Source organism: Elgaria multicarinata, chromosome 4 (genome assembly GCF_023053635.1).
Source record: "Elgaria multicarinata webbii isolate HBS135686 ecotype San Diego chromosome 4, rElgMul1.1.pri, whole genome shotgun sequence".
NCBI lineage: Eukaryota > Metazoa > Chordata > Lepidosauria > Squamata > Anguidae > Elgaria > Elgaria multicarinata.
The window spans coordinates 104,590,692-104,662,780 of NC_086174.1; the positions used below are offsets into that span (position 1 = coordinate 104,590,692).

The 72,089-nt window shown below is 39.7% G+C and overlaps 3 protein-coding genes across 6 annotated transcripts in view; 2 read left to right on the forward strand and 1 right to left on the reverse strand.

The window, feature by feature from the left end:
* The first annotated feature begins 4,331 nt into the window (after positions 1-4,331).
* On the forward strand, positions 4,332-5,123 carry GJB7 (gap junction protein beta 7). The gene has a single exon (XM_063125464.1). It carries the CDS (start codon positions 4,332-4,334, stop codon positions 5,121-5,123), a length of 792 nt encoding a protein of 263 aa, XP_062981534.1.
* Positions 5,124-12,223: 7,100 nt separating this feature from the next.
* ZNF292 (zinc finger protein 292) lies at positions 12,224-54,501 on the reverse strand. 2 transcript variants are annotated; one of them, XM_063124902.1, is made up of 8 exons: positions 54,314-54,501; positions 41,370-41,524; positions 41,137-41,215; positions 40,067-40,202; positions 28,980-29,182; positions 25,527-25,663; positions 24,305-24,446; positions 12,224-20,429 (listed from the first exon to the last, which is right to left on the reverse strand). In XM_063124902.1, exons 1-8 carry the CDS (start codon positions 54,485-54,487, stop codon positions 13,281-13,283), a joined length of 8,175 nt encoding a protein of 2,724 aa, XP_062980972.1. In that variant the 5' UTR covers positions 54,488-54,501; the 3' UTR covers positions 12,224-13,280. The 2 variants fall into 2 exon arrangements, with proteins under 2 accessions (XP_062980972.1, XP_062980973.1); XM_063124903.1 differs by lacking the exons at positions 24,305-24,446; positions 25,527-25,663; positions 28,980-29,182; ... (2 more) ...; positions 41,370-41,524; positions 54,314-54,501 and adding an exon at positions 22,329-22,347.
* A 15,832-nt stretch (positions 54,502-70,333) lies between these two features.
* The window catches only part of CGA (glycoprotein hormones, alpha polypeptide), a 2,009-nt gene continuing 253 nt past the window's right edge, over positions 70,334-72,089 (forward strand). Inside the window, exons 1-2 of one of the 3 annotated variants that reach the window (XM_063125780.1) lie at positions 70,334-70,433; positions 71,205-71,419. In XM_063125780.1, the coding sequence (XP_062981850.1) occupies positions 70,334-70,433; positions 71,205-71,419 (315 nt within the window). The remainder of the gene's footprint in view (positions 70,434-71,204; positions 71,420-72,089) is intronic. The other 2 variants (XM_063125781.1, XM_063125779.1) reach the window with 2 other exon arrangements.

Here is a 72,089-nt window from a genome sequence, read left to right on the forward strand (position 1 = left end):
CAACCAAGGCATAGAGTTCCTTATAATAAAATGCCAAATTTCCCTTGTAGGGGGATAGAGCTAGATGGGAATCAAGGCACACAGGACTAGCCTACTGCTCACTGCTGTCTCTGGCATACATTATTTGGTTTTGTGTGGTGTAAAACAGCTGCCTGTACCAAGAATCTACACTCCGCAAAAAGTATGCATAGACTTTTCTAAGTAGAGGTAATTTGGGATAACTGTCTGGAATCCAAACCACCCTGTGCGCAAATTGAAAATACATCCGTGCATACACAGTGAGGTACATTTCTTCCTCCCAGCTGCATCACCACCTGCAACTTGGGGTGTGTGTGGATATTGAGGAGTATGGCAAGATTGCAGGGGTGTGTGGAAAAGGTGTAGATGCATGTCACATTCTGAGAATGGCTTTTTGGATTTAGGACAATTTCTTTAAAGCAGTAGGACTGCAACTTGTACAGGTTTTTTAGAAGTATCCATAGTTTGGAGACCTTGTAAAAATAGAGTTTAACTTAATGAGCAACCAGAAAAGAAGTGGTTCCCAAACTTAATTTAGTTCTTAGGCTGTTCTTGGCTGGTTATATATCCATTCCCCATCTGTGCATGACACTTATTGTGTAATTAAGATTTAGACAGTCTCCACTCAGTTGATGCAAGAACCTCCCTGTGCTCTGAGCTTTATGCATCCCACCGCTGTAATGTCTCCCCTCATGCTTGATTCCCCTTTTATTATTTGTAGCGGTATGCTGTAGATCAAGGATATGACTCCACAGTACATGGTTGGAGAATGGTGTGGTGGCATGGCCATCTAACACTCACATCTCATTTATTCTGAAATCAAATGCCTGGGAATCTGTAAATTCTACAGGAGATGTAGGCAACCCTGGGGTCCTCCAGATATTTTGGAATACAACTTCTGTCTGCCCCAGCCAGCATGGCAAAAAGTCAGGTATGATGGGAGTTGTAGTTCAAATCATCTGGAGGGACTCGGGTTGCCTCCCTGCTGTTTTACATGAATCATCCGCACAGATAGTGGATGCTGTCATCCCAGTTCATTTACAAATGCACATAGAACATGGAGTCAGCTGCAGACCTGGGCAAGGCTTTAGCTGGTCAATTTCATATTTGCATAAGGAGTTTCCTGGCTAAACTGCTGGCGTTGCCATTTAGGGCTGCTGCCAGTAAGGATTGGTAGGAGTGACTGTAGGACTGACAAAACGAAATGGACCGATTATGCTATCTAGCTAATTTCCCTAAGTGCAAAGACAAGTATGTACTTTGATTATTTTTTTATCCAATCCTTAATTTCTAAATTGAGAAGGGAAAGTGTCTGGAAAGCCCACCTTCTTACCTGCAAGTCCTTCCTTCTAATCCCAGAAACTTGGAGGCTGCTTGCAGTGATTCAGCTGTGAGAGAAGAGACTCACACATTCCCCTGCTCCACATCACCTTAAACTATGAATTTGAGCCTTTCTCATGCTCTTTGTGCCTTGGGTGGCTGTTGTTAATGTGGGATGGAACACAGAACGGTAAATGAACATTCTTCTAGCGAATGTCAATCCTACATTTGTGCTATAGACTGATTTATGTCCTCACATGAAAACGGCCAAAGGATGTTTCCTTTTCATGTATGCCTGTTGGAAATTGTATTATTATTTGGTAAATCATTTGACTGGAGCAAGTTTAGTTTGGGATCAAAGTGACCTCTCTCTCTCTCTGGTTCTCCGATTGTGTCTGGCACCTTTTAACACCTGAATTCTGGGTCAGTACCATCACATACAGCAGGGGTGGGGAATATGTGTCCCTCCTGATGTTGGACTGCAACTCTCATCTTCCATCATTGACTATGCTGGCTAGGGCTGATGGGATTTGTAGGTTAAAACATCTGGAGGGTGTAAGTTCCACCTCCCTGGCATAGAAGTGCGACATTTTGCATCCTCCTAGCCTAATCTTTTTGTTTCACCTCATACCACCTGAATGGTTTACCATATATAAAGCATGAAGCCAAACAGTTTACAAGCCACTTAAAAAAAAAAGTAGGGTTGTAATCAGTAAATTGCATTTCATGATACCAGCAAAAGAGATACTTGAATGGTTTTTTAATTGTGACACAACGAGAGCACTATAGAGTAGCAATGACGTTCCGTCTATTGAGAAAACAGTGCCACCTACCAGCCAAAAAGTTTAATTGAAAGTTGGTCTACTTTGTAGGATTACAGGGTGACCTTTGGCATGTATTGTCATAACAGAAGTGAGTTCTACTGAGTTCAGTGGAACCTACTCCAAGTCCGTTTTGTGTACGGTTTCAGCCCAAGGAAACCATTGTGTGTTCCAGGGCCATAATAATATATGGAAGTTTTCATTTTACTATATGAAACAGATCTTTCAATGCAATGATGTTTGCACCCCCCTAGTATTATTATTTGGTAAATCTTTTGACTGTCTAGTAAACTTTCATAAATATTTTTTAGATTCTTGGACGTTTTAATCTGTAAAAGTACTTTAGGACATTTAAGACTTAAGTAGCTCAGTAAGTATGGACTCCAATTAGTATTCTATGTAACTACTGTATTGAACACTGTCTAATCTGCTCATTTGTGAGGTTGCTGCAGGACAGCAGTAGACAACTTGTGACCCTCCAGAGGTTTTGACCTACAAAATCCATTAGCTTTAGCCAGCATAGCCATAGGGAGCACACCTCTGAACAAGGAACTAAAGCAAAAGATTTTCATCCCTTGTCTATAGCCTCTAAAGTGAGGAAATTGGATTTTGCTACTGTAGTGCAAACAGCAGTGCTCTGGCAACTAGGGATGAACTGTCCTGCTCTGCCCTACCTGCCTTTAAAATCACTACTAGGAAGCAGCAGGATACAGCTGGCTCTGGGCTCAATGCAAAGCTCTTAGGATGTCATATCAGGAGTCATCTCAACCCCTCCTATTTCAGCCCTTGCTCTCCACCTTGAAAAAGATCCCTGTGCTGTAATGCTAGGGATGGAAGACAGCAGCCATGGCACCTTCAACAACTGGTTCTAAATCCAGTGCTTGGTCTAGGTCAGCTTCCTTAACTACCTCCAAACCCAGCATGTCCTCAAAATCTGATCTGGATGATTGGGAGCAGATGGGGGGTGCAGATAGGATGGGCGTGTGTGCAGGGCTGCAGACAGGAGGAGAAAATCCCATTGCATGAGCAGAAGTTTGCTCATTTGACATTGTATGTAGCCCAGAATGATTAAGATTAAACTCCAAAAGGAACAGCCATTTGAATTTCTGACAGTGCACCCAATGTAGCCAACCTGCCAGAGCACTGCGGGGCTTAAAATGGCTGCCCACCAGTATCGGTGCCAGCAAAGCCTGCATCCAGGGGGCGGTGTGCCCTGCTCGCTCTGCTGATCAGGCGCAGTTGATGGGCAGCCTCAAGGCCCAGCTATTCCTTTTAATAGCGCTTTATATCAGACTTCGATTGGACAGCCCTTCAAATAGAGGCGCCTTCAAAATAGAGGACCATCCTCTGTTAAAGAAGACACATAGTCACCCCAGCAGCAGATCAGGGCAGTGGCAAACAGGCTCTATATTAGCATCTGGGTTAGCATGGGCATGAAGGGACTCCCCAGGCTGGGCATTGCTTGCTACAGCATAGTTTATTTTTTTTAAAAAAATGCATCAGTCTTTTCTACAAAAAAGAAGTGCTTATTCCCACGTAAATGTGATTAGCTCTAGGATAGCAGAAGCGAACTGTGTTTTATTCCTGTAATCATGTGTTTCTTTGCTCTAACATATCTGGAATGTAGAAGCAGTTGTGAAGCTTGGAATGGTGGGGAGAAGATAAATGCTAGCTGTGTGCTTTACAACTGAAGTGATACAGTATCTTTAAAAAAACAACCCTCCCCAATAAAACCATTACATTACAGCTAAAATTACCCAGCTGCATGCTGCGGACAGAGCCATGACGAAGGCGCTCCCCACATAGTTCCTGTAGTAAAAGAACCAGCAGGGCTGGTTCAGCCTCTTGTTGTTATACATCTTTTCTTACATTGAATAAAAAACTGTCCCCAGTGTCTAGAAAAATCACTCAAGGCATCTGGATGAGCTAATAGGGGGGGGTGGGGAGTTCTATTATTACTAGTTTACAAATAGGAAGGTAAGAAATGAAAAGAATTTGAACTTAAAATTCAATACTCTAGCCTCCTAGAAAAGACATTTATTGTAAGATTGGTTCAATTGTCTATGATCGAACCTGTAATGTAATTCAGTCTGGATGTCCTATGTCTCATGTTTTAAAAGGACATTATATTGTACATTTGTTTTGTTATAGCTCCTCGCACTGCCTGAAGCAATGGCTTGGGGATTCTTCCGAGATCTCCTAAGTGGAGTGAATAAATATTCAACAGGAATTGGCAGAATCTGGCTGGCTATTGTATTCATATTCCGCCTGCTTGTCTATGTTGTGGCTGCAGAACATGTCTGGAAAGATGAACAGAAAGAGTTTGAATGTAACATTAAGCAACCTGGCTGTGAAAATGTCTGCTTTGATCACTTCTTCCCAGTTTCCCAGGTGAGGCTCTGGGCCTTGCAACTGATTATGGTCTCCACCCCGTCACTTCTTGTTGTTCTCCACGTTGCCTATCGAGAAAACAGAGAAAAGAGACACAAAACGAAGCTGTATAAGGACCCAGGAAGTATGGATGGGGGATTGCTGTGCACCTATCTCATCAGCCTCCTTTCCAAAACAGGATTCGAAATTGGTTTCCTCTTTTTGTTTTACAAGCTGTATGGTGGATTCAACGTGCCCCGTCTTGTGAAATGTGACATGAGTCCATGCCCCAACACTGTTGATTGCTACATATCCAAGCCTACTGAGAAGAAAGTCTTCTTGTATATTGTATTGGTGACATCCTGCTTATGTATAGTCTTAAATGTCATCGAATTCAGCTATTTGGTTTTCAAATACTCCATCAAATGCTGTTTCAGGAGATATTTCAAAAAAGTTCAAGATTCCAAACGTGAACAAAAAAAGTTAAATTCTATGGATGACAATAGAACCACCTTTGAACTTGGCAATGATTCGGCCGGTATCTTTATCCAAGGAGATGAAAGAAACCTGCCCACCTGTCAATGTGAAGAATAAAAGCACACACTATTAATAGAATACATTTTAATGACTTTTAAGATGGATCTTCAGAAAATCGCAAGGCAGCTTGAGGTTTTTAACCAGTAGGCTGTGGATTTATATTTTTTCATGTGTGAAACTATTTAAAGTTCACCAAGATGTAAAAACTGACATTTCACCTGTTGATATATAAACATTGAAGTTTATGATGATGAATATTGAAAAGAACAGTATCTTAAATAGCAATTTCAAATGTTCTGACGTACTTTAAAAATTCAATTGTTCTGTCTTGAAGATTTTCCAAAAGAGCCGAGACCTGATCCCATTAAGATCACCCAGGCATTGGTTGGTCATAGTAGTAGTAAGCTGTAGGCATCCAGTGGCTGCTTACTGGCTTCTGTGTTATATATGAGTGATTCTGTGGTTATGATTCTCAGGTCCATCCAGATGCTTACATTGAACTTTTGTGACAGTAGCTCCTGTTGACTTCTGTAAGAGATGGTTTCATTGATGGGAGAAAAACATGTCCCCTTCTCCTAGTTTTCAGTGAATGGACAGACTGAGTGGTCAGCTTTGCCTCCTCCTCCTCCTCCTCCTCCTCCTCCTCCTCCACCACCACCACCAGTGTAGTTGCAATTCTTTTGCAATCTCCAGCGAAAATCACAGGGAATCACTTGGTCTCCTAGAGGGCGTAGATATAAACTACTACACTGACAGGCACTATATTAGTTATTACTAATTGTTATTTATAATAGAATACTTTTGTGTACAGAACTAAAATAGTAGAAATCCTTATCCAGTTTTTGGAGGTTATGATGAGACTTAATCCAGACAAGACATTTTATGGTCAGCAGGAATATCAAAGAATGGCTGTTCAGCTTGTTCTGGACGGAGATCAGGAGTGCAGGCTGGGAGTGTTCCTTGCTCTACCTTTGCTCCTAAATGGTCATTGTCATGCATTTTTTGGTCACATCCAGTTTAGACTGCTGCACTCTATGGGGGCTGTATTTGAAGAGTTCCAAAACTTTTAATTGGCATAGAATGCTATTAGGGCTCACTATACAGAACATATTTAGGTTCAAGGTCATTTTCATTGGCTTTGCTATTCCATTGCCAAGGTTTGGTTGGTAGGGGTAGTATATTTACGGTAAAGCCATTGAAGTGAATGGGATTTAAGTTAATCTCATTCATTTCAATGACTCTATGTAGGTCTAACATTGGATACTACCCATGGTCCGCAGTACAGGGCCTTTGCTATGATGGTTATGTAAGCTATTTCAATGTGTTTATGAATGTGCCCCCGCCCCTTTATGAGATTGGTAAAGCTGTTTTCTGTTACAATTTTGCACATGCTTATTGCTTCCTGTTATTCATTTTGTTTTGTTGCATTTTAATTGTATTGTGCTTTTAAATAGTTTTGTGAGCTGCTTTGGGCAGAAAAGCAACATAAATATATCAAGATAAATTCTTTTCTGAAGTCTTATGATATGTTTGGCTTCAAAACGAAAATGACATGGATGGAATCAAACAAGGTGGCTTACCCTTATGCTCTACTGTATGTAGAGCTAATGTAGTCAAACATTCACAGGCTTCTCTCATTTCAAAAACTAGCTCTATGAAGCCTTTAGCTCCAGGTTGGGGAATCCATGGCCCTCTGAATGCCGTTAGGACTCCAACACCCATTAACAAGGATGATGGAGCTGTAGCCTAACAACGTCTAGGGGACCACAGGTTCCCCATTCCAGCTTTAGCTTAACCCCTTCCTCTGTATAACCAATTGAAATGAAATATAAGTGCAACTGGATATGATCAGTATTTTGTTATCTTTGCCTATTCCTCCCCATACCTGGTCTGGCTAAAACTTAAGATTGTGAGCTGGTTCACATTTAACACAAATCAGTTTAGCATTACATGCAGAAACCTCAGATTAATGTACTCCCCTTCTGTTTCACTCATGCATCTATGCAGAGGCGACTGGAGGCTTTCATTTCCATTTACAATTAACTACCATTAGTAGGTATGTCCAAACTGAAATGAACTAGGGTAAGTGTTAATTATGGCTTAATAAAACAAGCTAACAATTCATTAAACCCTAGTTAACACTAGCCACAGTTGGTTCTAATGGAACTAATTATAGATATTTGGAAACAAAAGCTTCTGATCTCCTTGCTGCTGTGCTAGAGGGGAGGGCACAAGCATAAGGTTCGTGCATATAAGGACATTTCTACACCTGCCTTTTTCCCAGGGATTGTGCTGCAATCATCCCTGTGCATGCAAATGACACACAGGAGACCCTAGGAGCAGACAGGGACGATCCCTCCATTTTCCTGGGATAATCCTTAGGTGTAGAAAGGGTCTAAGGCCTTTGCTAGACCTAAGGTTTATCTTGGGGTCATCCCTGTTCATATAAATGACACACAGGATATCCTGGGAGCAGGCAGGACCGACCCTGGGATAAACCTTAGGTCTAGCTAAGGCCTATGTCTAAACTGTAGTTTAGTGTTATGTAAAAATACATCCTTCATGTTCCTCAGTGCAAGAATCTATCTTTTGGTTATGTTATTTGACAAAGGCCCGTGTCTAATTATAATATATATAAAAACACCCGAGATTTCTACAGGGAAACACCTTATGTCAGTAGAGCTTGACCTTTCATCTTGGTGCAAATTGAATTTTAAAGAGAGATGCATCTCAAAATGTAGTGGGAGAGCACAGAGATATTTAAGTGCCGCAGGCCCACAATCCTAAATATCAAGCTTTATAAATTTGATTTATTTACATGTTCAGTATGAAAAGGCAAGAGACCCAGCTGCATAATCACAGGTTGCAGTATTTGCTGGCTGTACTATTCAGACAGGAAAGAATCATGCTTGAATACTCCTCCAAAATAACTCTCTCTCTCAGCTCATAGAATTCTAGCATCTCACCAAGAAGTAAGGAGCGCATTCAAACATGCAACTAGCATGAGGTTATACAGCCCAACAAGAGCAAGAACATACTACTGCTGATTGTAAAGCTGAGCTACAAGTGGCTTATCCAAAGGCACACCAACAAACTGCAGAAGAGTGGGGCTCTCCTTAAATTAATCTGAAAACACTGGATGAGGATTTGACATGGGAAAAAGACACAGAACAAATGAAAAGGTCACTGCTGAAGGCTGTTCTAAGTAAAATAATAATAATAAATCAGATTACCATTTTGTTATAAGGGATAAATATTAAATTCTCATGACATGTCTTTTACAGAAACAAGCTTTACACTTTAAAAAAGCGCTAAATGCTAGCTGGTAAATTGTCTACACTTTCAGTAATAGCGTGATTCCAGCAAGTTTATATCAATGCAGTTTAGCTGTAATAAAAATACAAATTACGTAGAGACATTTGATTGTTTTCCATGCTAAAATAGTGTTGCATCCAATGGTTGTGTAAGCAGAAGACACTTTGCACTATCTATTGATTCCACTCCCCCAATGCAGCCCTGTATGACAGCGTCCCCACTGTTCAGAAAGGCCCCATGATCTTCTGGAGAGGGTTTGTGAGGGCTGCAGAGAGGAGGAAGATGTGAGCTATCATCCGCTCACACAACTGTTGGATACAAACCATAGGCTTTAGTTGTGTACTAAAACAGAGCTATTTCCTGAACTAGAATAATTGCTATTGCAACTATATTTGCAACTCCATTCCAGTTGTATTTAAACACTTTTATCTTTTTCAGGTAGCTGAGCATCAGAGTGGGTATGAAAGCCACATTCACCTAGTTTCCCAGCAAGTTATTTATTTATTTATTTATTTATTACATTTTTATACCGCCCAATAGCCAAGTTAGCAAAGTTCCTACCTGGTACAGCTTATTGCTAAGGCTCTTTAAATTAGGGATAGGCATCACCCCTAGCCAGCACAGCCAATGACGATGGGAGTTGATGCCTGAAACATCTGGAGGGGGCATAAGTTTCCCATCACAGCTTCCCTTAACTAGTACTTATCTGCCTCCTTGACTTTTGTTTTTGTTCACTATCTTAAAACTTCAGCAATGCCCAAATACTTCCAATGCCTAAATACTCAATTTGCTATAGGAAAGTGTTTAGGGGTTTTATATTTAATGGTGCATAAATATAAAAAATAAAATATAGCAGGTGACAGAAAATTTTGCATTTATTTTGGAGGTTTGTTGTGTCTAGTCAGGTAACCCAGTATCTTCCAAATTTTGATTCCCCATTCCTGCACTAAGTAATGCCACCTATTTATTTTTATTTACTACACTACCTAAAGCATTAGTTGCTAATATGAACCGCCCAGAGAGCTTTGGCTATTGGGCGGTATAAAAATGTAATAAATAAATAAATAAATAAATAAATAAATAAATACTCTCAATTCTCCCTTTATTTCTGTTCTCTGCCTGTACTGCGGCCAGGGCCAAAACACAATTTCATTAAAAAAAAGAAAAGAAAACTATTTGCATTTTGGTCACAACCCTGGGTGCACATGGAGATCTCATAGCAACTAGTTGAGCCTAATCCAACTAAGGCTACAATCCTAAACACATTTATCTGAGAAGATGTCTCATTGAACTGAACAGGACTTCTGAGTAAATCTGTATAGATGATTTGTAATTGCCTCCTAAACTCCATCTTAACTGTGACCAAACGCAGGCTTTGTGGCTTCAATATCAAGCCAGATCTTCCCCCAACCTGCAATGTTAGTTTAACAGCCAGCTGTTGGTCTTAATAAAGACGTTGACTGATTTATTTTCACTACTAGGCCAACATGACTGTCTGCTTTTTGTGGTTAAGCTTTCTTCTTACTCTGCAAGAACTATTCTACTTTTAACTTTACACATCTCTGTGCTTTTAATTCATAACGGAATTATCCTCAACAATAGTACTGCTGCAAACTCCAGCATGGGGAAAGAGGCAGGGAGGCAAAGAATAGATAGTAGGTGGAAGAAGGACAAACTATACTTCCTCCACCAAACCATCTCTTTGGTTGAGAAGCAGCCATCAGCATTCTTTTTAACCTCTTGACTGCTATTCTTTACCTTGGAACAGAATTCATATAAAATTGTATCTTAAAACAAAAAACCCTGCATAAACATTTAAGAGATGTATATTTCCAATTAAGAACACGTTCCACTTCCCATATACCTATTAACCCTAGCCAGCAAGTCATTTTCTTGCAGGATGAAGTGAAAAGTAGATGCCCAGCCCCCTTCCCTCCCCTGAAAGTGGACTGTCAGCAAGACTCTTTGAAAACTACCATTTAGTTTTAGACTGTCTTTTTTGCTAAGTGTAAGCCGCTCCGAGAGCCTTTTTTGGCTGAGGAGCGGGGTATAAGTATGATAAATAAATAAAAAAATTATCTCATACTCTTCTAGGTTGGAGAACTGGAAGACTGGGGAGAACTGGCATGCTGTCAAATGCCAGATTTAGCCCTGGGGGCTCCAGTTGCCAATCTGTATTTTAATGGTTTGGTTTTTCAGTATCCATTTGGCACCAAAGGTTGTAAATTATCCATGGAAAAGCAGGATTCAACCCCACCATCTCATGTACACCCCTCATGTACAAAAAGCCTCTGCATGAAAACATTCCAATCTCCTCCAACAATTAAAATACCCCCACCCCCCAATCCCCGAACAGTAGACTCCTTCTGATGCTGGAAGCTGATGTTAGTTGCTTTACGCCACGAACCTGCATAAGAGCTGAGGCTGGACTATATCTGAGCTGGTTCTATTCTGCTGGGGCGCCCTGGGCTCCAGTTTGTGGAAAGAATGCATTCTTTCCAGTAATCATACGTTTATAATTGTCGCAAAATTCACTGCTTCTCCAACACTGCACTGTCCAGAGGCACATACAGAATATTGAAAAGGTTTCTCAGTCACTCCATTATCCCAGTGGACCTCTGAATTGTTGGAAGAACTGACCATAAGGAAATGGCCTTGGGGGCATGTGTTGTTGTTTTCCAGTCACTTTCCCAGCCTGTGGCTTTTGTACTGAATTCTCCCAGCTTCATGGCAAAATCTAGGGAAAACAAAGTCCAGGAGCTGTGGCTGCTGCTATCGAAAAATAAAATTGTTACCTAACAATTTGTAGTACTGTATGTACATTATTTTGGGTTGCATCCCATTGATTCTGGAATCATGGGCACACTTAGATCTAGCAGACAGGCAGATGAACCTTATACAATGAAGATTTAAATTAGGTAGAAAAAGCAGACTGTCATCCTAAAGAATTCCACTCTCGTTTGTTTTAATATCTTCCATGTAGATGTTGAGATGTTGTAAACAGTAATGGCACAAAAGGTGATGAATCCGCTGATTGCAAACACTTTTTTCTTCACAATTGTTGGTTGGTTGATCAATTCACAATTTCCTACACTATAGTCACAATACTGAGGGGATCCCCATCAACATTTTACTTAGCCAGTCCCACCCACTTGCCCATTCTCAACTGGACTGGGCTGTTACAACATACCTAGCCATTTCCCAACAATATCATTCCCAGATCTTAAATACCCGTTCTTCCAGGGTTTAGTTCCTTTCTAAGTCCATGGCACACAGAGATTGTGTTCTTTTCTAGAAGAGCCTGCATGCAAGGAACAGGGAGAGGAGAGGGATGCAGAATAAGCATACATGAGTTGCAAGGGAACTTCAGTTATTGAAAAGGGACAGGTGCTAGGGGCATTGTAGGGAGAGCAAGGTTCAGAAGTCCACTTCCAGAAACTCCTAGCTGCAGATGAAGCACAGGGAGTCATGCCCTGTTTTACTCCCAAAGTGAGATATGCTTGGGTTCTATGGCTGCACCAAAGTGAAATGGAGAGGCAAGCCCCAATTTCCATTGACAAGTGGCCTGCAAGCAAGTCCAACCGTTCCACCCCCCCTTCATGTAGAGGGAACCCAGAGAGAGGGGGGGGGGAATATGTAAATTAAATATATTGTAGAGGGTTAACTTTTTTCTATTTCTAAGACAAAAGGAAGCCTAGTTTCCCACTGAAATTGGGAATGAGGAGACTCCTCTCTTATGAGAGCCATGTGCACACTCTCACTTTCTATTAAAACATCATTCTATTGTGTTCCTAATGCTAGTGTGAACATTACATAGTTTACAAATAGAAACCATTATGGCATAATCAAAATAAGTAGTTTAAAAATACATTCGTTATAAAAGATTGCTGCATAAGGCAGTGTTGCAGAAGTTACTCTATACACCAATCTAAAATTTCAAAACAAAAAGTACCTTTATAATATAACATGTATAAAACAAGAAATGAAATGTGATTTTATTTAAGGCAATACTGGGCTACTTCACAAATCACCACCTCAAATATATACACTGCTCCACACTACTAATTTTCTATCACATTCACGATGGGTTATTCAATACCAAAATGTTGTTTAAATCTTCAATGTCAGCAAACTATTTAAAATTTACATTTCCATTATGTCATGGAAGTGGAAGAGTTTTCAATCCAATTAAAAGCAATGCAAATGCAGTTGTAGGAAAACGTTTTGAGAACTACATATGGATACCATCCAAAGATATTGGATGTTTCAAGTTACAAATACAACTGTGTCAGTATGTATTTTAACTACCAGTTAAGTGTGATCTGATCAAGCTCCTCTGCTGGACACATAGTTTATGCAAAACAAACAGGATCAGGTAGACTTACCTAGCTTTTACTTCAAAAGTTTTAAATTTAAAAGAACATTTTTAAAAACTGGATCACTTAGTTACAAATTAAAATTCTGAATATAAATGTGTCATTTAATATTTCAGACTTACAGACTGCTGGTTGCAGCAAATGATTTACAATAATAAATATATACAAAAATGTATCTACAAATAAAAAGTACTGTTATATATGAGCAGTGACCCGGTGAAAGATACCACAGACAATTCACAAAGATTTCAGTCATGGAAAAGGACATTTGATAAAAAAAATTGAGGTTTTGATCAATTATTTACAAAACTGAAACAATGATTCTGTTCCAAGTCCCATAGGGATAAAAACAAAGAAATTTACATGACAACTGTCATGATTTTGCTAGGTTAAATCACTTCAAAAGAAAACCTTTAAGAAACAGTATCATGCTCAATGGCTTCCTACTCAAAATTAAAAAATGCAGTACAGGTCTTTTTAAAACATTAATCAACATAACACGGAGTCCACTCATATTACCTGATTATTTTGTAACCTCTGGATTTGCCTCCCAACGTCCATCAAGTCTTATCAGACTAACAATAGGTTTCATTTCCTGAAGCTGCTTCAACACATGCTCAGTGCAATCTTTAAAAGTCTTATCTAAAACTATTTTTACAGTACCACTACACTGAAACTGTGAAGGATTCGCAAACTGTACATAGGTTTCACTTTCAGAACATGATCGTGTTCTTGCAAAAGAGTTTCTGTCATTCGATTTTCTAGAGTTTGAATGAGAACCTTTTCTAGTTCCACAGTTAGAGCCCCTCTCTGTATTTTTCTTTTGCTTCACTGCAGACTCTTCAAGGAACTTGAGAAAAGATACTTCAAACCCCATAGGCTTAAATGAACTCCAGTCAAAAGCTGAAGACTGTTCTTCAGCAGTTTGAATAGCAACAGCAGTTTCCTCCTCTCTACGGACACTACTTAATTCAACAGCTAGGATTTCTTCCTGCTTCTCAACTTTTCTCTTTTTACTTTGAGAAGGATTTTTTTCTTTGCTTGCTCTTTTTAAATTACCATTTATGCTTTGCTTTTCTGAAAGACAAGCACTAGTTTCTTGACAGTCACTATTTACATCAGAAGAGGTTTTTGCATGGTTCTCTGAACTTGTGAGGTCCTCATTAATAAGTTTGGTAATGAACAGTTCTGCAAGCTCATCCACTTCATCCTTCTCACCCTTTTCAGGTTCAGGTTCTTTCTGAGCCACTGGTGGAGAGGGTCTCAAGTCCTCACAGCTCTCTGACAAATTAGGCTGCAATTCATTTACATCACATATTTTGTCTTCAGTTGCTTCATTTTGTGAAGATGCTTCTTTCTCAGATGGATCTGAATGCTTGTTTGAGACAATTAGGAGATCCCTGTTATGTGAAGTAAATGCTTTAGACAACTTGTGACATTTATAATGCCTAATTATATTATTCTCACTTGTGACAACTGATGAACAGCCTTGTATCATACATGGATACTGTATAACAAATCTGCTTGTGCATTCAGATAAAGCATCATCTCTAGCCTTAATTGAATACACATACTTTCCACATTTCAAAGAATATGCTTTGTTTTCATGAATCTGCCCCATTTTTGGGTTCTTTTCTATAGTAATAGCTCTCTTCCGCTTGGCCCTAATTGATATTTTGTTTCCATTCCTTCCCATCCTATATTTTAAACCTTTATGTTTAATTTTCATTGTTTTTTCCTGATTAGCCTTGATTGAAATATTTTCCTGGCCGGGTGTCAGAAAACGCCTAGGTCTTATTAGATGATCTTTATGTCTGTCATTATGCTTATTAAAAATGTGCCGTAAAAGATTAGACCTTGTGGCATAAATTCGGTCACAGCCTTCGCAATCACACTTGTACATGCCGTCTTCTGTTTTGGTTTGCTTTATCTTTATTCCATGGTCTGTCTCAAGATGAATAATATAATTAACATATGTTGTAAAGGATGATTTACATTCAGACTGATCACAAGGAAATCTTCCAACATCAGGGGGTGACTTCATGCTCCCAATTTCCTCAGGTGTCATCTCATGAAGCTTCATGTAGTGCTGAATAAGACTAGTGACTTCTTGAAATATCCTAGAGCAATTTCTCACCTCACATCTGAATTCTTTTACTGTTGTTTCGGTTTCAACACAAACTTCTTCAGCAACATCATCTTCTCGATTTGGCTCACTTTCTTCTTCTGCCTCAAGAGAAAACGATGGCAGATCAGATTTATGCACAGCTTGGTAATGAAGAATCAAATTCTGTTGTATTGTAAAAGCTGCAAAACAACCTTGATGCACACATCTGTATGGTCTGTAGGGACTATAACTTGTAGGGAATTCCAAAGATTTGTGTACTGGTTTTTTTGGCTTTCTTTCTTCTTTTTCTTTTCTATGTCTTCTAATCTTACGTACTTTTGGTTGTACTTCAGTATTACTAAGTGTAGCTATACTATGAAGTTCTGGAGGAATTGGAACTATTTCAGGAGGCTTTTCTAATTTTTCAGGAGCACTGGGAATACTTTCTGGTACCACCCTTTCTGGCACTTTTGTTTCTGGAACTTTCACTGACTGTATGCACATTTCTTCCTTTATTTCGGGTTCTTTTGTCAACTGTGGTTCATTTCTACTTTCCATTAACACATATGGTATGTTTTTTAATTCAATGTGCCTTGGTGTTAAACCTGCAGTTTTGTTTTGGGATCTTCTTCCATATGGCCTTTTTAGTTTTAATTTTACCATTTCCTCTGTTGTAAAATGATGTACCAGCTGACAGTGAGCCCTGAGGTTAGAATTTCTTGTAAATGTCTTTGGACAGGTAGCTACAACACATTTGAATGGAGCATATTTCAACTGGTGTTTCTTGATTTCCAATATCATTTCGGCAGTGTATTGATGTATTTTGCTGTAGTGTTTAAATAATGCATCCTTTGTCATAGCACTGTAATTACAGCCTGGCGCCTGGCACATAAAAGGCTTATGGACTTTTTCAAATGGAGGATGCGTTTCTGAAGATGGCAGGACTTGAGATGTGCTTTCTGTTGTTATAACTGGAACAAGAATCTGTGGCAGTAGTGCATCTGATGGAAGGCAATGAATTATACTGTCTAATTCTTGACCCGTTGTCTCGCTTTCTAACTTCAGCTTTTTCAAACCTTCTAAAATTTCCAGGATCTGAATGTCATCTTTGTGAGAGGTTTCAGTTTGAGAAGGGCTAGTTTTGGCAAGAGAGATATCCTGAATCTGTGCTACGCATTGATCAGATGTTTTAACATTTTGAGCAGGGTTTTCAGAAGCACATGGAACAGCATTGATTTGTGGACTCCGTAATGATTCAATCAACACCTCCTGGCTTTCAGTTTTAACTTCAACCATCTGGGAATTCATCGCTGTTTTAATGATTTCAAGGGTCTTTTCAAAATTCTGAATAACATTATCCTCTGAAATCTCTAAACTGGAATTTTCTTGAATGCTGGAACTTAGAGTTACCCGAGAGTTACTATTTTCAGTTTTCACTGGTAAAGGAATTATTTCTGTATGTGTTTCATGATTAGTTTTAAAGTTCTCTTTGACACTGGCAGTTAATTCATTGTCTACATTACTTAGCTTCTGTGTAAGATTTTCCATTAACACTTCAGCTTCACAGTTTCCCAATACATCTGACTGAAAGTTCTCTGTTGATATTTGCACACTTCCTTCAATGTTTCTGGCTAGAAGTCCCAATGCAGTCAAATCATTAACTACTAATTTCTGTGAAACATTAGATGCAGCTAAAGGAGCAGCTGCCTTCTTCCTTTTCTTTAAACCACTGCTCCCTTTTTTATTCAAACTACATAATTCTGAACTTTTGATGCTACTTATGACTGAAACACGTGAAGTATTATTTTCAAAATTACGTGCAGTGACGGCAGAATTAGGAACCATGTTGGAACACAGTCCATTTTCAATAGTCTTAAGAATTAATTCATCTGGAAATACTGGTAAACTGCTGCATTCTTCTACTGAGGAAATTTTGGTGTTAAGTGTTCTATTTTGGTCTGTTAGCAAGGTAGTTGGGTTGCAGACCGTTGGTAACAAGGGTGACATGCCTGGATTTGGCAAAACTGTTGCATTTATTTGAGTAGTACCAGTGATACAACTAGTTGTTATTATATGCGGTAATATTTCTGTAGAATCAAACGTACTTGGAATACCCGCAGTTTCCAAGGCCTGTTTGATAATTTCATTTCCTTCCTCATTTTCACTTGCATTGAAGCTAGTCATATTGGTCCGTGGAAACAAATTCTGCAAAAAAGCAGCTGACCGATTTTCAGAAGCAAGCAGTTGCAAGAATGACGGCTCTTTAAAACATGCTTCCGGATTAAACGTTGACTCCTGCTGCTGCTGTAAGGTTAAAGCATTTGACGAAAGAATCATACTGGCAAGTAGAGAGGATTGTCCATTAAGCTGTAGAGCTTCAGGAGAAATTTCTGATTCATCCAGGGGTTTACAGTAGGACCGTTTAGACAGATGACCTCCAAGTGATCTGGGATTGGAAAAAACCCTGTAACATCTACTACAAATAAATTTGCCATCCCTGATAATTGCTGGCCATTTTGCCCGCTTATTATGCTTTGGCTTTTTGTCTTTTCCATCTGGACCTCGTCTACGATCCTTTTTTGCTTTTTCCAATATCAGAGGCTGTGGAGTGGTTTCACTGAAATTATTTTCATTATTCACTTGTGAAGAAAATAGCACGTCAACACTTTCATCCTTTGGAAAAGATGAATTATTATTTCCTTCCAGTTGGGAGGAAAAGTGATTGGCATTATTCTCCATTTGTGAGAAAACAGAACTTGGACCATTGTCTGCTGGAGAAGGAAAGAGAGAAATTGGACCATTTTCTGCCGGCAAAGGAAGAAAAGGATCTGAGCCACTGTCAATGTTCAGAGGCATAACTGTTTTTTCTAAATCATCCAATTGTGAAGGTAAAGTTGCATTAGACAGGCTTCCCATTTGGGAGCCTAATGTAGTCACTGGCTCACTTTTAATATGGGAAGAGAGACCTGTATTTATAACATTTTCCACGTTAGGTAATAACAAATTATTCATACTTTCCAGACGTGTTGGAAAAAGAGCATTAGATAGTTGCTGCAGCTGGCTTGTACAAGTGGAATTTAAACTGATTTGAGCTTGTTGAGGAAAAGCATCGGCAGTAGGAGCAACTTGTGATGGTAAAAAATAAACTATTTTGCTATCATTTGGCAAATTTTGCAAACTGCTTGTTTTTCGACTTTTCTTATTCTTACGCTGCATCTTAAATGCAGCATATTGATCAGGATGTGCTGTTTTCATATGTTTGCCAATGCTCTGAGAAGAATTGTAGATTCGAGTACATCCCTCAACTTGGCAAGTGAACTTCTGAACTGGAGCTGCCAATGGTATGATTGGAACAAAAGGAGTGCCTATGCTGTTCTGGGCTGGAGCAAGTGTAATCCCTTCTAAAGTCTTCAGAGGAAGATTATAGAGATCACTAGGAGTCTTAATGCTCTCTTCAAGCTGAGGTTTTGGAGAAATTGAATTTTGAAAACCTACTTGATTCTGCATGCTAAAAGGCATATGGCTTCTCTCTTTTTCTGGAATTTTTGATGCAAAGACTTCAGGTTCAAGTTTAACTGAATTCATGGAAATGGCCTGGGACTGGCCTAAACAGTCATCCTCCTTCCCTTGCTGGAAAACTGGAAGATCGCTGCAAGCATCTTCAACTATTGAGCATAACTGCTGTCTTACAGGTGCACCAATGTCTATTTTAGTACTCATAGCAGGTAGTTTACCCTTTCTTGCCATGTTCTCTCGAATTTTTTGGCCCAGGAGAGGCATCAAAACATTGCTGGTTAGAACTAGCGATTCTGCCTTTGTTGGAGCAGGTATAGGTTGCTCCACACTTTCAATGGAGACTGAATTAGTCAGTTCCAGTATACTAGCTGGCATTTTTGTTCTCTCAGTCTCAAGTAATTCATCTTTAACCTGATCTGTGATACAATTTTCTGCTTTGGCAGAATTATTGATGCCATTGTCAGGTGGCAGTGCCAATGCCTCTTTTGAATGGACTTCTTCAGCATTCTTATTATCTTCTAAAGCTTGAGAGAAGACATTATCACCATCAGACTGTAGTACCTTTTCAGATTTAGTGTGATCTTCAACATGCTTTTCTAATTCATTCTGAGAACGGTAAACTTTTCCACAACCCGCAAATTTGCAGGTGAAGGTATTATAGTGCTGTGCTTCATGATCATAAAGCAAATATGCTTCTGAAAACACTCGTCCACATTTAGGAAACATACACTTTGCCTTGAAGACTGGATGCTCTTTTCTGTGACTCAGAAGTTCAGCATAACTGTTAAAACTAGCCTTACATTTCATCTGTATACAGATATAGGGTTTGCTGCCACAGTGCATTTGTAAATGATCATTGAGGTGGGTAACACTTACAAAATGTCGCCTACAGTACTGGCAAATAACTTTTTTGCTTTGCATTTCAAGAAATCGTTTAGCTTCTTCATTATCTTTATGACCTTTTGCATGCGCTATCAAATTTTTAAAATATTTAAAACCTTTTTTACACAAGGTAACAGGGCAAGTAAACTCATTGACAGGCAATGGTTTTTGGACTGGCATTATCTCAGGAACATACGGTTTGTCTTTTTCATAATTTTCATCATCAGAGCCATCATTATCATTAAAAACAATGAAGTCTGCTGCATAAAGACTGTTTTTTTTAATGTGCCGTTGCTCCTGCTTAATTACGGCATTATTCTTCTTGTTCACACCAGTGGTTGCTGTTTTGGGTGGTCTTCCTAATTTTCTCAGTGGTTTCATTGCTGCCAGTCTCTCTTTACTGGACTTCTTAACATGTAGTGTTACATGAGGAACAAAAGTTTCTTTAGAATTAAAATTTTGTGCACATATTGGGCAACTATAAATTCCATCCTTGTAGTGTTTCTGTGCATGTCTGACTATTCTATGCCCAAGAAATTCCTTGTCACAGAGCACACAATATTGCATATATGCCTGCCAGTTCCTGAACCTAGCAGATATGAATCCCCGCTCTCTCAACTTCTTTATTTCTCTGTTTTTCTGTTTTTTATCTCGAATTCCTCTAAGCAAGTTTGTAGCTTCATCAAAACACCCAGGAAGTCCGTTCATTGACATTTCTTTGTTCTCATCTTGGCAATCCTCTACCTTTTCATGCATTTCAGTGTCATTCAGCTCATCAATTGAAGACACAATTGATGCCTCCTCTCCCATCAATGCAAGACACTGACGTTTTAGCATTTTCCAGTCCCAAAATTCTGGATCAAAAGGCCATTGGGTTTTTAAAACAAGTAAGAGCTCACAGCGTAATGAATTTGGTATTGGCAGATTTTCTTCATCATATTTCTGGTCAGGTTGATTATACAGCATTTCTACAGCATAGTATGCATCCACAGTAGGCTCAAGAAGAAATTCACTCAGTTGACAAGCACGTTTAACCTCCAAATCATCAGGCAATAAACAAGATATGGTCTTGCAAATGGAAATCTTGACTTCGGTATTCTCACTAGCTTCCAAACGCAATGCTTTCACACAAAGTTCAATGCACGTTGCAAGTCCAGCAGCATCAATCTATAAGGCAAGGGATAGATTTAAGAGTAATTTCATCTTGAGATTTCTGTATTTATAAACATTATGTAATCCTTACTGTTGATTTCAGTAAATTCTGGAATAATTACATTTTATGTGTTTTAAAAAGCAAAAATCAGAATCCTTTCTTTATAGTTCCAACATTAAACTATTTTACACAGTCCTCGGTCCTTCCATTTAATGGACAGTAAATTTTGCCAAAATCAATCATTCAATTAACCCAGAAGGACAAATTGTATAACTCAGTTTTTAATTTACTACTGTTGCTGGTACAGATAACAAAATATTTCAGTTAGAACTTTGAAAATAATTTTGTAAATTTAAGAATTCAACAGTTTTCCACATATTCACTAATGCAGTAAAGCTAGTTGATAGTGTTGGGGGAATGGCAACACCTTTGTCCTTGAATCAGCTTTGTCCTGATAGAGCATCATTGATCAGAGATGTTTACTGTAAACAGCACTCTCAAATACCTATCAGTAGGTGTGGACAAGGGAAATTTCCTACCCACTCTTTATCACTACAGTCATCTGCAGCCCCCCAAAAGCAGCTCCTAATGCTTGGATAGAGGGGAAGGCTGTAGAGGGAAGGGGAAATCAGCTGAAATCAGGCAGAAGCATCTTTCTGCTTTTCAGGGGGTGCACGAGGCTGCAGTAGGGAGCAGGTATGGGGAAGTCCATTTGTGAAAGGGTCCTTAACCTTATGTTTCTCTGAATTGAATCGAGATTCTTTAGAAGCCTTTGGGGAGAAATCTCCACAAAATTTAAGGCAAAAACAAACAATGTAAGGTCCTAGGGGTTACATCTGGCCCACCAAAACCACTTCCCAAAAAGCGTCCCCTACCCATATCCTCCTGGAATGCCCAGTCTGCAGGTCCATTGTACACAATTAGAGCACTGAGTCGTATTGGTTGAGAAAAAGGCTGGTGCGAAGAAGTGGGGGCAGATGTGAATTTTAGATTGTCCAGTCCTGATTTAAATGATAGCTTCAAAAAGACTACCAAGGAGGACTAATTGGTACCAATAGAGAAGTTTCCTGCCACATAAATTAATGGGGAAAGATTGTCTGGACATCTTGGTACATAAATGCTAGGTACAAATGTTCTGTACATTGTATCCGATCCTTTTCTCTTGTTCTTCTACTTAAATGAACATTATCAACTCAATACAGTATTTCCCATCATAGCCCTGCAGATTGTTCTAAACAGGTACTTTATCAAATCAGAGTATACCAGGGCTGCTTACCTGCTACAATTCTTTAAATGGTTTTCTGTACAGTGACACATAAGAGATCAACATTTCTGCAGGACAACAACCAGAACTTTCTGGAAAAATTAAAATCCCACAGGGGATGGCTGGCTGGAGCCCTCAGAGGATGCTAGTCATATTCTGGGCATACCTGAATGGGCAATGCCAGCACTTCCTGTTCAGTTCTATTCTGGCCACAATGAGGGCAAAGAACCTTAGATGGTGATGCATGTGTGACTGCACAGAAACTACTCAAAGTTACAGGTAAGGACCCCTGTTTTCTTTGTGGTGTCTGTGCAGTTCTATTTATAGGAATTTAGTAAGATAACAGTACCTGGTCATGAGATGTAAAAGGGAAAACGTCTATCAACACGTATTTTTCAACTTATAATACTGGAAACCTAATGCTTGCTGTAAAGAAGTTGCCTTATACTAAATCTGAGCTATAATCGAGGGCTCTCCAGCAGAGGTCTTTCCCAGCTGTGTCCCTCCCCAACGATGCAAACCAGGTAGCTATTGTTCCTAATCTCTATTCTTCTAAGGTTCAGTCTAGCCTTCTATTGACATTGAAACTATGCGCTGGATATATAGAGATATATTTATATGGAGGAGCATTCCATCATGTGAGCCCCACCTGCAGTCTGCAGTCGTACAGCCCAGACACAAGTTTACCACCTCTGTGAGATAGAGGTCACCATAGGATTCTGCTGAGTGCACAATAACTGAAGTAAGCACTGTAACCAAGCTCATTCATGACACCCACTTTCAGCCGCCTCAATGTAGCCTGTCAAGACACACAAAAATCTTTTGGGTCTTCTGGAAATCTTTAGTTCCATCAATGCAGAACATCAAAGTTTGAGATACATCTAACGCTCGTAGTATTTTTCTGTATTGTCCTAAGGAGTTCAAAGAATATCAGTAGGATACCATGATTAACATCAAATACTGAGATCAACGAAGATGCAAAATCCAGAGGGGACTGGGGCTCTACCTTGTCTTTATGAGAATTTCAGAAATCAGGGATTTTAGCTGAGGCCACGAGCTCACTGACTCAATGTATGGACCTGACAATCACGAAGGATGTATCTCAAGGGACAGCATCTTGACTAGGCAGGTAGTCAGAAGACTGAGGGTTTTTGCATAAACTTTGTTAAAGTAAGCAAGAGCCTCTGCTAAAGGAGTAGATGCTGTGGGGAAAATTGAGTCCTAATAGAAACCATTTTGCTTCTGACTACAGCAGTCTTCCTTCCACATGAGAGGCTGAAATTACAACCAAATCCACCTTAAGATAGGGAGAAATAGTATTCAAGTGCTCAGGTAAAGACTGGCTGAGTGCCTTTGCACAGCTTCAACTGGCACGCAAGCTGCACCCTCTTCTAGATAGGGAAGATCTGGTGACTGTCATCTACATTGTGTGCAACTTAACATGCGAATTATGCCCTTTACCATATGTAGTTTGAACTCAGACTATTGTAAGGTCTACCTTCTCCTATATTAACTTGCCTGATCATTGAGATCTTCAGTATATGCCTTGCTTTGTGCCTTGCCACCATCAGCGATGTGTTGGTGACATAGATCAGGATGCCTATGTTGTGAACTCCCTCCCCGTCCAGTACACCACCATGGGGGTGTAAACTGGAATCCCCTGCTCTTTAGCTGAAGAGGAGAGGGGTCCTGATCTTTATCCCCATCATGGCAGGATGAAACAGGTAAAGATCAGTGTGCAGCAGAGGAAAGCTCTTATCTCCGATCAGCTTCTAATTAGGAAAAGAGCTTTTCCCTGTCTGAGGAAGGGGTAGGGGTGGGGAGGCCTGGGAAAGAAGCTGGTAGGATGGATGAGAAATTTTCTCAGGCCATATCTGGCTCATGTGTTGGAGGTTCCCATGCCTTCTCTAGAGACTAGGCTTTTAAATGTTCTTCAAAACTGTTTTGCTTGTCCTTTGGTCTTGCTTTATTTATTCCTGCTGTTGGTGTTTGCTTTTGCTGTTTTCTTCTTTTTTTGGAATGGGGGAGGTTGTTTTTTTATTAAAAAAACCTGGCTTTTTATTAAAAAAAAATTAAGCAGCTTTGAATGCTTCAGATAGGACAGCAGCCTAAAGATAGAAATAGCAAATAAATGAATACTCTAATGAAGATAGCACTGAAACTTCTTCAATTGGGCAAAACCTGACTGACTTGACCAATCTAGATGACCAACTGGCTTTGGCTCTACCATCAGTGTTAAGAAGTAAAAATGTTACTTTGCAAAGTAACATTTTTATTTCTTAACACTGATGGTAGAGCCAAAGCCAGCTGTTCATCTGGATTGGTCAAATGCAGCGGAGTGCTCACTCCTACCACTGGGCTCATTGTTTTACTCTTAGAAAATTTTAGACATCGGCATTTTTGAGCAGTAAGAGAAACTATCCTCCGAGGAGAGGGACAATTATGCTTTCCAGAAAGTTCTGATTGATGTCTTATGCAGGCATAGATACCATATATGGACTGCACAGAACTACATTTTCATGCAATAGGCTCACTGTACATGATAATTACTTACTCAGTGCTCAATTCACAATTTTATTTTCAATTCATACCATCATGAGAAGTAATCCTCTTGCCAATCCTTACCTCTGAATTTATTACTTTAATTAGGAAGAAAATGTGGTATACTGTCTTTGTTAACACAGACAGTTGGCGGCATCTCTCCAGATATATTTGCACAGAAGGCTCTACCCTTTGCTGTAGTTTGCTCCAGAAGAGAGTTAGTTCCCTGAAAACAGAGTTTTACAATATTAAACTAAACTGACACTGAAACACTTTAGCCACTATACTTCATCAAATCAGTTTTCAGCTCCAAAGGGTGTGTCAGGAAGAGGGATGCTAACTTACACTTTATAATCATTATAATCATTATTATATATTAATATACACAATCACTAGTATATGATACCTCTTGGGAGTGCTATGCAACTTCTACCCCTTGGTAAAGTTGGGAAAGGGTTGCAACAGGAAGATAAAGAATAGCAGTAGAGGCAACCTGCATACCTTACATTTGGCAGAAACACATAACAGAGTACAGTTCTATTTAAATCAGAGAACTGTTTGATCCAAACTATCTTAACCAAGGCTGAGCATGAGAAGATCATTACACTTTCATATTTGTTAAGGAGATGTATTGTTCAGTTCATCTTGAGCAAGGTAAAATTAAGACCAACTTACAACCCATCATTCCGAAATTTGTGTTTAAAGCCTTATATTAATGGCAATTTTCAATTCATAAAACATCCCTGAACTTTAAACGTGCTAACATTTCCAAGCACAGCTTAGCATTTCTAAATATTGAGGATAATATAAATCTTGTTTATTTTATCCCAGAGGAGTATGCAGTTCTCAACATACTAGTATAGGTTTATGTTCACAAGGGTTATATCAATGGATGCTACATGGAAGTTTACTGGCACAATAAGATGAAACTAGACTGGAAAGGGAAAAGGAATGTCTTAGCAGGCTCAAAGAATTAAAAATAAGTCAAGTTATACACATATTAAAATGAACACTAATTTCTATTAGATTACTCTGCTAAAAGTAGTAGAATTAGGTTCCTACACAGATACCTAGAAATATTTACTCTAAAAAAGTAAAACTATGGTTGCTTTGTAATGCTGATCTATTTACATGACCCTTAATTAAGAAAAATGGACACCAGTGGAATTAGTATCATAGGATATGACAAAAGCCTTTGTTTTATTATATGCTATTTTCTTTGTTCAATAACTTTTGTTTATATATTCATTACATCTTGGATGTACTAGCTTTAATATAGCTCAAAAGGAAAGAGATTCCAACCTACCATGCACAATACATCTCTCCTTGTTGCAGTTGCCGAGATAAAAATGCTGCACATAAAATTAGAGCACTCTTTTCATCTCCTTCAGATTCTAGATTACAGATCATTTCTAAAGCATCTTTACAGTCTATGTCTGCTATCTGAAAGGAAAGAAAAATCACGACAAAAATTGAATAGTTATTTTGTTTTCAGGTAAAAGACAATTTGATAGAACAAGAGCTTAAGTTTATAAAGATTTGGACAAGGTATTCCCAAGTTTTAAATGATCAAATTGAAAAGTTTAAACTGAAAAGAATCTAGGAGCCAATGATCTTTCTGTAACATGTAAAGCAGCATGTGTTGCAAGAAACATACAAATGCTCACTGTAGCTAAAATATTAAAAGCAACTCTTGGGAAGGCTCACACATCTGGTCCTTTCCCTTTCTGAATTCTTCCCTTTTAACAACATTAGCCATGATGTAGCACTGCATCTACACCAGGATCAGTGCTAACTAAGGCTAGCTTTAAACCATGGTTGGGAGGTGATTTTAAATTCTGGTTTAAAGCTAACCATGCTTAGAATTAATTTTAGTACAGATGTGACAATGATGAAAAGAGAAGGTGGAGTGAGTTAAAGTAGAAGAGAAAAGGAGTTAGGAGTCTATGGGACACTCTCTTCTCCTGTAGTAAGCTGCTGAAGGAATTCTACTTCAAGTTCCTGCACTAAGAATCATAATATGACTGTCAGCAAACTACTGCTATGTATCTGACAGTGTGCACATATTCACACTGGAGAATCCTGCTTCTCTGAAAGCTGGGAAACTATCTGCTGTCCTTACATATGTTATAGGGTCTAGCGGCTTATAATAGGAGTCATTGCACTTTTCCACTAGTAACTACAGGTGTTCTTACATATTACAATGAAGCAGGATGGAAAAGAAGAAGTACAAATTAGTTTTACTTGTGCTTCCAGAGAAATGTACAGAAAACAATTTACAGGAGTAAGATGTGAAAACTGATTTTACATTTCACTTCATTCTATGAATTCCTTTTCACATGTTAAACCAGAAGAGTGCTAAAAGGAACGAAAACGTACCCCACACCACATTTTGTTGGATGGTACAAAGTAGTTGCCAAATGAAGGCGTGGGGGAAGGGGATCCTAACAGCCACTGCCATAATTATTCTAGTTAATTAAGGAAAGGGAAATGGAAAATGGTAGGATTCAGCTAGCTATCTGATGCCACCTTGTAGACACTGGAAACAGAAGGTTGCGGAGAGGAAGGAACAAAGAGCAGTCAGGTTTAGGTTTAAAATTCAAGATCCAATTTACTCGGTCTAGTTGACAGGTCTGTGCTTGGTAGGCTACAACTCTGCACAACAGATTTGGGGATATTAAAGAGTTCTGCACACCAATTTGGTACAATAGACAATTCTGGACATAGGCTGAAATTACTTCAACCTATATTTTTCTTTCATGGCTTTGGATGTAAAAACAGATTTTTCTGCACAAAGTAGTTATGAGGATGAGAAAAGAAATATATAACATTTTAAGATTGCAAAGTGATTATCAACCCGCCAAGGAGACTCGTTTTTGAATGTTCCTCCATAAAGGAAAGTGAGATAGTTAGACCAGAACTCTCTGATTCTAGGCCAGCTAGAACTCTCCTTCTCTCTGATATGCTAGTTTGCCATGTGAAGGAATTTTTCTTTTCTTTTTTGCTGGGGGTGGGGGTGGGGGTTGGATTTATATTTATTACAATATTTCTATACCACTTAATATATTAAAATCCCTCAACTGTTTACATTAAAATACAACATAACAATATAAAAGCAAATAAAAATAATTAATATTTAATAACTAGGAGGAGGGCTTTCTCCGCTGTGGCACCCTGGCTGTGGAATGAGCTCCCCAGAGAGGTCTGCCTGGTGCCTACACTGTACTCCTTTCGTCGCCAACTGAAGACTTTTTTATTCTCTCAGTATTTTAACACTTAACTTTAACTTAAATTTAAATTTTACTGTTCTAACTCTGTATTTTAATCCTATATCAATTTTTGCTGTGTGTTTTTATCCTGGTTGTGCTTTTTATACTGTATTTTGTATTTGTGTTTTTAGACTGTTGGTTGTTTTATGATGGTTTTAATTTTTGTGAACTGCCCAGAGAGCTTCGGCTATTGGGCGGTATAAAAATGTAATAAATAAATAAATAAATAAATAAAATAGTTAAGAACATTTTTAAAAGCATTGTTACCACCCATTTTTAATGTTATGATGATGCAATGACTCACTGGCTAGGAAAACAGGTATGTTTTCAAGAGGTGTTTAAAACTTGCCACCATTTCTGCCTCTTTAATCGTATGTGGGACACCATTCCGAAGTGCCACCACTGAGAAGGCCTGCTCGTGTATCACTACCAGGTGACATTCCATTGGCTGTGGAACGACCTGTAAGCACTCCACAGATGATCTTGGGGGCCGAATGGAGAAGATGGTCAGCTAGGTATCCTGGTCCCAAGTCATTTAGGGCTTTGTATGTCAGCAACCAAACCTTGAACATGGCTCGGCAGCTAATAGGCAGCCAGTGCAGTTCTTTTAACACAGTTGTAATGTGTGTGTGTTTAGGTGCTCCACTGAGCATCCTAGCTGTTGTGTTCCACACTAGCTGCAGTTTCCAAACCAGGCACAAGGGCAGTTCCATGTAGAATGCATTACAGTACTCTTGAGTTTACCATTGCATGGATCACACTGGCTAGGCTATCCCTATGCAAGAATGGACCTAGCTGGTGTACTAGCTGAAGCTGATAATGGGCACTCTGAACCACTAAGGTCACCTGTTCTTGTGTTATTTTTCTTTCTTTTTACTAAAGACACAGGGTTTTGTAAGTGGGTATAGTTTCCAAATTAGTACAATTTCAAAATTGCATAATTAACACCAACTAGTTTAGTTCTCTAATTTTTCTTCAAAAGCTCAAACAAGGTTGTCAGATCATTTCTGATTACTGCTACAGAATGATATACATGTCACAAAGACTTGCCATGCATTCAACGAGCCTACAATTATTCCTTGTTTCAAGAACCTCTGATATATCCTACAAAAATTACTCAAATCGTGCAATTCTCCTAAGAATTTTCTATACTTGTTCTAATCTATAGCCGAGTTTATGTAAAGAGTTCATTGATGATCATAGGTACTTTACAATAACCAACAGAAGCCTCCTATGTAAAAAAAAGCAGAACTCTTTCCTGCTAATAGTAAGCATACCAATAATACTCTTGAAGAGTCAAGGAGTTCTATGTTTTATTTTGTGCACTGATTCAAGCTTAACTATTCAGGAAGTACTGTGCAGAAATATTTCTTTCTTCAGAAATGCCCCAATATGCAGCCTTAAACCATGTTTCTGATACACTCTCCCCTTCACAGGAATGGACTTCCAACACTGATGCTTTGAGAAATAGTCACATAAAGCATACTCACCTCCTGCATTAGCTTTTCATTTGGTGATCCAGAACAAAGACAGACTAGATAAGTTTGTTTAAAATTGCCTTTACTGCTGATTTCTGGGTGATTAGAGCACAGTTTTGCTAGGGCAGTTGCTTGAATTAATTGCTTGGATTTCATCAAATGTTTAATGCGCATATCCAGTAGCATAGAGCCTTCAAAGTCTAAAAATTCATTCACTGAAAGACAGATAATTCAATATATTATCATTTGCCAATGCAACAGGCACAACATAAATCTACATACTTATAGAACAGTTTTCAGAGAGTCCGACTTTAAATACAAAACCATCTCTCTCTCTCTCTCTTTTTTCAAATATGATTCCCTGTAATGGGTTAACTATGGATAGTCCAATAAGCCAAATGGCCTGGATGAGACTTTTTTGTTGTTTATTCGTTCAGTTGTTTCCGACTCTTCGTGACTTCATGGACCAGCCCACGCCAGAGCTTTCTGGATGAGACTACAGTCAATCTATTTCAAAGTCAGTAATGAAAGAACAAGAGTCTCAGTTCTTCACTATCATCAACATAGTTTTATAGTTACATAACGTTACAAGCTGGCACCTTTGGACAACTGCCAGGGCCCCAGCACCCTGGGGAGGCTTACTGATGCTGACACCAATAGGCTCTCCACACAGGGCATCTAAGTCTGGGGTATGTCATTAAAGTTTCCCACAATGCTCCAGAGCAACACTATGGCAGGAGCATCGTGGAAAATTCAAACAGCAGTGCCTGCTTGGCACTGCTGATACACCCAGTAAACCTATAGGGGCCCATTAACACAACAGAAGGCAATTTGTGGAGGGCCCCCTCAAACCTGGAGATACCTCTGGATGAAACACTCAGTGAAGATCACTTCAGGAAGAAAATGTCAAGAATACATGAAATGAAATGGTTAAAACTATCCTTACAAGCTGGGCAATTATACCTTTATTCCTTTATACTTGACAAGACAGGAAATAACTTTTAACAATTATCTCAACAATTAAGTCAATTGTTGCCACATGTTGGTTACCATTTACACTAACGCTATAAAAATGTGCAAAAGACTAACAAATGAGTTTGTATACAGAGGACCTGTTTCGATATGAATAGTTCCTTGTGCATTCCCTCCTCAGCCCCCCTCTCAGCATAAGGGTATGGGAGTGACTCGTTTATTATTTCACTTCAAAGCAACAGGAGAAGAATGGAAAATAGTGCACAAACCCAAGGCCTACTCCCGAACTCTTCTCAGAGACAACTTCTGAACAGGGCTTCCTCTTTTGAACCCAAGCATTGGAATTAAGTACAATTACAACTTTTTGGGAGAAATATTTGTATTTCAACATACTTCCCCCCCACACACCATACATTACAAAGCAAAAAAAGGCTAAACAACCTCAGAAATAAACAATTCATTTTGGATGCTATCATGATAGGCTTTAGTGTGTAGATACAGGTATTGATATAATATATATATATATATATATATATATATATATATATAAAGCTAGCTCCCAAGATTCCATCAAACTGTGACTTTGATCTAAGAAACAGAACCCAGGACAGGGACTGGTTATCTCTTTAATGGCCCCAACTTAGTTTTATGAGTGGCTAATTTTGAAAAACTGTTGTGGAAAGGCATATAACCCGTCCCTTCCCTGAAATTAGGGGAAACTGCTGTTGCACTCCTGTCCTATTATAAGCTTCCCATACACATCTGGTTGGCCACTATGGGAACATAGCGCTAGAATAGGCATTTGGCCTGATCTTGCATGGCTCCTTCAATGTTGTTATGTAGCAAGTTAAGCTTCCTCCCCAAATGATGTTGCTATGTAAGTGAATGACTGTCATTCACACCTATAGAAACAAGTGCTAGATTTGGGCACTGCAGTGGGGTAAAAAACCGGCCCTGTCTTGACACTGGCTGTGTTAACCTTGACGAAGAGGCAGACCCCCAAAGGTATTTTAAGTTACAAATAAATTGACCAAATTTAAATTTCTTGCAATTTTTTCTTTGAGCAGTTGAATGTTTTAAAAATATAAGGAAAACAATAGAGCGAGGTCTTTGGGAGAATGGTAAAGTGAGAAAATGGAGAAGAATCCAGATGGTTTTATACATAAATTCATTGACAGAGAATATAAAGATAGTACAGAATATATCAACAAAGCTAAGATGCCAAAGTTATTTATTTTAAAAAATAAATTTAAAAAAGTTAAGAAAATGAATTAAAATCAATGCCACTGCAGAGTTCTCCCAGACAGTCTGGATTAAGTAGCTTTATAATATGAAAACAGATACTCCTGCAGATAAACTAATCATTCTAATTACTTTTCAGAAAACAAGGTGATGAAATGAGATGAATGGAGCAAATTCAGTATTTTTACTAAGGCAAAAAAGGGCAATCCTTATATGATTCACAGACCACTCTCATCTGAAATGAGAAATAAAAACATTATTTCCAAAGATTCTTATCAGAAGAATATAACTATTCTTTTTTCAACTAATATACTGAATAAATCAGGCTTCATCTGTTGAATGATGATAATGTGGGGCACAAGAATACTTTCTAATACAACCCCCCCAAATGTTTTATAATGTCTTTAAATATTAGAAATTAGATGCATGATTGTACATATATTAATATGACTGTTCTTTAAGTCAAATTGATATAAATTAAGACAACATATTGAACCACAGAAAAGCTTGCCTTTTGTTTGTCCTGTTACTGAATCTGTGGCATAAATGCATCTCAATAACAAAACCAAGTGGTAGCATCAACCTATGCAACACAAAACCACCATCTAAACGGCTTACTTACATTTTAAAACGTTACTTCATTAAGACTGGTGAAATTGGTGAAATTTTTTAGACTATAATGTGAAATGTAGATAGGGACGTAAAACAATTTATGATCAGGCTGCTGCCTTTTAAATATTTAACATCAATACTCTTGCATTGGCAAACTGAACAGATACAAGAGCTGGAAATTACTCTTGAAATTGTTCTTGAGGAGGAATGCAACTCTACTCTGGATTATAACCTCTGAAAAGTAAAAATGCAGTTGTGTTAATTCCACTGGAGAATGTGTCTTTATTTAGCGAAAGCTAAGATGCTCCGTGCTCAATAAATAGATCAGATAAAAATAAGTTACGCATTCTTTCAAATCCAATATAAAAAGGGGTGAAGCATTCAGACTTGATACACAGCAGATTCTGTGAGGAGAGAATATTGCACTGGGTTTTTATAAAAAGAGACAAATCTAAGGTATAGAAAATACAATATATTAAAAAATGAGTGAAAGCTGATGCAGTTTTATGAGCACTGATATCAGGAGCTCCTAGTAGACCACTGATAAGAAGATGACCCAATGTGTTAGAGATAGTCATAGTTGGCCCAATTCAAACACCACAGTAAAACAGTTATCACAAACTTGGGTTTGCAGTGATGCTCTTGATCACCAAATCATATTTTGTCACAATTGGTTCCCTGACATCTCAACTGAGCCATAGACTAGTCAATTTGCATCTTTAATTGATCACTTTGAGAGCTGATATATTAAATTAGCTTAAACTAAAAATAAAAAATAAGGAGGTATCCACAAAAGCTTTTACAATAATTTGAGAGCAATTCTGAAAGTATTTTCTTTAACATAATGTTTAGTTTAGGCGAGAACACAGGCATGCTTTATTCACAGGAAACACACCCAGGACTCTGTGAAATCTGAGCGCCAGCCCTCTTATAAGTGATGGATTCAGTATATGCACAAGTTTAATATTTTCTAACTGTGGGGTAGTTCATTGTTAAAAATAAAATGGTTAATTTGTTTAATATGCATTTTCTATGTCTAATCAAAAACATTCATAGTTTCATTCCCCCCTAAGATCCAGTGACTAATTACATTTGTTACTTTTTAGCCTTGCTCTTCCACCCACAGGCCCTAATAATCCTTTAAATCACAATGTTTACCATTTCAGGTAATTTGTTTTGCATTTACAGAGGAACATTCACTGCTGTCATTGAAATAAGATATTTAAGGACCTTGAGATTTAAAAACACACACATATATTCTATCTCATGAATAGAAACTATAAGTCACATTAATGTTATTAACATTTAAATTTTTAATGTCAAGGTTTAATTTTCTTCTGGCAATTACATGGCAGCCTCTAATTCCACAGTATACTTAACTTGTGAGCAAGGAACACCTAAGACTAATTTAAATGTTAAGGCACCATAAACTTCACTCTGCTCAGGCTTCAACAGCCTAGCATTAGAAACAATGAGATTTTCTCAAAGGCATATTTTCCAAGTCATCCCAACTTAATTGCCATTTTTATAAGAACAATCTTTAAATAATTAATTTGCCCTTAGGGGATTCTTTCCTTTCCCCCAAATTCCACCCCCTCTTTAAAATTATTTTTAACTGGATATATTATAGCTTTATTATAGATCTATTAGAGCCAGTGTGGTATAGTGGCTAAAGTGTCGGACTGGGAGTCAGGAGATCTGGGGACATAAATGCAATAATAAATAAAAATAAATAAAATTATATTCTTATATAAAGCACCTAACACCCAAGCAGTGTTTGGCAAATGGTCTTATGCAAGATTATTAGTATTTTGCTACAAGTTTGTAGTGGTTTTATGAACAGAACTAAGTGCAAGTATATCATAAAGTTATATAATTTGTATATAAATGTAGTTAACAACAGTATGGAAATTCAAGTGAACTTCATCCAGATCATTCTAACTAAGGAAACTCTTAAGCTAGTCAACATCAAGAAAGACCCTTCAGCCCTTAAAACATCAAGAAGATATTCTAGGTCAGCCTTCCATTATGTTCCCAGATCTTCATACATTAAAAAGGGTCTGCAACTAATTACTGCGAGTGTGATCTGCATGTCTAAGAGAAATATAACATCCAGTTCTTTATATGTCTCCATATCATGGTAGATAAGCACAGAAATCAATTTCCAACCACTGCTTTCCTTTTATTCAAGATACCAACGGCTGTCCTTCCGTCTCTTCAAAGCCCAGTCTTCATACTCATTTAAAGACTTTAAGAAAGATGGAAAGAAGAGCTGCCCCTGTAGTCTGACATAGCAGTGGGTAGTCTTGATAGCTCACCCTGCAGGCATGTTGCTCAGTGCTTAGCCAACTATACACATAGCTAGGTTTTGCTCTCTTTTGGCCTCAAAGGGGAAAGAAAAATCCTGATCTATGCTTGCAACCAGTTGACCCAGCTGGATACATGGGTCAGGACCTTCCTTTTCTTTCTCTCTCCCAGCACTGATGGACTACTACTCCTTTAAAACTTAGGAGACACAGAATACGGTATATATGATATTGTAACAGCTATGTAGCAGGGTGGATTTGATTTAAATCATGATTTAAATCACTACTCAGAAAGACTCAATTTAATCATGTGACTCCCCTCCCCCAATAAGTGCACTCTTCCTCGCTATATTTTACACAACTCAGAGTTACCAAAGACTCATTCTTGCTGGTATAATCTTAATATTTACAACCAGATGAAGGTTTCATTTTTAGAATAGCAACTTTTCAGATTAGTTTTACAGTTATATATATAAAAAATGATTTGGTTATACTATTAGAAACACATCATAGACAGATAATTATGAAATTATTGTGAGGTGAACTATCTCCAGTTTAATAGGTTAATCATTCATATTTGGACAACTTTTCTGCTGTACTTTACTGGAAGGAGAAAAATAATCTTACAGAAACCTCTGGAAGAGCATGACATTGTGAATGGATTAATGGCATTTACCAAAAAATGTAAACAGCCTCATGCTACATAATTAAAAACTAATCCTTATTTCAGGATGAATAACCTTTGGACTATAATGTATTTTAAATAGAAAACTATCTTTAGATAGATTTTTCCTCAAAAAGTATTTTATTAAAAAAATCCAATTTAAATTAAAAAAATCAATTTTTTTATGTTTTAAAAAAATCATTGATTTTTATCCACCCTGCTATGTAGTTTGACATCTGGATAATTGACAGGCAACAAATTACAAGATTGTACTGAACGTGAACTTTTGATCATTCATCAGTATGCAGTTACAAATACAAGGACACTTTCACAAGAAAAAACTACAGTACGGGGTAGGCAATGCTTTTGGATCCATGGACACATTTGGCAATTTGAGAAACTGACTGGGGCTCCGCCACAAAATGATTGACAAGGGAGCTGTGGCTAGTCATGAAGGACAAATAACCTACCCAAAATATTATTCAAGGTAGCGATGGTGTCTGAGCCCTAACCCACTAAACAATTCCTCTGAACCGACAGTATTCAGTGCAAATAGAAACTTACTTCACTTTTTCTTCCCCGCCCCTCTGCCAGTCAACCCATTTCCCCCTATCTTTTTCTTTCTCACTCTGGCTTACCACACACAGACATTCTCTCTCTCTTATACACACACACCATTTATTTATTTATTTATTACATTTCTATACCGCCCAATAGCCGAAGCTCTCTGGGCGGTTCACAAGGCGGTCATCACTGGGCGGTCATCCATAAGACATGCATACACACACAGTCCCCATTCATTCAGATATACAAGCTCATGACTCTCCCATGCCCCACCCCAACCTTAACTGGTTTCCAGATCTTCTCCCTCTCCTTCCTGATGACTTCCCTGACCACCCCAGAGCTGGCTTAGCACTGCCCTTCCTAGCCCTGCACTGCTCTCCCTAGCCTCCCATTGCTCTCTTGAACTAACAGGAGACCCATTTTCTCCCCCCTCCTTTTTCTTAGCAGTTGGGTGCACTGCAGAGAAAAGCATTGGCCTGCATCCACCCACCATCTTAATTTCCTAAGAATGTCTGAGCTGCATGTGTACTCGGAGACTTTCATGGGAAATGAAGACGGCAGTGGCTGGAGGCCTTCACTTTGCTTTGAAGCAATCCCAGCAGTTGGTAAGAACACTTTTTAAAAAGTGGGAGTGGTAGGTCACCTCACTGGGTGCCAAGGAAGGTTTCCATTGGCACACTGGTGCCTGTGGGCTCCAAGATGCCTACCCCCACCAGAGAAGAACAAAAGTGACTACATTATTCTTTTTCTCTGACATGAATGATCAACCAGGCTCTAAGAAATCCATTTGCCAGCGTAATTATTGCAACAGGCATTTCCTGCTCCAGCAAGTGAATGAGGTGATAATAAAGCTTTTAAGTTATATTATTGTTTGTGAGGATTAACTCAAATTCAAAAGATGTGTAGATACAGGAAACAGAGCCAATCTCTCAGTAGGAGAATAATTGTTCAGTTATCTTATCTATGGTAATCAATCAAATTCCAATTTAAAAACAAGTCCAGGACCTTTCTGAAGTCAAGTTCATTCTAACATTTCAAGCTACTAGCTTGAAGTCCAAGGAACTAAATATAAAAAATAAAGTTAGATTCAATGGTGTGTTTCCACGGATGGAACTGTTTCCATCAACGTAACTGGGACAGGGACAAGTCACCATTCATATCCCTCTAAATCTGCCCCAGAAGCAGAGTTCCAAGTGGCTTGAAGGGCTGCAGTGGGGAGGACAGGAAGAAAGTCCCCAGCAGCTAGCAAGTATCTGCTAAAGTGATACTGGATTTAACCCACAGACCAGAAATAAGAGGAAAAGCTGTATACTGCTCTCCTTTTCTTTGATGGAATTCCTACTTAAGACTAACAGTTAAAATAATAACATTTTGCAAGACAGTTTGCATTTTTAATTACAAGTTAAATCTTCTATTGCCTGAAAAAAGAACCTTTGTTAAACAAATGCATTTTACAAGTTGAATCTTTGCACGTTTACTCAGAACTAAACATCATTGCATTAAATGGCCCTGGTTCGTTGTGGGTTGTTCAACTCATGATGAGGCACTACACCCATGGGTGCTAAACTGCATATCCAACCTCCCACTTTGGGTTATGCCACGCCAACCAGTGAGCATGGTTATATGAGGGTTAAACAACTCTCACATAACCCTAAAACAAACCATGGTTGTTTAATCCTTGCATAACACACGCTCATCAGGTTCACACAACATGACAACTCCTGAATGGGTGTTGCATATTCAAAATGGCAGCTATACATGCCCCACACATGCTGCAGCCTCACTGTGGGTCAAATAACTCACGGTAGGCTGTTGTGTTTTGGGAAAAGCTTTAATGAATAGGGCTTACCCTCAGATAAGTATGCATGAGATTACAGTTTGAGAATCAAAGTATGCAACTGAAAACTGCTGGAAGTTAGGCAGTGTATTAATATGCCACTGGGGGTTGAACACCCGGAAGAACCAATTCTGGAGGACCCTCATCTTCAAGCATAGGGACTACCACATTAGTAGCTGCCATCAGTCCCAATTGGATGTGTACCACATGGGTAACCTTCTGAATGCAAAGCATGTCAATGCATGGTCCTGAGGAATGCTCGGACCACCATAGTATCCCAAACTACCCTAATAAATGAGATTCTCTGTGTTGGTTTCAAGTGGTATTTCTCTCTGTTGAGGTAGAGCCTGAGGTCTTGCAGAAGTGACACACCAGGGAGATAACCCGCATGGTCCCCTTCTTCATGGACACCACCAGCAGTCAGTCATCGATGTAGGGGTACACCACTACCCCTTGGACTTTGGAGGTGAGCTCCCACCACAGCCATGCACAGCCAAGACCCCCGGTGTGTTGGCAAGCAGCACATGAAGTGCAATACATGAAATTAGCAGGCATCATGCTCAATGGCGAATTCAAGGAAGTGCTGGTATATCCCATTAATGGCAATATGGAAATACATGTTTTTCAGATCTAGAATGCGAGCCCATAAGAGATTAGAAACTGTCATGAAGCTGATGTGCTCTATGGCACCCTTCACTAGTAGGGTCTGTACTTTGATCCGTAACACTGGTGATGGGGCTAATCAAACTCAACCCTGTAACTCTTTTGTATGATGGAAAGGACCCGGGAGTCCAATATGATATGCGTTCAAGATGAAATGGCAGAAATGGAGCCAGGCAAATTCTAAAGATGGGACAGAAAAAAGGACAAAGAAGGAAGTGGGGTTAGTAAGAGAGCATTTGCTATTGTTGTCTTGCTTCCTGCAGGGATTGCAGAACTTGGATGATGGATACTGCCACTTCCATAATGAGGCTGGCAAAAGGATTGACTAGACAGGGACTGTGATTACTGATAGAACGATTGGCAAAATCACCTACACTGTTTGTAGAAAGTGTTTTGTTATCCCAATCTCATATCCTGAGCAGTATTTTTCACTTTCTGCACAGAGTCCATTGCTTTATCTGTTTTTTATAGTTACAGACCCTCCCTACCAAAGGAAAGACCCTTGATGCGAGACCCAGCCTCCTGAGATAGACTGTTGGAATGAGCCAAGCATGTCACCTTAAGGTCACAGATCTGACGATCACCTTGGCATCACAGTCAGTCTGATGCCTAGCCATGTTTATCTGCTGGTGGAATTGCTGCATGGCCTCACTTCAGAAAACCTTTGCCAATTCCGTCTTGTCCTTGGGGAGATACTCAAAGACAGCTCCCACAAGAACGGCTGATAATACAACATTGCTGCTTGATAACTCTTAAGCCTAGTACCGCTGAGGAGTAAATCCAGTGGTCCATGAGTTCCAGGCATCTGCCCTCCTTATCCATGGGGGAAGAATGAGCTTTTTGTGACTTCCCTTGAGGAGCCTCCACTATAATAGAGTTAGGAAGTGTGTGTATAAACAGAAAACCAGTGTCTTTCTCTGGCACCCTATACATGTTCTCCAGTCTTTTTGACGATGGAGCCATAAAGGTCGGAGTCTTCAAGTTTTGCTAGATGGTTTGTAGCAAGGTTAGTAGAAATGGGATCACAAAAAGAACTGATGCTTCAGCATGAACGCAGGGTCTTTCACCTTTGCAACTGGTTGCTTTGCTTCTAGGCCAAAGGGCTGTGCCATATAGAGTACCTGCCCCAGAAGCAGAACCACGTCCGAAGAGAAAGCCAGGTCTTGATTGCCCACTGCTGGATCTAGCAATGGACAGTGCCAGAGAAGAATAGGATGCTGAGGTCTGATTGATAATTGTCTGTCCCAGATTGCAGAGACATCCCTGGAAGCAGCCTGGGAAGTACATCAATAGATTGTGGAACTGATGAGGGGGTCTGAGTAGTGGCTAAGCACAAACTTGGGAGCAGTGTGGGGAGCAGCTGAATGGATGACACCATAATCTGTATCTGCTGTGGTGGAAGCATGGGAAATGGAACAGACATTATTGCCCATGGAAGCAATGTCGGCCCATAGGTGATCACGGAGATCATGAACACAAAGAAACAAATAAAATGTTAAACAGTAGTATTAGGATGAAAAACAAGATAGAAAGACAAGGTAGAAGAATATCTGAGCAATTGTAATACAAGCAGAGAACAATGAGAGACGTCCCCTATGAGGCTGCCCCAATGGTGTTTGAAAGAGATTAAGGGTATAGGCAGGAACCTGCTAGGGGCATGTGAACTAAGATGGTGGGGGAGGATTCCCACCAAAAATTCCTCAGCTAAAGAATATTTCTGAACTGGGCTCTGTGCAGGCGCAGAACACATATGTGTGATGCACAGAGTCCATGAAGAAGAACCCTGAGCAAGATCCCTACCAACAAATAACTTGGTGAACTGACACACACTGGATTTGTAGAAGTGAGTGCTTCCTTCACTACCCCATGATGCCAACAAGATCCTACAGTAAAGAAGCTCTGGATGAGCTGCCTTGCTTTTATGAGGTTCCCCGGTGTGATTTTAGGGGAAGGTCAGAGACATCCTGATCTATTCCTCTTTGAATGCTCATGTTCAATAGCATCTCAGTTCATAAGCCTTTACATGCAGCTGCAGCCTCATGACCATTGTGCGAGGATCTCTGCAAGCTCACCTGAGAAACTGATGACTGGCTGGGTTGGGATATGGGGATAAAACTGAAGTATAGCCCCTTCAAAACTTTTGAGAAACACTACCATAAAAAGAGCACTCTTTGAAATATATATTATTACAAAGATTGCAAAAATCGATTATTTTCAGCTCTTAACAGCATGAACTTACCCTTATCCTGATCCACTGATTCTTGGGAAAGAATACTGCAAAGAACTGGATTCTTCCATGTCCCGTTCTCTTGGGCAAGAAGAGATAAAAAATGTAGCTGGCAGCTGCCATTTTGCATCAACTTTGTATGTGCCATCTGGGAAAAATTACAAATATTATAGAAAAAATATGGAGATGGTTTTTGACAAATATGTTAAGATCTTTATTTCTAAAACTCCCAATGCTAAGACAGCACTTAGCTATGCAAATGGGGATGCAGAAGAGCATACTACTTTTTTAGACCCGAGACAATTTAAAATAAAACAGTGTATAATCTGGCATTGAGAATTATTTAGGGACAATGAGAGGTTATGGGGGACAGTCACTGAAGTACTATAGAAACTGGCAGTTTGACATTCAATAAATATTTAAAAAGCTTGTTGGGTTTACTTGTTTTATTATTTTAATAATGTTCTGAGGTTTCAGTACCTTTGTTGTTTTCTTAAATTTAAACAGTGTAAGGGAAGTACTTGCAATTGACCAGGTTCACATGTAATAGCTAACTATAGGCTAAACAACCCACAGTTAACTATGACTGCATCGGAGTGGGTGCGCTGTCTCCCGCACACCCACCCCTTCTGCTTTCTTTCTGGATCACCAACCAAGCCAGAAACACTTGTTCTCTGAGTTGATGAGGGTTGTTTAGCACAGTTAGCCATGATGTGCAAAGTGGGCCACTGTTTTTAAATTTGTACAAATATTCTAATAAAAAAATCACATATTATAACATTTAAATCACATTAAGTGTGATTTAATTTCCCCCTCAAATATTTTAGGATAAATATTTGCAGTGTACTGGGGGGGGGGGAACTATCACAGCATACTTTCTGGTTTACTAAACACACACACACACCTAAATTAGATCACATTCTAGGACACCTGAAACTTTTCCAATGCAAATAACCCTAATTTGCATGTGAAAAATTTTCAGAACATTTTCCAATTCAAAATTTTCCAGAATACCTATACTACTGCCTAGGATCAGCTATGACTCCAAATGTGTAGGATAACTACAAAACAAAGACACCCACCTGGATAAAGGACTGAAACTCTTTCCATTTATTTTCAGGCAGTTCAGGAGGCAGGGACAGCAAAAGTTCAACATAGCTTCTGAAAAAGCAAACAGGTTGCAAAGTTAAAAGAAATGTAAGGTCTCATTTACTGTTCAGAAAAAACATCCACCACTATTCTTAATATAAGAGATATCAAGTAGCTTGAAAACAAAAATCAAACGTACATAAAGCTAATAAAAAAATATACTCACAGGGCTAAGCGTTCAAGCACAAAGGCTACATTTTCACACTCAGAGGTGAGGTAAGGTCGTGCTTTAACATAACTGTGGATAGCTTCTGTGTATACCTCCAGCAAAGGCATGGGATCCTCAGATGGCTTCCACTTTTCTGCATATTCAAGAAGTGTCTGTTTAGAAAATACAAATATGAGTTACCAAAGTAAACCAAGACCAGATTCCTGCTCCCCCCCACCAATTTAAATCATAAATATGAGATGCAGCACATCCATCATTATTTTCTCGGCACAACACATCTACATTCTTAGAACCTGTTATGGGAACAAGATTTTTCCCTCCAAAGTCTTAGCAAAGAGTGTAAACATCTTAGGATGGAACATTTAGGTGCTCTGAATCCTGACCTATAATCTCAATATTAAGTGCTCTGCATCCTGACCCATAATCACCAGACCTAACAACCCCAAGGTTTACATGTTGTTGGGAGACTACACAGCCCAATTGCTGTGCAACAGTAATCAATTCTACTGTGACAGCTCCCACAAAACAACCACACACATGTGGTGTCCTCTTCCATGGCTGATAGCTGTTGCAATTGCTTCAATCAGCCAGAAGTATCTCTAGTTGTTACATATTGACTAGGCTGTGTGATTTCTTGATCTCCAACTATGTCTATGGTTCTAGGTGTTGAAATGCAGTTGCATATTCAAAAAGCACAACACAGAATTTTGAGAGGATGTACTGAATTTTCTGTTCTATAAAATATCATATTTTTGTGTAGCAAAAATATATAACGAAAACTGTTTCAAAACGGTCACGCATTAGCACTTAATTGTTCGGAAAACAAAAAATATATGCAGTGAAGGGGAAGAAAAGTGCTGGATATGCCAACATATAAGACAGGTTTTTAAAAAATGTAGCAGGAGCATGTGAAAGCAGTAAAATATTTGAGAATGCTGTTGCAGATAATTAAACTTTGTAGCTTGATTTGGTAAATCCTAGATTTTGTTAAAGGGCTAGTATCTGTGGATAAACAAGTACAACTTTCATATTTATTTAAAACATTTGTTGGCCAACTTTCAGGGCAGAAGATCTCACAAGCTGGCTTACAACAACGAAATACATAGAACAGTTAAAATATTAAAAGCAATAAAAACAAACACAATAAAATAGCAACTAAAAACAATAAAACCAGTAAGAACAATAATGGCAATCGCAGTAATAACAGTACTCATCATGAGAAGACCATGGTAAAATAAAATGTTATTAAGGCCTTCTTAGAAACCTGGTGCATGGCAGACTTCTGATGGGAGTTTGTTCTAAAGGTGTGCAGCCATTGCAGAAAAGGCCCTCTCCAGCATTATCACCTACCTAATTGCTCTCATGGATGGGCAAATGACAAGGGCCTCTCTTTCTGATCTTAAAGTGTGGGAAGGCTGATATGGGCGAAGACGGTTCTTCAAGTAACTTGGTCTCAAACTGTTTAGAGCTTTAGAGATCAAAACCAGCACTTTGAATTGGGCTCAGAAACACACTGGTAATCGTTGCAGCTGGCACAGAATAAGCATTATGTGGTCAAATCGCCTCACCCCCACCCCCAATACTCGGGCGACCGCATTCTGCACCAGCTGAAGTTTCTGAACATCTTCAAAGGCAGCCCCACGTACAGCACATTACAATAGTCCACTCTTATTCTTATAATTGCCAAAACTCAGAATGCAAAATCTTGGAACAACAGGGGGTGGAGGGAAGAATCAGCTTTAAGAAAATTATAAGAGCAAGTGGAAATGTTCAAATTGATGGCACATTTGAGAAACCCACAAAACATAAACCAATTTTGAGAAGTTGAGATTCAGCGATAAAGTAATTGGTTTAAGTCCAATGTTGCACTAGTGGAAATCTGCTAGTGTGACTAAACCTTTTCCCTCTCTCCTATGCCCTGCAGCCCTCTGCGCTGCTCAGAAATCTGCTCCATCCTTCCCAGCACTCTTCTCCCAATTCCGCTGAAAAGAACATAAGAAGTGTCATGTGGATCAGACTAAGGGTCCATCTACTCCAGCAGTCTGTTCACACAGTAGCCAACCAGTTGTCAACCAGAGAACCACAAGCAGGACATGGTGCAACAGAACCCTCCCACCCATGTTCCCCAGCAACTAGTGTATATAGGCTTACTGTGCTGAATGAAATTGCTGTAGTCACTGAAACCACATAACTGGATTGAACCCTTTGACAGATAAGTTAGATTTTGATAATGAGAATGAAATGGTGGTGTTACAAATCACAATACAGGTGATTTGTAGTATGACAGGGACCATAGTTCAGTGGTAGAGCATAAGCAATGCATGCCAAAGATCCGAGGTTCAATCCCCATTATCTCTAGGTAGGGCTGGAAAAAATCCTGCCTGAAACTCTGGAGAGCAGCTGACAAGTCAGTTGGTCACTTTGCACAACACAACAACATGGTCTGCTGTAGGATTAAGCAGAGGTTGTTCAGGTCCCAGCTTATTTAGGATAGGAATTTGTTGTTAGCAGAACTGGCCAAACAAAGCAGTAGAGAAAGAAATTCAGGGGAGGAGAACCCTTTTCAGCCCAATGGTTGAAATGCCACCCAAGAAACTTCCCAGGTATGCAAGCAGAAGCCATAGTGGCATGTCTAGTGTGCTTGGCAGGGGAAAGATTTTCCCTGCTCACCACTGGAAAAAGGAAACTTGGTAGTTTGTTTGGGGAGATGTTTTCTCGAGGCTGAAGTTATAAATAAGATCATACCCACTTCCTGAGATCCCCATAAGGCAAGAACAGAATGGTTCTTTAATTTAGTGTCACAACTAGAGGAATTTCCTCTGGATCCTTACAGAATTAACGCAGGGCCAATACAAACATTATTTTAAAGACATAACTTGGTCTCAAACTATATCTTATTTATTTATTTTTTTACTCTGAAATAGGAGCAGGGGTCCAATCTGAATAGGAACCTTGGCATGGGGGTAGGGGGCTTTAACCCTTTCCCCTACCCTGCCGTACTCCCAATCCGGATCAGGCCCCTGCTTCTACTTTAGAGCAAAAATGAAAAGCGACACAGATGATAGCTAAGTCTTTGAAGTAATGTCTGATTTGGCCATCATGGAAGGGGGGAAAGGAAAATAGCAATATGAACAATCCCTCCTTCTGGGGAGTTTCTCTATTTCATGACAAGTTCAGTATCGAAGAGGAAAAGGGTGTTTAAATGTACTTTATAATTGTACAGTCATAATTATTTTCTTTTTTTGTATGTAATTTAGTTTCTACTAGCCACTGGAAGACATACGAAGTAGTGTAGAGCACAGAAATGCTTTTTTAGAGAAAGGGATAGGTTCATGGTATTCATTTATTAAACTAAACATTTCTATGGGTGAACTCCACAGCCCACTCAGTGAGATACAAATGCAACAGATAAATAAACATTATGTCATTGCATGTCCCTATCCCTCTTTAGCTTCTGAGATTTTCCAGGCTTCCCTGTCCATATGCTAAAGCTTATCTCTGCATAAGCTAAATATCTGTCCTTCTCTTTTACAAAGCTAAGGTCTGAAAATGTGAAAGATTTGTGTAGTGCAATCATATATACTGAAAAGGAAGTTCCACCGAGTTCAATGGAACTTGCTCCCAAGCAAGGGTGCGTAAAGAAACCTTAGACAGATAAATTGTGGACCAGCAGTAACGATTTAACTGTGGACAGGGAGAATCCACAGTACATCCTATTAATACTGTGCCATGAATAAGTGGCTTTTAAAAAATAAAATTCAAAATATGGTATTGTTTATTTATTTATTTATTTATTACATTTCTATACCGCCCAATAGCCGGAGCTCTCTGGGCGGTTCACAAAAATTAAAACCATTCAAAGTATAAAACAACAATATAAAACCATAATATAAAATACAATATAAAAGCTCAACCAGATAAAAACAGCAGCAATGCAAAATTACAAATTTAAAACCATGTTATTTAAAATTTATAGATTGTTAAAATGTTGGGAGAATAAAAAGGTCTTCACCTGGCGTCTAAAAGCATATAATGTAGGTGCCAAGCGAACCTCCTTAGGGAGCTCATTCCACAGCTGGGGTGCCACAGCAGAGAAGGCCCTCCTCCTGGTAGCCGCCTGCCTCACTTCCTTTGGCAGGGGCTCACGTAGAAGGACCCCTGAAGATGACCTTAGGGTCCGGGCAGGTACATATGGGAGGAGGCGTTCCTTCAGATAACCTGGCCCCAAGCCGTTTAGGGCTTTAAATGTTAATACCAGCACTTTGAATCGGGCCCGGACCTGGACTGGCAGCCAATGAAGCTGGAAAAGGACTGGCGTAATGTGGTCTCGTCGGCCAGTCCCTGTTAGTAAGCGTGCTGCCCTGTTTTGCACCAGTTGAAGTTTCCGGACCGTTTTCAAAGGCAGCCCCACGTATAACGCATTGCAGTAATCCAAACGAGAGGTTATCAGAGCATGGATAACTGTAGCTAAGCTATCTCTGTCCAGATAAGGGCATACAGAATGTATGTTCATACAGAATGTATCATGTAACCCACAAAATCAGAAAATTTTAAAAAACTTATTGGATAGCGGGAAAGCCAAGAGATAGGCAAATAAATCAGAAAGGATTATCCAATGAAGCACCATTGCTATCAATTAGTGATCTGCCGATGAAGCACACTGAAATGGAAATCTTAATTACTAGTTGATATCCAGCTTCTCCCCAATGCATTGCAATCTCCCTCCAAAAATCTGCTCCAGCAGGTCCCCCAATATTAATGAGCAGATTTTGAGAGTATACAGGGGGTTGCAAAGGGAAAATAAATCACCCTCTTCCTGTTTCTCTGATAGAAGCTGTTGCACTGGCATGAAGTGTTAGTTGGATACCACCCTAGATTTCTGTGACCTTTTGTTTTTGTTTTTTGCAAAACATCTATGGTTTATCATAAAGCACAACATGAAGTCAATTTGGACCTATATGAATTCTGGGTAAGTTTTGTTACATGCATAATTGGCAGAATCATGTAGTTTTATAGAATAAACTTTATGAAAGCTTTTACAGATAGCATGGAAGAGTATCATGGAAGTGAGTCTTAATTAGAAAAACGATGGTAGCTAAGGAACAACCCAATCCACTGCCAGGCATTCAGAGTGAGTAGTCACTCACTTGTGCCCCAAGGATTTTGAGTACATTTTACTTGCCCTGAGACTGCAAGCAAGAGGATACACCGACCAGAGGATAAGGCTGCACCACTTCCATCAAAACAAGAAAATCAGAAAGGACAATCCATAAATATATGCTAGAAATGTAGTGACAGCTTCAATCCCGGGAATCATTTTCTCATTGTAGTGAAGGGCTGAGGGGCAGGAAAGTTGGATGCAGATATGTGTTTGCCATGCACCTTGGCAAACATAGCAGTGACTTGAGAAGCCACGAGATGAAATGAAATCCTTCTCTCAGCCACTATACCAGGGATGAAGAACTTCCAGCTTGTGGGTCAAATCCAGCCCACCAGGTTGGCCCATCCAGCCTGCAGGTCCTCAGGCAAAGCTCCTTCCTCTCCCTGTAGTTCCATGAGAACTAGTGGGGAGGGGAATCCCTGTCATGCACTGCTCCCCCTCCCCAAAAAACAAGTATTGCATACTTTTCAATTTCCCCCAACTCTTCCATTTTTCCCAAGGGGAGGGGGGAAAGGTAAAAATTATCATTTCCGGAAATTATACATCACTACCAACATCTCTGGTATTGAGACAACAATATGTGCTGGAGCCTCTGTGGCACCTAATAAGTTTGGAACATCAGTTTTTGTTGAATGAGATGTACCCTCAGGTCAAGAGGGGTCCTTTTGATCGATGAGTGTGCTATGGACAACTGCTTGGGTTGACAGAGGCATTTCAACTCCCTATTCCACTCCCCACAGAGGTATGATACAACCATCTTAAACCTATCCAACCCTGCCCCGCCCCCCATATAAACAGGAGAAACTGCCTATCAGTTGTGTTTAATAAGCCAAATTCCTCTTGTAACGCATGAAAGGATTTGAATTCATCCAACTTATCTGAAGTCATAACCTGGCAAGATAAGGTCTCTCCACCTATTTTCAAATCAGTGTTGTGCCATAACGTTAGGCTGGCATGTGCATACAGATCAGCTTTGACTCCAATAAAGTACAACCAGAATAAATCCTAGCAGCAATGCAAAGATTTTAAATACGGATTTAAAACAGCAGAGCTAAAAGACTAGAATACTACAGAATTTTGTATATGGATGGGTTATAAATTGAATTACTAATACTAGTAATAATAAATGTTTGAAAAATAAAAAGGTCTTCACCTGGCACTGAGAGGAGTACAATGTAGGCGCCAGGTGAAGCTTTTTAGGGAGCTCATTCTACAACTGGCGTGCCACAGCAGAAAAGGACCTCTTCCTTGAAGCCACTCACCTCACTTCCTTTAGCAGGGGTTCCTGGAGAAGGACCCCTGAAAATGATCTTAGGGTCTGGGCAGGTATATATGGGAGGAGACAATCCTTCAGATAACCTGACCCCAAACCATTTAGGACTTTAAATATTAATACCAGCACTTTGAATCAGGCTCAGACATGGACTGGGAGCCAGTGCAGCTGGAAAAGTACTGGCATAATACGAACTCATTGGCTAGTCCCTGATAACAATCTCACTGCCCTGTTTTGGACCAACTGACGTTTCCAGACCATTTTCAAAGGCAGACCCATGTATAATGCATTGCAGTAATCCAGACAAGACGTTATCAGAGCATTGATAAGATAGACTATCTCTAAACAGATAAGGGCGTAGTTGGCATATCAGCCTAAACTGATAAAAGGTGCTCCGTGCCACCGTCCACTTGTGCCTCAAGTGACAGTTCTGGGTCCAAGAGCAACGCAAAAGTACAAACCTGTGCCTGTAGGAGGGTGTAACCCCTCCAGAACAGGTTGAACATCACCTAGCTGGGCAGATGAACCACCCACTAACAGTACCTCTGTCTTGTCTGGATTGAGTATCAATTTATTGTCCCTCATCTAGTCCATTATTCTGACCAGGCACTGATTCATAACATCCACTGCCTCACCTGGATTTGATGAAAAAGAGAGGTAGAGCTGGGTGTCATCCACATATTGATGACACATCAGCCCACATCTCCGGATAACCTCCCCAGTGGTTTCATGTAGATGTTGAACAGCACAGGGGATAAAATAGAGCCCTGTGGTATCCTATAGAATAACTGACAAGGCACAGAGCAATAATCCCCCAGCACCACCTTCTGAAATCAGCCATCCAACCCCTGCAGAACCACTGCAGCACAGAGCCTCCAACTCCCAACCTAGACAACCTATCCAGAAGGATACCATGGTTGATGGTATCAAAAGTCACTGAGAGGTTAAAAAGAATCAACAGGGCCGCACTCCCCTGTCCCTCTCGTGGCAAAAGTCATCCCACAGGGTGACCAAGGCAGTTTGAATTCCAAAACCAGGCCTGAAGCCCGATTCAAATAGATCTAGATAATCCAGATCACTGCCTCATCTACACCAAGCAGGATATTCCACTATGAAAGCAGTATGAAAGTGGTATATAAAGGCAGGAGCCACACTACTGCTTTATAGTGGTATTGAAGTGTGCTGACAACTGTTGGGGCCCATCGACACATACCATATCCAGCTTTCATACCACTATATCCTGCATGGCATGGTGGATAAAAATCAATAATTTTTTTAAAAAATCAGTTTTAAAAAAATTTAAATTGGATTTTTTAAAATTTAAATTGGATTTTTTTAATAAAATGCTTTTTGAAGAAAAATCTACCTAAAGATAGTTTTCTATTTAAGTTATTCATCATGAAATAAGGATTAGTTTTTAATTATGTAGCGTGAGGCTGTTTAAATTTTTTGGTAAATGAATTCCATTAATCCATTTAAAATATCATGGTCTTCCAGAGGTTTCCGTAAGATTATTTTTCTCCTTCCAATAAAGTACAGCAGAAAAGTTGTCCAACTATGGATGATTAACCTATTAAACTGGAGATAGTACATTTCAGTTCAGCCCAAGCAGGAATCATGGGTCTGGTTGCATGTTGCCACTATCCGTTCAACTTCTTATCCTCCATTGGATTTCCCATATCTCACATGTTTTCAAATTAATAGTTTAAACTAGAATACTCAATCATAATAATGACTTAATAAGCAAATTATTTCTTGCAATACAACTTTACAAATTTCTACTGTGCATATTCTCAAGCATCATTTTAAAGAAATGATATAGGAGGAAATAAATTAAGCACCCAATTCTCTCAACATAAAAATGTGCAACTTTTAAAATTAATTCCAATTTGTTCTGACTGCCCTTACTTTTGATATCTAATCTCCATTTCAATTTAGGTAACATTTCTATTCTATTTATTGCTATGTAAAGGTACCGTTCTACACATGGCATCTTATTTAGCTTTACTTTTTCTAAACAAATAAATAATCAGAGTAGGGTGTGTTCAGAAAACCAGGATTAAACTTCCATTAAAAAATCCTCATCAACACTGCTTTTCAATAAATTGAAGCTACTTTTCTACATACAAATCCCCTGAACAAACAACAAGGCAAGATGCATCTCACCCTTGTACACTGGGCCAAGAGTTGCATATACTGTTATGGTAACAGAAAAATTACAAGAGTTGGTGTTGTTCTTCTAGCGGTTACACAGGCACTAGAGCCACTAGTGTAAGCAAACCCTAGCCAAATGAAGCAGTAATAATGTGGCGCAAATGGAATGTGAAGTATTGGATTTGCCACTCACAGAAGCCTGGAACAATTGTCTGACCCAGGGCCTATCTCCTAGGAGGTAACACAAATGTATGAAATGCATTCATTCTGGCTTCCTGCTATATTTTCAGACATGATTCAAGATGTTGCTTATGATCTAAAAAGCCCTAGAATGGCTAGGCTCATCTTTTATTGGGATTTTCTGCAATTACAGGTGGGATTACACAAGTGCATCATACCCTTGTCTGGCACCAATCTTGTCAAAATCTCCTCACTGAGACCATCCCTTCTTGTGTGAAATGAATTAGTCTTCATTTAGTTCACTGTATTATGGTTTATAGTGGCTAGGAACCTGAGTTTGCTCCCAACGGTGAGAATGTCCTCTGAATGAAGTTTTACTCATGGACACTCCTGCCAACTGAAGGGAATGGGTGGAGAAAAGGCAAAGTTTATCTATTGCCCTTCCCAATGCAACTGCCTGTGCCTCAGAAAATCTGCTTCAAAGGACTGGTGGATCCTGGATCTTGGTCCCATCAATAAACAGAAGGGCTCTTTCCATTCGCAGCTGTCTAGTTAGGATCCAAGCCATTATCTGTTATATTTAAGTCAACTTGAACAAAAGATTTTTAGAAAGGTCACTGACAAATTAAAAAAGGCCATGGCTAGTTTACATAAATATGGCCTTGTACTGGTTTTAAGAATACATGAGATTAATCCCTCAAAGCCTTTTGATGGAGCTACAGATATGTGCTACCACTCTTAACTCAAAAGCAGGAGTGTCAATGTGTCTCCCTACCCCACCCTCTCTCTCACACACACACACAAAGTTTTCAAATCTCAGTCAATACAATGCATGACCAAGAACAATGTCACATAAGAAAAAGATTGAGTTTATATTACTGCCACGATTAATCTTGATCTGTGAATCCTACATCCTAGAAAATTAGCAGTGGACCATCCCATGCATATCTCCCCCAACAGGAATCTCCTGTAGTAGCGTTGTTTGATTTTTTTCAGGTGGGGGATGTTCCTTGCTACTTCTACTACTTACTTTGAACCAACAGAGAGCCCCCTGATCCATGGTTTTGTGCTTAAACATCAGGATTTCTCACGAACTATGTAAAAAAGTCCTAATTTGAATTAATTGTTGTTTGCATCTGTGCACATGCAATACAATCCCATGGTTTATGATGGGAAAGAAAAGTTGAGGTTATGAGAAATTACTTTGTAGAAGTAAGGAGATAATGAGAAGAAGCATACAACCCTCAAGCTGACTCCCAATTTGCAAAGAGTCAGTGCTGTGTCTACATTGATTCCAAGATAAATAAATGTGGCTTTGAAACAATTCCTATTATTCTAAGGCCTAACAAAACAACAACAAAACAGATCTTGACCTAGTAAGAGTAACAAAAAGTGAAACCGTCACTGAAATCCTATTCACACTGAGGCTTAATTCTGAGTAAGCTTTCTTAGAAACAGAAACCTGCCTTATACATTGGTCCATCTAGCTCAGAACTGCCGATACTTGAGGCAGTTTTATGATCATATGAAGGGGTCTTTTGCTCATACACATAGCCCATTCAAACCAGAAAGTTTCTAATTAACCAGTTTCCCAGATCACAGTCTGAACTGGGAAACTATAGCTACCAGCTTCAGAACAAGTCAAGCTACTAAACAACATTTTGAAATTCATTTAATAACCTGGCTTGTTCTGAAGCTGGTTACCATAATTTTCCTTTTGCCCAAACCAGGAAACTATGGTTAGAGGCTTCCGGGTTTGTTTGCTTACACCACCAAAGGTGGAGCAAAGGAGCTGCATGTACAGGCAAAACACTCCTTCATAACTGTTTATCAAGCTGAGAATAACTGCCTGAACACAGCCATTGACTGACAGTGGCTCTCAAGAAGTCTTTCCTAGCCCTCCCTGGAAATGCCAAGGATTAAGCTTAGGGCATTCAAAACATGTGCTCTACTACTGAGCTATAGCCCTTCATCATATTCACTTTCAGATACAATAAATTACACAGTTTGGCATCTATCAATGAAAATTTTGTACCAGGCTCTAGTTCTTAAAACCTGTAACCATACATGTGCTTGAAAGGAATTTCTTCTTAGTGAAAACATTCCAGTACTTGTACTTCTTTTGGTTATTCTATCATAATTAATCAAATCCTTTCAGTCTTCACACACCAGTGGAACCAACCAAGCATAATGCCCAATATATATTGCAGCAATAATCAACATACTGATTTTAAAAACCCATAGGACTCCTCCAGAACAAATGTTTGCAATTGAAATCTCCATATTAGAACAAAAAAACAAACAAAACACACACACCAAAGAATCAATACATTATTTCTTTTGACAAAGTCATACCGATCTCACGTCTAAATTTTAATTCAAATATACACTGTGAACTAAATAGATTTCAAAAATTAGTTTTTACTACCAATGAAATAACTGCTGCTAGGCAATGTAAGATACAAAATATACACTACTGCTTCAAATTCTCTTTTAAAAGGTTATAAATAACATTTATATCAACATGAGTAGCTGAAATAAGAGATATGTCCTGGATGAAAATTACTATTCATTTCCATTTCCTGGATTAAAGAACTCACACTATAATATTTTATCAATCTAAAATATAGTGTTTAACACTTTGAAATCATGCTGTTCAACTGTTTTTATCCACCTTCTGCTGCAAAGCAACAAGAGTCACTAACTTTTACTATTTCTCACTTTTTTGTAGGTCCTCAGTCCTGAAGTGGAACTGCAAAACGGGATTAGAAATCAACACTTGATCACATTCTACCATTTTTACAGTGCGGAGAATAATTATTTTGGGCTTACGCAAATACCTGGTGAGTTGATAGCTATGAAAAGTTGAATCATCATCTGTTCAGTTTCATGTTTGCGCCAATTTCCATTATAAAGATCTGGGAACACTGTCCAGCTGAATAATTTTTGACATTAGTTGAAATGATTTAATATGATGATGAAACTACCTTCATGAATTAAAGTGACTATAAACCACAATGTTTATATGAATAGTCAATGAAATAAGACTGTAATCTTGAAAGGTAGCTAAGAAATGCATGAAATAATAAAGATGCTTTAAAAAGAGGGTCTTTGTCACTATGCTCTTTTAGTAACACCTTCTCAATCAATACAGGAATTCAAGCACATATTTTCTTTGTAAAATTTTATGACAGCTTCATAAACTAGTTTAGCACAATATGAACACCTGGAATTCTCACAATGTTTAAGAGCACTGATCTTGGAAGCAACACATCAATGCTGATGGAAAGAGTAGTAGCATCTGCTACTGAGCAAGCTCTACAAATACTATGCATAGATCTGATTCATTCAGAATGTGAAGTGAATGAGAGGCACATTCAGCAGGCTATCCAACAATCAAATAAGGTCATTTAATTCAGAAGATCCAAGGACGGTTTGAGACGACCTACAACGACAACAATAGGGAGCCCAACCTGATTATTGAACCGACTCTTCGTATTCATGTCTATGGGGGATATGAAGGGCGTCTCATAGCAGTCATTAGCCTACCCTATTATGGGGCAGATGCATGCCCCCTCCTTAGCAAAGAGGGGCAGCTGATCACGGCATGAAGGGAAAGAAGAGCAAGACCTTGTCCTCGTACCTGGAGCTTACATCTCCGAGATACAATAGAGGAAGCCCGTATCCAGCACCTCTCCCCCAACTCCTTCCCCGGTGAATAGCCAACCCCTCCCCTCCCCTCTTTCACGCTTCTGCTATTACTGGGCCAGGGATACGAGCTCGCCGCCGCCGCCATCAGCAGACAAAGGCCCCTCCAGAGCCGAGGCGGCACGGCCACAACAAAGGGGCCGAGTCAAGAAGAGAGCGCGAGAGAACCCAGGGCGGGTGCGCGTGTGTATGTGTGTTTGTGTGAAGGGGATGGGGATGGGGGGGGAGGTTGTTCTTAGGCTGGGGGAGGGGATTCCGGGCCCGTGAGGAGCAGCTCCCCTCCCGGCGCAGGGGGGCGGGCCACCCGCCTGCTTTGCTTTAAGCCACATTCAATGAGCGGCGGCATTAGCAGGCGCACGGCCCAGTTCCTACCGCCTTCCTCCTGCCTTGCTTCTCCCCAAGCTGGGGCTGTGGGGGCGGGGGCTCCCGGGCTCCCTCCCCGACAGCGACCAGGCCTGTCCTGACCTGGCAGAGCTGCTGACAGTACTCGCTGGCAGCTTCCACGGCCGGCTCGTTGCTTTCCCTCAGCGCCGTCTCCAGCTCTAGCAGCCGCTCTTTCAAGCTCCGCATATCCAGGAGGCCGCTCTGGCTGCCAACGCCGAGACTACCGCTGTCCTGCTCGGCCTCCTCGTCCGCCATCTTCGCACCCAGCTCCGTCGCGTACGCAGCCCCCCCTCTCCTCCTCCTCCTCCCCCCCCTATTCCTCCGGAACGGCCCGCCTCCCCTCCCGCACGCCCCGTACTGGTCACGTGATTACACAATGCCACGTTCCGGGAGGAGTGTCACGTGCGGGGTGAGGGAGGAGAGTTCGGAAAAGGCAGTTCGCTCCTTCGCTCGCTCTTCCTCTCCCCTCCGCTCTCTTTTCGCAGAGGGGCGGGGTAACGCTTCCTAATGTTGTCACGTGTAGAAGCCGGCGCGCGCCGAATGGCACTTGCCGCCCCGTGACGTGTCTCGAGGACTTTTGGCGGCAGAACAGCAACCGTAAAACTAGAATCCTTTCAGTTTCGTTCGTCGGATTTTTCCTTTTTATTCCAGCCGTGAAAGGAACAGAGCAATGGGCTTATTATGCTCGTGGCAGGAATAGGTGTCAAAAGCCTTAACTGACGCTCCCTACGCACTTTCTTTTTTCCTTCAAGCAAAGTTTGACTACTGTAACTTATTTTCCTAAATACACCGTCAAGGTGTCCCCCTACCTCATGTATCTCACTAATTCGTGTATCTCTAATTCCCTCGTGTATTTCACTCATTGTCAGGTCTGTCAGTCTGTCTGATCTGAACAATCAACAATGTATATTCTAACAAAACAAGGATTCATGAAACCAAAAAGGGATCCTCATGATTTCATATGATATTTAAAGAGGTCACCCACAAAACCATCGAATCGTGCAGCCCATCTGCCTCTACTGACTGAACCAGTGAAATTATGGTTCTGCCACTCCACGTGGCTACGGGCAAAAACATGGATAACAGGCAGGGATCCTCCTCTGGATTTCAAGTGATTTTTACAGAGCAACACCCCCAAACCACAATCTATTCATAGAGCACATTGGAATCCGCTGCCTGAACCACAAAAATCAGGGATCCACCACTAGTGGCTGTGGTTTGGGGTATTTTCCATGTAAAAATCATGAGGATCCCTGTCATTCATATTTTTGTGCTGTGGCCATGCCCACGAGTGGTGGATCTATGATTCTGGTGGTTCAGTCTGCGGAGGCTGATGGGCTCTGTGACTGGGCTGTGGTTTAGGAGGGTTGCTCTGTAAAAAATCATATGAAATCAAGAGGATCACTGTGTTTTCCATATTTTTGCGCTGTAGCCATACCTACGAGTGACAGAATTGTGATCTTTGTGGTTCAGTCCATGGAGGCAGATGTGCTCTATGATTAGGGTGACCATATTTTGGAAACCAAAAAGGAGGACAACATGGTCAGCCCCCAAGGGGGCGTGTCCAGCACCAAGGGGGCGTGCCCACCCGAACATAGCCTTGGTCACATGTCTGATTTTACAGCACACATTTAAGACCAATCTGTTCTACGTAGCATCTTAATGTTAAAATCACTGAAATAAAGAACAAGTGAGAGATTCAGTGTATCTGAAATTAACTTCACTCACTCCTACTTTTGTAGGTTTTGCTGTACTTTGAAGCTTTTGCTATGCTTTGTGTGATACAGTCTCCCCTTCCCTCAAATATCTTTTCTGACTGTATCTTCACTCATTGCAAGCTACTGTTGTTGTTAACAGGGTTTGTTACTGGCCGGCCGGATGGCTGGCTTTTTTTAATTTCAATTTTTTAAAAAAGCTTGTGTATAATTGTCACAAGTTTCTCTACTCTAACATTAGGGTGGGTTTTGTGGCAGTTTACCTAAAGACTGGAGATCCCCTTAATGCCAAGGGCTGAAACTGCTCAATATGCAAAACCCCAAAGAGGAGGTTTGACAACCTGAGTTTGAAGGATATGGCTCCAGCAGTTTTAAAACACAATAATTTTAAAACTTTGAACTTTTAAAAAAATCCTAAAAAAAATGGATGAACAGATCTGATTCAAACCTGGCATTTCTAAATCTCTCCTTAAGAGATATCATTGTGCCAATTTTCAGCCCTTTATCTTTTAAAAATGTCATTTTTAAAAAATAATTTTAAAACCTCAAACTTTTTTTAAAAATCCTAAAACTCAATGGATGGACAGATCTGTTTCAAACTTGGCATAGCTAAAGTCCTTGTTAAGAGCAATCATGGTGCCAAGTTTCATCTCTATCTTTAAAAATAATATTTTTTAAAAAAATATTTAAATCCTCAAATTTTTAAAAAAATCCCTAAAAATCAATGGATGAACAGATCTGTTTCAAATTTGGCATGGCTAAAGCTCTACCTAAAAGTTATCATGGTGCCAACTTTCAGCTCTTTATCTTTAAAAATGATGGTTTAAAAAATAATTTAAAACCCTCAATTTTAAAAAAATTCCTAAAAAATCAATGGATGAACAGATCTGTTTCAAATTTGGTGTGGCTAAAGCTCTACCTAAATCCTATCATGGTGTGAAGTTTCATCTCTTTATCTTTAAAAATAATAATTTTAAAACCTCAATTTTTTAAAAAAATCCTAAAAAATCAATGGATGAACGGATATGTTTCAAATTTGGTATGACTAAAGCCCTTCCTAAGTGCTACCATCGTGCCAAGTTTCATGTCTTTATCTTAAAAAGTGATGGAGTTATAAGCATTTTTGTTAATTCCCATTAGAGCTGGGAATAATAATAATTTCCCTCCCCTCCCGGATTTGTCATCAAAAAACCCGGGCAAATCCGGGCATATGGTCACCCTATCTATGATTGTATGGTGGTTTTGGAGTGTCCTCTTTAAAAATCATGAAATCATGAGGATCCCTTTTTGATTTCATGGATCCTTGTTTTACCCAGACCCCTAAAACAACAATAAAGGTAACCATTTAGTTGTGATTCCAAGCCCTCCCGTTCATGCTTGACAATAAAGACCTGTGAGTAATACACAAAGCCTTATTCAACAAATAAACATCACTTCACACCTAAAGGGAGCGTGAATACTAGGAGCTATCCTCTAAGCTTAATTAGGCTAACAAAGCTAGACAGTTGCCTTCAACAAAAGCAGGACTGTTTACTATAGTCCAACTGATACTTTAGCTGGTGTGTGTGTGTGTATCTTTCCGGAGGAGACTCTCCCAAGCTGCTACCCTAAGGGACCACCTCCCACCTCCTCTCAACTCCACTCACTTGACCCTGCAGCAGACTCGTATCTATCAACTCCGATGTCCCTGCCCCCTCGGACAGAGGCCGAGTTCTCAGGAGTGGGGGAAGGATGGTCTCTGAGCTGTCTGCATTCTCTGCAATAAGCTCATGGGAAGATTCAATAATTACAATATTTATATACAGCTCCATATCTAAAATAGATTTCAGAGCAGTGCTCAAAGGAATAAAACAGTAAAAAGAAAGAAGATTAAACACAACAAATTAAAATTGTTCTATTTAAAACAAAGGACCAATAAAAACAGTGGCTGCTCAGTTGAACGCTTTCTGGAAAAGAGATGTTTTCAGGAGGCACTGGAAGCAACATAGTGTTGGCGCTTGCCTAACCTCCAGGGGTATGGAGTTCCAACGAGAACATCCTTTATTCTTGAAGAGCCTTGGAGAATCTCCTAGCCTGTTTCCTGTGTTAGCTAGTAAATTCCTGGTTCTTCTTCAGATTCTGAGTCTGATCGACCCACTGAAATCCCTTCCCGAACACTAGAGAGAACATGCCTGTTCCTGACAGTAGTGCACAAAAGGGAAAAAATAAAAATATAAAAAAGCATAGGTGGGCAATGCCTTTATTAGGATGAACCAAAATTTCCCCCCAAATTGTGCAAGTTTTCAAAGTACTCAAGAATGATGTCTAAAGAAGAGTTCTGGAGAATATAAAAGCTTGCACAATTTTACAGAATTTTGGTTGGTCCTAAAATAATGTATATTATGTAACTGTTAAATATAGCATTTATTTAATGCTTCAGGAAATCTACATATTTTAAAAATAAATTTGTCCCTGTCTAAGAAGAAAATTATTCTCAAAAATAAAAATGTATGAGTCATTTCTTCATAAGAATCAAAGTATTTTTGGGGTGGCGAGGAAGTGGTGCTTTTCTATACTTTCTTTGCCACCTCAAGGCTACAGCTATTATAAGATAAAGTATTTATTTTAGAGTGCAAGATCCACTAAATGAGGAACCGTAGGACTGGTGGAAACCCCACTAAGCCAGCAGAAATGCCACCACCTTGCCAGATACACTAGTAGAACTCCCCCAATACACATGCAGAATAATGCCACCAAAGCTGTTCCTCTGACCAAGATACACTGATGGAATGGTTGAAATGGGATGAAGTGAATTTACACCAAGTGTATTCGTTATTTATTTAGAAAGTAATGAATTTGTCCATGCGAGCTTGAATTCTTTAATATGAACTCTCATTCTGTTTATACACGTTTTTGCAAATTTGCAATATCAAGGTGTATCTTGGGAACTGTAATTTGGAATCTGGTTTCTGATTGGTTGTTGTCATGTGGCCTGCCTGTATGATAATGTGATGTTTACTCACCATTGCCAATTGCTAGGGTGACCATATGAAAAGGAGGACAGGGCTCCTGTATCTTTAACAGTTGCATAGAAAAGGGAATTTCAGCAGGTGTCATTTGTATGCATGTTGCACATTGTGAAATTTCCTCTTCATCACAACAGTTAAAGCTGCAGGAGCTATACTGCAGCTATACTAGAGTGACCGGATTTAAAAGAGGGCAGGGCACCTGCAGCTTTAACTGTTGGATGAAGAGGAAATTTCCCCAGGTTTTCCATATATACAAATGACACCTGCTGAAATTCCATTTTCAATATAACTGTTAAAGATACAGGATCCCTGTCCTCTTTTTCATCTGGTCACCATACAATTGCTGATATGAAGATGGACCCTGCAGAGTGTTCCTTCTCATGGACCTGGAGCTGCAGCGGCAGCAAAGGAATCACCTAAGGAGACTGCTTCAAGTAAGTTTTTTGGGGGTCTGCAGGGCCGGTGCCAGACTATTTTGTGCCCTAGGCAAGGTGAGCTACTTGCACATACCCACAAATTGCCAACTTCAATTCAACTCTTCAAGAAGAGTTTCTGAACTATTATATTTTCCTTTTATTATGTTTTTTCTTAAAACAGCTAATTTGTATAAAACTGTGACCCTTAAAGGGCAGTACTGCGCCCCTCTGAGGTCTGCGCCATAGGCGGCTGCCTAGTTGGCCTAATGGTAGTGCCGGCCCTGGGGGTCTATGTGGCATGACAACTGAATATTGGAGAGAAGGAATCTGTATACTATTTTACTATACCTGCTCTGAAGTTCGCAATCAATTCCGAACTTAATAAATTTGTAATATATCAATCCAGATTGGCTACAAAGATAAGGATTATGAACAGACAAGCAGTACAACAATGGAACCAATTACCTAGGGAGGTTGTGGCCTCTCCCACACTAGAGGCATTAAAGAGGCAGCTGGACAACCATCTGTCAGGGATGCTTTAGGGTGGATTCCTGCATTGAGCAGGGGGTTGGACTCGATGGCTTTGTAGGCCCCTTCCAACTCTGCTATTCTATGATTCTATAAGTTTCAATTAACCAGCTGAGTAATTGTGAAGTTCAGTGGCATCACTAGATAAAACTAATTTCACGACGTGGGAAAAATACAAGATGTGTAATAAGTGGGTTACAATTAAAAACTTTAAATGACAGATTTTAAAAGGCCTGGGAAAATAAACATGTTAAAAACTTGATGTGCATTAAGTGGGTTACGATTAAAAACTTTAAATCACAGATTTTAAAAGGTCTGGGAAAATCAACATTTCATTTCCCTTGGTGGCACCTGGAGCACGGCCTTTAAAGAAGATCTCCAAGTTCAGGTAGGAGGCAATCTTTCAGGTGCCCTAGTCCTCAACATTCAAGGCTGTAAAGGGCAAAAGTAGCACTTTGAATTGGACCTGGAAATGGACTGGGAGCCATTGCAGTTGACAAAACACTGGTGTAATATGAACAAATCACTCCATTCATGTGAATAGGGGAGGAAAAGCTGCCCTACCAAAACAAGCAACAAACCAAAACAAAACTGGTGGAGTTGTATCCCACCCCCATCACGGACACATGGCGACACAGTTGTTGGCAGTTGTTGGCAGAGGGTGGGCTTCTCCCATTTTATGGCAGGGCTGCTTGTTTTTCCCTATTCAAATGAATGGTGAAATCACTCTGTTCACTTACATAGAAGAAAAAAAACAGGTGGCATCAAATTGGGGATCCAAGTTTTAAAGGGTTTGTAGAAATCAGCTCCATTGGGCTCCTCCCTTACTCAACTGTTATTTGGCAGGAACCATTGCATCAGGCAGCAGCAGAAGGAGTGCCAGGAAGCAGGGCTTGCGCCATAGGTTCTGCTGACAGTCTAACTCCATTTACCTGTTCCTCTCCTGTTTCCATTCCAGCTGGTCTTATAAGAGCTACTATGCAACTTTAAGAAGCGGTGACTGAGTTTGCTTGTTTTCCTCTTCCTTCCTCATCCATTTTTCCTTTTGTGCCATGTCTTTCTGACTACCTTGTTTTTATTGATCTTATGTAAGATCAATAAAAACTTGCCTGGCTTTCATTTTGTTCAGTGCATTCATTTTTAATCATGTTCTCTTTGTCAATTGCCAATAATAAATGTCTGTCATTTTCTAATCTAAGGCATCAATATGTCTCTCCATGGTGTTGCTGAGTATGCAACACTATTGCACGGTTTACTGTTATTTAGTTATGAGCCACATTATGAGCCACATGCCAATCAGAATCAAGGGAAGGAGATGAGAATGTGGGGACCTTCCTGTCCACTATTTGACAGATGCAGTCGTAAAGATACTAATCTATATCCCTAGTGGATCACTGTGTTGACTCCAACTTCTATCAAAATGTGGACACACAAAATGTGATCAGCTGAAGGAAGGAGCTTCCTTCCAACTACTATAAAGATAGAGGCCTAGTTCTTTCTGAAGTAGTAAATCTATGTCTAGACTGAAATTACTTGAGACTGAAGGTAGGGATCTATATAAATGAATGTTCCTCCATACAAAAGTTTCCCTCCTCCCCAAAAAACATAAATGTCCAGTGGAAGGATTCTAGGCTAGACATTCCCCTGTAATGCCAGCTTTCTGGGGAGGGATTTTTAGAAAAAATAGAAATGAAGGAGCATTAAATCATGTGAACCCTTACCTACAGTCTCAAATGGTACAATCTAGTAAGAATTAAGCCAAGAGAGTCAGATATGTCACAGGGAGAAGTAGTAATGTTTTAGCCAGTATGTAGTGGTAATAGGAGTTTTCTTTTCTGGCCATGCTTTGCCATTAAACCCAACAAGGAGGAGAGGAAGAGGAGTCACATACAGGAATGTCATTGTAGTTTCATATAGGCCTTTTGATGCTCCGTAGTTCTGTATTGCTGCTTCTTTAGAACTGCTTTATTAACTTAATGACTCGGTATAGAAGGTCATCTTCACCTCTGGTGTCTGGTTCACACAGGGGCCTCTAAATGAGGCCACATTTGTACGGAATCATCTGTGCATGTGTAGCTTCAAGCAGCTGTGGCTAAAGAACCTAATTTCTGGCTTCTTGCCCCATGGCTGCATGCTCATCAACTTGATAGCTGCCACTCATGTTCACTCTCTCTTCGCAGGTGGAGGAAGGTGGTACATTTTAATAGTATTGTCTAATGATTGACTGTTCTCAATGCCCTGTGTTCTCTTCTCCAAGGGCTTCTCTACATTAAAGCAAAAATCCCACATCCTTACCAGGGCTTCATCTTCCAGAGTCTTTGTGGGATTACACATGCTTCCCCCTTTTCTTTTCCTATTCCCTTTGTGGGCAAGTTCCATACATTTCATTTATACAGCTAGTAGATGGCGCTGCAATATTCTGCTATTCTGGAAGTACACCAGCTCTTTGATGGTGGTTTATATTTAGTACTGCATTTTCTGCGATTTATAAAATGGCGGAATAAAGCTTAAAATGACAGAAGAGGCACCAGAGGTTGATGACATTGTGAAAAGGACCCACAAACTTCTGTGAATGAACAATCATGAGAACATGATAAATGCCTCATGTAGAAACAACCCAAGACTCATTGGTGGTCAGGGTGTGCATAACTCAGCATGAATACCTTTACTTGCGTGAGTCTTTCCCTATCACAAAGTCTGGCATACTTCCCTCCTCCTACTTCCCATCAAATGCATATTCACCAGGTGTCCTCCATAAGAGTCTTGCCTTGCAGAAGTTCTATTTGATTGTGAGGGCAAAAACAGACATTACTTTAAATCCTTATCTAGCAGTTATGCCTTTTTTCATGCTTACTCTAGAACAGGTGCCAGGAGCCCAATCTGTATTGGAACCCTATCGTGAAATAGGGGGAGGGTATGATACAGAACAGGCTCCCTGCATTTATCTAGAGTAAAAATTGGGGCGGGGGCACTGATATATATTTAAAGTAATGTCTGTTTTGGCCCTCAGTGTATCACAAATGAGGTTTTGAGAGGATTTGTTCCCTATTGTGGAACAGGGCTATTAGGGAGGCCATACTCACCTTTCTGCTGCTGTTTGTTGCCTTGTCATGTTCTTGCTCTGGCCTTTGCCTCTCTGAGTGCGCTATTCTCTGACATGTCTCCTTAGGGCTTAACTACACATTATGCACAAACACATGTAGCAAAAGTCAGGATGGCAGCTTTTTCTCCTGATCTGCATGGATTCTGTACACCCCAGCCTGAATATTCATGGTGGCATCTGGCACAGAACATCTCAGTGTAGTTTGTAGAATCCATACAATAAACACCACTATTTTGTCTGCCCCCTTAATGGAGTCATGTCTAGACGGAAGTGTTTTGCAGTTAGTTCCTCATAGTTATTATAATATCTCTAAACAGACACTCATCCATTTTTTCATGAACCATCCCATTTTACAAGAATGGAAAGTGGAGCTGAATCTGAGAGTTGATTCCTCTTGAGAACTGGAATCAGAGCTGGGATTGCAGCACTCTGCTTCTTGGACCACAGCTTTCCATGGCCTATTAAAATTACTATAAATGCTTGCTGGTAAACTGTCAGTAGAAGTAGACAATATTATTTTCTACTCCAGATGTCTTTTATTTGTCTTTTCTTGAACATATTATCTTTCACCAGTAAAATCATAAAAATACACAGGGAACATAAAAATGGCTTCTGCTCTGGTATTTTTACAGCAGCATTATTTGTTCACAGCAATATTCTCTTGTATTTTCCACTTAATTAATATTACAAGCTGGAAGTCTTGAGAGGGAGGTGAACTCCCCTGCTATTCTATCATTGATTGAACACTACCAGTATAGTGCCTGTTACAAGAATATTAATTTGAATGGGGTATAATATACACGGAACAGGGAAAAACAAAATCACTAGGAATGCAGATGGAAAGCTAGATACATAATAACTTCCTTGATTCATAAATGGATTTTTAGAATAAAATGAAGAATAAATGCTTCTAAAACCAAATTCTAAAACTCTTTTAGCTAAGAGTGTAACAAATGTTAAGAATTTAACCAGTAGGCTCTCTTCACTCCAAATTAAACACTTTGAGAACATTTGATTTCTAAGGCAGAAAATTAAGCATGTGTTAACTAGGGTGACCATATGAAAAGGAGGACAGGGCTCCTGTATCTTTAATAGTTGTAGAGAAAAGCGAATTTCAGCAGGTGTCATTTGTATGCATGCAGCACCTGGTGAAATTCCCCCTTCCTCACCAGAGAGAAAGCTGCAGGAGCCCTGCCCTCTTTTATATCCTTTCACTCTAGTAGGGCTCCTGCAGCTTGAACTGTTGTGATGAAGAGGGAATTTCACCAGGGGCTGCATGCATATAAATGACACCTGCTGAAATTCCCTTTTCTGTACATCTGTTAAAGGTATAGGCGCCCTGTCCTCCTTTCCGTACGGTCACCCTAGTGTTAACTCTTTCCTTAAAAAAAGTTTTCGTTTGCACAAGAACATCGTTTAGCCAGGAGCAGATCCACACAGAGGCTTCGGGACGCCCTGAAGGCGCTTTAGGGCGCCCTGAAATCGAAGATGTACACCCTACCTTAACTGTTCCAAGAAGAGGCGGAGGCGGAGGAGGAGGAGGCGGCCCCGCATCGCCCCTTGCGGGAACGGGATGAAGAGTTGCCGCACCCGGCGGCTTCGCCGGGGAATCAGCTGCCGCCCAACTACCCACCGGCCTCCTTTTGCTGGCGAAAGAGCCACCCAGGCCCACCCCTCGCTCGCAGGCAGCCGGGCACGGCTCCTTTCCAGAGTGGGTTTCTCCGTCTCCGAAGCCCCCGCCCCCCGCATCCTCGCCCCCTCGCTGGGATCGCCGAAGCGCTCGGTTAGCTGCACTTTAGCGGCGCCTACTCAAAAGTAAGTCCCACCGCACCTCAGCCCGCCGAGGTGTGTGTCGCACACTGCCCACCTGACGGCGTTAGGGCGGCAGTCGGGGTTTTTCTCCTCCTCCTCCGCCTCTTCTTGAAACGGTTAAGGTAGGGTGTACATCATCGATTTCGGGGCGCCCTAAAGTGCCTTCAGGGCGTCCCGAAGCCTCTGTGTGGATCTGGCCCCTGTCACTATAACTCCTGAATGGACACCTTGATAGAAAACCAACCAGCAGGTACCTATTTTCACTTGGATGCTTTATTGCAGGATCTACACTACTGCTTTGTAACGGTATTGAAATGCACTGACAACTGTTGGGCCCCATGACACATTACATATACCGTTTTCAAACCACTTTCATAGTGTTATATCCTGCTTGGTGTAGATCTGGCCTAAGTGTGCAAATAAACTGTTTTTTTTTAATGGCAGAATGACAATTTGTAATACTTAAATGGGGATTTTCCTTTCAAGTAAGCAGAATATGGCTACAGCCTCTTGGTTCATTTATTTATTAAATTTATATCCTGCATTTCTGCCAAAAATGCCACTCAAGGTGACAACAATACTGTTTTAAATACAACCTTATATGTACAGTTAAAACATAAATGCAGATAAAAACCACTTTTAAAACACATCAATACAACGAAATAACACCCAACCAATTACATTAAGAGATGAGAAGTGAACTCACCATATTCTTCTCTCTTATCCAATGGAAATGTCCCCTCTTTTTCCTTCCTGGCCTTAAGCATGGTTTCCAATTACGTCTGCGTTGTCATTACTCTGGTTAATGCCAACCGGGATTCATGTTAGAACCAGTGTTTGAAATCAGGGTTTAAGACTGGAAATCAAGGACAAGGAGAAATGGGGAGGGGAAAGGGAGCATACAAATTCACAGACTAAACCCGATTTCTTTATCACGATTAGGAGTTTGGAAGCACTACTTGGCTCTAGTCCATTGTGTCATGCAGCCTACATATTGAGGGCTTCTTGCCCATGCAATGCAAATGCAAGGCAGTAAGCTTATATACACCACTTCCTGGGGGTAGGGTGCTGTTGCACTTGTGTTTTGCTTGTGGGTTCCTGGTCAATAGTTGGTTGGCCCCTGTGTGAACAGAGTACTGGATTAGATGGACCCTTGGTCTAATCCAGCATGGCTTTTCTTATGTCATTATGTTCTTAATGGTGGGTCATTCCACAATAAAAAAAGGTTAGTGCAAATGAACATGGAAAGAAAATGTTGCAGTAGAAGCAGAAATAATGTGAACATAAACGGGTTGGTGTGAAATAGTATTGTATTTAATAATTTAATCACAGGGACTGAAATAAAAATTCTCTTATTTCATTTTAAAAGCTGTAGGAAATCTAATCAAGGTACTGGAGTCTTTGTTGTTGGTTTTTTAATGGCTGCAATTACTGAAAATGGCAGTAAACTGTAGATGACAATGCAAGAGAAAACTTAATGGTAAACATCACTGATCCAGGCGCCCACCATCTGACCTTTCTTTAATATTACAATGCAAAAAAGGATCTGTGTAAGAGGCAAGGAAGAGATAGCATCAGTATGATGGAACAGTAATTACATCAAGCCATAGTTAGCCAATGAGCAGAAATTACAGTTGATCCGTTGGCTTAAACCTAGGTGGAAGATAGACTAATTTTGCTGGTATAAAAGAAAAGTGCATGGTTTATTCTTTGCCAGCATTGACAGACAAGCTACAGCTCAGTTTCAAAAACCTCTTTCAGACCCTTAATCAACTGGCCTCACTTGGAAAAAGGAAAGGTAATATTATTTGTTAAAATTGTATAGATCTGTTGATGATTTGAAATCTCATATAATCTGTTTTTTCTTTAAAGCTGAACCTGTAAAGAACAAAATGCTGTTATTCTCTTGCTAGACTTAAGATGCATTGGGAATCACTGCTGAAGACAGCTTTGTGTCAACCAGCCAATCTTTCTCCTACTCCACCCTTCTCATGTCAATAAGTTTAATACCTTTTTGCATGCGTTGTCTCTCCACCTCTAAAATGAAAGTATGGTTTAGATAAAGAAAAATTAAACTGATAATGCTTGCTTTTTAATCCTACATTTTGTGGTTTTTTGTGCACTGTTGCAAGGCTGTAATATGTTAGTGTTTTGGGTGGTAGTGGCTTCCTACCAGGATAGGTGGGAAACATGTGGGACCACATACCTTTCCCCATTTCGATCCCAATGTGCAGCTTATTCTACGTGACTCTGAATATAGTGATTGGTGTGCAGTCTTCTCTGGCTCTCATTGGCTTGGATCCAAAAAGATTCCCTTATGCAAACAGATGGCATCTGTGCTTACTAAAGCAGGGGACTCCAATTTCCTCCTATTCTCCTTTCCCAACTGTAGCCCCCGTCCTGCATCGCCTGCAATTCTGCTGGCTTCCCTGGCTCTTTTTGGGAGATGGAAAAGGCTGTGTGAAGGGATTGGGAAAACCTGTTGCATGTGCTGAGCTCACCTGCTGTTCTTTGGACACAAGCCACGGTTTTCTGGATCAGGACTAATGTGTTTGGGCTCAGGAAAATGTCAGCAATTTCTGATGGCTAATGGCTAATAACCCCCATGTCCGTTGATATTTAGGAACGCTTCACACATCTCATTTTAGATGTACACCTAAATATGTAAAGTGTGAATGCAACAAACATATGTATCAAACAGGTACACCTGTCAAGGATTGGTGAGAGATTGATTGCAACTACAAGTCAAATCAACCTTTGATGGCAAATCCAGATTTGCTTCCATATACTACTTGAAATGGCCCTATTTAAAACTTAGCATTTATGTAAGAAAACTATAGGTATATAATATCAACATTATCCAATTTTGATCTTTCATAATACATGTATAAAACTTAGGGAGAAAAATAGTCCTTACCAAAAATCCAATTATTTTAAAGAAATAGAATTGTTCTTGGACTGTTTCTGTAAGGACTTACAGTACAATCCTATGCATGTCTTCTCAGAATTAAGTCTAATTGAATTCAATGGGGCTTATACCTGTATAGGATTGTAGCCTAAATTAGTTAAGTCATGTGTTTCTAATAGGTTGTAATACCACTGGTTGAAAAAAAAAGTGGGGGAAAGGTAAAGAAAGAATCTCCCTTTTAATGCTGATTTTCTAAAACAAATGTCGCATACTAATGACTGATACTGGGTATGTTTTGTTCATTTGTTTACATTAAAATGTTTATACCGCTTTCCTCCTCCTTCCAGAGGCACTTAAAACAGCTAACAAATATCCAAGAAATAATAAAAATTAAAATAATAATAATAATAATAATAATAATCCATATAATTAAATTTAAAAAAACACTATAAAAAAACTACAAAGTATTTGAAAAAACATAGAAAGCCAGTCAATTAAAAAACATAACAACTTAAAGACTTAAGAGTTTGTTAAATGAGAAAAGTATTGAAGCGTCAGCAGAACACCCCTAAAGATAATCTAAGTCCTTGGAACAGGGAATTCTATATATGGAGCATTGTAAATGCTTGTACATCAGGTTTACAAGGTATTCCTGATAAGACATGAAAAGCAAACTAATTTATTTTTTTAGTTATAGACTCACTGCAGGGTATACAGTGCACAGATATGTGCCTCCTAATTTCTGTAATATGTGAATTGGCCCTTACTGACATCAGATGCATACCAGATTTTATTTTGTTTTATTAATTTTTAAAATTAGTTTTCCAAATACAAACAAGCAAACAAAAACAAAAAAAAGAAAACAAACCAAAAAGCAAAAACAAAAGAATTACATCAACTTTAAGTCTAGTTATTGACAGACGGTAGTACATTTAACATATTTTCCCTTCACTTTACAAGTAAATGTATAGGTGGAATCCATTGGCTGCATTGGCTGTTTACAGTTCTTCATAATAGCAAATTATATTTAATTTCTTAATCTGAAGAAAGGGTTTGATAGATGTTGCTGCATGTAATTCGATTTGTATATGAGTTCCATATTAAATTTAAAGATTTCAGTTTAGTCTTCTTGGGTGTTTTTTGTTTTGTTAATCTGGCTGGCTGAAACAGGCAAAAGTAGAGGTTAAGAGAAAGCCACGTCTAAGTGCATCTCTGAAGACAGTGGTTTAACATTATCCTCACACTAAGAGGTTCATCAGATGAGCGTTTTATCACACTCGCTACTGCCAACATACGGATGTGTGTGTGTGCATCCTTTAGACAACGATGACACCCGCCTCCCACGCACCTCCTGCTCCTTCCACTTGATTTTATTATTATTAATTTATTTATTTACTTATTCAATTAATTACGTTTATATACCGCCCCACAGCCGAAGCTCTCTGGGTGGTTTACAAAATAGACCCGTTTTAATCTGACTTTTTTTTTTTTTTTAAAAAAAGAATGTGACGCGATCTGCTGCTGTGTGCAGGAAAAGCGGCATGATAAAAACGGCCCCTGAATGGGCTACGTGGTCTTTGTTTACGTCCTCTTCCCCCTCAGGGCAGAAGAGGAAATAATGAGGGACAAACACAGGGGCGGAGAAGCGACGGTAAGGAACGTGATTTTCCCACATGTGATGACGCTGTAGATGGATAATTAGCCGATATATAATTAATAGCATACATCAGGCTAGGCAGGCAGGCAGGCAGACATACTGCTAGTCACAGCAATCCAGTGTCCAATGGCAATATGAACCAAGCGGATGGTTTGGTTTGCATAGGTTTATGAAACCCTCTACACATACACAAACATTTCGGCCAAAATGACACCGCTATTATTATATGTTTCATCTCTGTACGCACAAATTGCCTTAGGCGGTGATGGACTCTCCTTTGTTGGAGGATATTCAAACAGAGGCAGCTACAGCATCTGTCAGGGATGCTGTAGCTGCATTGCAGATCTTGGGCAGTATCCAATGCTAGCAATCTGCCAGCTCTAAACACATTGTGCTAGCAGGAATGAAAATAATATTTGCTAGCATAACGCAATAAACTACCCCACACTACTGTTTCCAGGATGGAACACATCAGTGGAGCTCCATTCCACAACTGCTGCTGACTTGCCCCATTCCAGAAGAGGTTGTTTCGGGTAGTTTTGCACTAGCTAGCACTAGCTGCCATTTCTGCTAGCACAGCAGCAGTATTGGATACTGCCCCTTGTGTTGAACAGGGGACTGAACTTGTTGACTTCTAATAGCATACGCCTAGGCACGTCTGCACAGAAGTATGATCCATTCAGTTCAATGAGCCCTACTCTCAAGTACGTGTGTGTGGAATTGCAGCCTATGGTCACCTACAACTCTGTATTTCTACCTTAAAACAGCATTGCAATTTTGAAACGGTGTCCATAGTTCTACCCAATATCATATTCTGAAACCAGAATTCAAATATATTAGATTAAAGTAGTGATCCTAAGCTGCTTCCACTGATATCAACTGGACATTTCCACATAAATCTGTTTAGGATTGGAGAGAGAAATCCTTTGTTTTTCTTTCTTTTGCAGGAGGGTCATGGATTACTATGGAAAATATGCAGCGGTTGCTTTTGCCGTGTTGTCTATATCTCTGAATATTCTTCATTCATTGCCAGATGGAGAGTTTATCATGCAGGGTGAGATTCCCTATATTAATATCTGAAATAAAAAAGAACACAGGGTGGTTTGAATATTGTTTGAAATTATTGCTGGTTCTTGTTATTTATTGATTTTATTCTTGGCAACTTTTATTTGTTTTAATGTATTATTGTGATTGGATTATTGTATATTATATAATTGAATATATATATTGGATTATTGTATATTGTAAATTTACATACTGAAAGCTGCCCTGAGGGAATTTGACCCTAGAAGGCCGCCAATAAATATTTTAAACTAATTAATTAAAAAACAGGATCAATAAAATGTACCAGTGAAATCTCTACCACCTGTGTACTATGATAATAAAGTAAACTTGTCAGGTAACATTTCCTGGCATTGTAAACTGTGAAATCAAAGGAAAAGAAAAGTGTATAGGTAGTGTCATCTTTCCCCCCGCTTTAACAGAAATGGCAAAATACCTTTTTTGGAAAGTTGTTCTATGTGATTCTTTCAGGTAAACTCTATTTGGGGGCTTTATAGACTACTGCATTAAAATTAACTTGTCACCAAGATCGTCTTCTGTACCAGAGGACTAGAAATCAGTCATCCATATCAGAGGACTGTCAATTACACTCATGTTCAAAAAGATATCCGGAAAGTTACAGCCATTTAGCTTAATGTCTGTTCCAGATAAATGAGTGGAAAGCATTATTAAAGTTAAAATGATTAAGCACACAAGGTATAAGTGGAGCCTAGAATCGGACTAATATGTACATATATTTTGTGTGTATGCGTGTCTCTCACAGGTTGTCCTGAATGTAAACTAAGCCTGAACACACACATGACACGACTGTTCAATGGGCGGCCCGTTTACCAATGTGTAGGATGTTGTTTCTCAAGGGCTTATCCTACTCCCATGAGATCAAAGAAGACAATGCCAGTCCCAAAGAACATTACCTCAGAAGCAACATGCTGTGTAGCAAGATCTTTCAAAGAGGTAATACTGAGGATAAGAAACCAGGTGTCCTCCAGACAGTTTGGTCTACAACTCCCATAAGTCCCTGATTACTGCCTGTACTGTATAGGGATGATGGGAGTTGTAGTCCTAGAGGGCAGCAGATTTTTGGTTTGCCAAAAATCTGTTTTCTGTAATTTGTTGTCTGTATAAGTGATATTTCTGTGTTATTTTACTTTGATGTTACTGTAGGAAAAAGCAGTGGGGGAATTACATCTGACATTGGATGGAACCACAGCCCAAAGTTAATGGACCCACTCCTCTCTTTCTGCAACCCCCTTTTCTCTCTCTCTCAATCTTTCTGCCATCCTTATGTCTGTTTGTCACACTCTATTTTCCCCCTTCCCAACACTGAGTCAGATCCATGCTATTAAAACACTCTACCCTGCTTAGGTGGTGGTGGTGGGGCACCTCCCCACTTGGCAGGGATACTTTTGAAAGTGCAGCTCTAGTTGGTTCCAGCCTTTCAGAGTACTCTACCTTCCTTGCTCAGGCAGGGAAGGGGCCATTGTGTCCTGGACAGCGGCACCTTTAGAAAGTGCAGATTAGGATGGTCTCTGTACGCACGGAACTAACTACATTTTGGGGTCATCCTGTCCTTAGGTTTCAATCTTTTGACATCTCCAGTAATTGTACAATGTTGGTTCTACAATAATTCATTTGAAAATAACTGTAG

Excerpts from the sequence above, each read along its gene's own strand:
- GJB7 (XM_063125464.1), top strand. The coding sequence starts at position 4,332 with ATGGCTTGGGGATTCTTCCGAGATCTCCTAAGTGGAGTGAATAAATAT.
- ZNF292 (XM_063124902.1), bottom strand. The coding sequence starts at position 54,487 with ATGGCGGACGAGGAGGCCGAGCAGGACAGCGGTAGTCTCGGCGTTGGC. Across the intron at positions 40,203-41,136 it reads AGTTTCAGTCCTTTATCCAG|ATGGCACATACAAAGTTGAT; the intron begins GTGGGTGTCTTT and ends AATTTTTCCCAG. Across the intron at positions 20,430-24,304 it reads TTAAAGTAATAAATTCAGAG|ATTGATGCTGCTGGACTTGC; the intron begins GTAAGGATTGGC and ends CTTGCCTTATAG.